At 46.7% G+C, this 60,862-nt stretch overlaps 1 protein-coding gene across 3 annotated transcripts; it reads left to right on the top strand.

The window, feature by feature from the left end:
• The first annotated feature begins 12,239 nt into the window (after nt 1–12,239).
• Nucleotides 12,240–46,116, top strand: LOC140206973 (NACHT, LRR and PYD domains-containing protein 12-like). Of its 3 annotated transcripts, none has more exons than XM_072275283.1 (12): nt 12,240–12,322; nt 22,854–22,946; nt 24,473–24,627; nt 26,667–26,838; nt 26,938–26,988; nt 35,227–36,964; nt 39,465–39,551; nt 39,707–39,877; nt 40,033–40,203; nt 40,357–40,524; nt 44,456–44,500; nt 45,194–46,116. In XM_072275283.1, exons 2-12 carry the CDS (start codon nt 22,886–22,888, stop codon nt 45,279–45,281), a joined length of 2,907 nt encoding a protein of 968 aa, XP_072131384.1. In that variant the 5' UTR covers nt 12,240–12,322; nt 22,854–22,885; the 3' UTR covers nt 45,282–46,116. The 3 variants fall into 3 exon arrangements, with proteins under 3 accessions (XP_072131384.1, XP_072131385.1, XP_072131386.1); XM_072275284.1 differs by lacking the exon at nt 12,240–12,322 and adding an exon at nt 13,218–13,341; XM_072275285.1 differs by lacking the exons at nt 12,240–12,322; nt 24,473–24,627 and having other exon boundaries at nt 22,857–22,946.
• Nucleotides 46,117–60,862: the final 14,746 nt, after the last annotated feature.

The following is a 60,862-nucleotide window of genomic DNA, read 5'->3' as shown; positions in this document are numbered from 1 at the left end:
GAAGAGCCGCAGTGACATAATCATTTGCAGAATTTTAACCGTTGAAGTTTTCATACCCACAATGCGCGACAACAGCATACATTTCAAATGGGTGCTACACATTCGAATGAAAGCAAAAGTTAAATATCGTTATATAAATGATCTTTGGAGAGGGACTCACCAGGAAGAGCAGTGATAGCGACGACGGGGTAAATCACTTGAATGATTTTTATTGACTGTGGCTCTGACTGTGGTCTACATGCCACGGCCACAGTCCACAGGTTTACTAAAGCTTTGTCTGTTCCTACCATATGACCAACTGCAGAACGAACAAAGAGTTAAGATGTACCACAAAGACAAAACGTATAAGTGCAAGGAAGGCAGGACTGGAGGTGCTGCATTTAAATGCACGTAGCATCTTTGTAGACCCATCACACCCTGCACATCTCCTGTTTCAACTCGTTCCTTCTGGTAGGCGCTTTAGATCACTGTATGCTAGGACAAATAGGTACAAGAACAGTTTCTTTCCGAATGCCTTCAGTTTTATGAACACTTGAATTTTAGTCTATTATAAACCAAGTCCACCTGTACATGCGCAGGTACACCTCATTGCACATAGTGCAGGACCGGCTGCTCACACAAATATTGTGAGAACTCATTGACGGGCGCTTGACCGCCGACGTTATCCATCCGGGCATGGATAGTTGTTATTGTTGAGGAGCACACCCGGACGGATAATGGTGATCTGATGCCCTCCACCAGGCAGTCCAAGTATAAGCCTTGCCCTTCACACAAACGGCCCACCGGCTCCGCCCGCTCGCTACCCGATGGCTGCGGTGGGCTGTCATGGGCCCTGCTGCGGGCTGTCGTGGGCCACCTCGATGCACAGGCAGCGGAGATCGCTCTGTAGCAGGCCGTGCGGCTTGCGAGGCACTGGTCGTACAAGTCGCACGGGCTCTTTCTCGTCAGTTTCCTCCTCCGCCTCGGAGACAGGAGCTCGGGTTTGCGGCGTGCGTGGCGACGCTGGAACGCCGTTAGGGCTGGGGGAGTTAAAGTAGCTCTACCATCTCCGCCTCGGCCATCGTTAATGTGATGTCGTGCGAAGATGCTGCAGAAAGCATTCCGTCGTCAGGGCCTTTACAAAGGCGGGGAGGGCAAGCTCTTCCTGGGCCTCAACAGGGAACTGCGAATAGCCATGCGAGCACAGTGGCGGATATCTTCTGCGAAAGTCCCCAGACTTTCTCCCAGACGACGCCGTCTACTGCCCAGCTTTTCTCTCGTTTCTTCCTCCAATGGCCTCTGCCCGAAACTCCGCTCCAGTCAGCGGTAGGCTGAGGAGGGATCGCAAGGTATCCCAGTCCAGGACATGGTGCACCGCAGTTTCGGTGAAGGTCCACCCGTTATACCATGAAGAAAATTTGACTTGCACGAGGCAAGGCTCCATTGAGGATGATACCATTGTACCTGGGGATTTTCTGGGTGGCGTTAACTTCTGATGCCCGTTGGGATTTTCTTGCTCCGGCGGCGTCTGTGGTCCGTACCATGTTGCCCGTGCTCCAATGGCTGCGGCGTATGGGGTTCCCCAGTTCGAAGCACGAGAGAGGCGGGTGATGCGCTCCATTGTGTCCTCCGGGTTGGAGAGCCCAGGTGGCTTGCCCTGTCGGGGTTCATTGGGAAGGCACGATGCTCAGTTCCCAAGTCTTCCGTCGGTTCGGCGTCCCCTGTACGGGATCCCGGCCCCAGGGTGTAAGAGAGGCATACTGTGCAGTTCCTCGACTTATTTCCCCGGTCTTCAGGTGCTCTCTCCGACGTTGCAGCCTCACCGTTAATTTCTGTTCCCACTCCTGACATGAATGTGGCGAGTAACATATTAACAGACGAGAAAGCTCCGTTGAGGTCAACTGCCGTTTTCATTGTGATCAGCACAGAAAGAGCTCAGGCTTGATGACCTGCGGAGAGAAATGTTCAGTCTCATATTGACTGGAGAGTTTACAGTCAGTGTTACCTGCGAACACGCAAGCGAATAACGGTGTTACACAAGATGAAATGTAACAATAAATGACCGAGAACTTCCCACCATAATTCCACGAACGCATTTTAAAACAGGAACAATAAATTGTTGCATCTTGACTCGGAGCAGCACATGAAGCGGTAATCGGCCCAGCAATACTCATCTGGACACAAAACGACAAAACCAAACCGCGACAGACAATTTGTGTCCTGATTCAGAGTACCGGCAAACGGCCAGCAATACTCATCTGGGCACGAAACAACGAAACAAAACAACAAAAGATAATTCGTATCTTGACTCGGAGTAGCGGGAAACGGCCGGCTATAGTCTGCTGCACAAGAAAACGTCAGAATTCCCGAAGCAACCCCAGGCACTGATAAAACTGAGAATCCAGTATTCTCGGCGACCTGGAACGTGCATTGTCGCACCGGCTCTGGTGACCGTCCCGCGCTGAGTCGATGTCCGCCGGAGTTTTTATGCTGCCGGTTCAGATGAGAAGCAGGTGCCTTAATCAAGGAACCCCGTAGAACACAGGGAAAAGGGAATTAGAATAAAATGAGGAGTCAATGGCCCAGACCGCGATTGTACCCCCGCCCCCATAGGAGCCTTCAGGCGTACCAACAGGCTTGACCGGACTGTTGACAACTCGGGCGGGTGGATGGGGTTTGGCAGGAGGGTATAACGTCTGATAGATACCGGTCTCTCTTTTGTGCAAATCAGTGAACGCTTTTCTTGCTCAATTACAGACAAATGTTCAGGACTGCTTACTTTTCTTAGCTGCACGAGTGGTTGGTTTGTTTTGGCTACTTACATCACTGGTCAGATTTCTTGCTTTATCTTCAGTAGAGAGTCACCGCATTCTGCTAATCACTCTGGAGATTTACTTGACGACTGAGCCATTCTTGTGACCGCATTACTATTAAGGAAACGGCCCCAAACCTTATGTAACACAGCCACAAAAACAGCGTCATTGTTGAAAGCTGACATCACTAATGCATTATTCTTTTTGTGACTTTCAGAATGGTCTGTACATACATTTTGGGATCATTCAGAGCCCCTTCTCCATACTTCTCAACGGCAGCCAATCCCTGGTTATAGGCATGTGTTTCCAGAAGTTTCTTCAGCTCCTCGCGGCCATCTTGGATTCGAGACACGAAGTTATACATTTATCCAAGTTCTCAGTTCTATCAGCATCTACTAAGTTCCTGAATTTCGTATGAAAAATCTCTAGATGTTACTCCATAAGTACTTGTTCATATTTATGAGCCACCTCATCCTTCATTTATTTACTATCCTTAAGAAGATTTCACAATTCTCTGGTTTCAATAGCACAATCATGTGGAGGCAGGGAAAGAGCCCGTTGTTTGCTGAACACATCTCCCAGATCGTGGTACACTGCAGGAACCTTGGAAAAGTCGGGGTGATTGAAGACAAGTGGAGTGACAGAACGGCTATCTTCCCAGTGGACCAATCAAAGTGGGATTTGTGGTGGCTTAACCGGGATACCCAAGAACGATAGGAGCTTGCGGAGAGGAAATCACGTTATATTTTACCTGATCCCGATGGCTCCCAGGCAGAATAAGAAACAGTGGTGGTGTGCAGTGAGTGACTCGGGCCAGAAGTCTAACGTCCAGTGACTGGGCTTCCAGAGGGGTACTCAACGGTTCCCGAGAAAGTCCGGCCTGGGAAGCTATATCTTCATTCAGAAGGTATCCCTCAGCAGTGGAGTCCACTGCAGCTCACAGAGGCAGGGATTGTTTGTTGTAACATAAAGTAGCCAGGATCTGCATCGGAGTTCTGGGAACGGAAGGGGCTATCGTCTGGATCACCAGTGTCCCCCTTTCTACTGGTGAACCTTCATTCTTTGGCCGATGGGGCCAAGTAGCATAGAAGTGGCCGGACTGGCTGCAATATATACACTCACCCGCTCTCAATCTCCGGAGTCGCCTAGCGGGAGAGAGGCGCTTCCGGCTCAGCTGCATGGGTTCACCTCTCCCGGGGTGGTGGAAACGGCCGGGCTGGGAGCCACCCGAGGAGTAGGAGGAGGAGAGAGGTTTGTTCTTGCGGGAGGCGGAAATGAGTGCCGTGGAGTGTCCAAACGTGGTGGACAATCAGATCTTTCCCTTTGGCTTTCTCGGAGACGATTGTTCAACCTGGTAGCTAGGGAGATCAACGCATCTAGGTTGTTGGTTTAATCTCTTGCCACCAACTTGTCTTTCACCCTGTCGCTGAGACCATCCCGAAATACCCCTTGGAGTGCCTTGTCGTTCTATCCCGAGTCGGCCGCTAACGTTCGGAACTCCGTGGAATACTCGGTAGCTCTGCGTGTGCCCTGACGGAGAGAGAGTAAACGCTTAGCGGCATCTTTACCACGGACGATGTGGGCAAACACGTTTCTCATTTCCATGATGAAGCTGCGGAAGGAAGAGCAGATCTCCGGTGGATTATCCCAGACAGCTGTAGCCCACGCTAAGGCACTTCTCCGCTCCTTCATATTGGAGTCTTCCCTCATCCGTGATTTCTATCGGGCTCACCCGGTCAAGCCTGGTGGCTCGCCTGGAGGCTCCCGTTCTTGGGGGGGGGGGGCGTATAGTCATGGTCCCGATCGTTAATCCCCTATCTTACTCCTAATTTCCTTTGATTATGCCTTGATTCCGACCATTAATTTCACATGTATTGCTAATTCGCTGAGATGACAGCACACCTGGTTTCTACCAAGAACTGCAGTATAAGAAGCCCGGCGTCACAACCACTAGACGCCAGTTCGTTTGTCTTTTTTCCTGTGAGATAATTACGTTCCCCGATCGCTCAGAACCGTTCGTTCTAAATCTAGCTCCTGTTTCGAGGTTTAACTATGGGACTCCGTTTCTGTGAGTCAAGACTCCGTGTCAAGACTCTAAATCAAGGCTCCGTGTCAATGTTCCGTGTCAGGGCTCCGTGTAAACATTCCTCCTGTTTGCTCTTCGACGTTTACGCCTGTGTAAGCATCTAGACTCAAGCTCCGTGTATGCACTTGGGTTCGCTGCCTACGTTCTTGTAACATAAATAGCGCTGGCCGCCGGGAATGCTGGGCCGAGTTTTCGACCCCGACCCTTGGAGAGGTACATAATATATTCATAATTTATTTAGAAAGGATTCGGTAGAATTAGCTAAAAAATAAAACTGGGTGAAATTCTAAACAAATAATTAAATAAAACCGTGCAGATTCTCTCATCAAGTTCGTGTAAAGGACAGAAAATGATAAAGTTTGAAAAGTTAACTTTGACTCCAGTACGTTAGGTACGTACGTGGGGAAGAACACATTTTGATGACGCAGGCACGCAGCGGAACAGAGAGACAGAGAAAGGGAGTAGGGGAAAGAAAGACAGAGAGAGAGAGTTTGTCCATCATGTCAGGAAACCTATGGGAGAGAGTTTTTAAACTGGTAAAACCGTTGTTCTGCGATAGGTCCATTCGCTCCACGTCATAAGTTCGGTCCAGTGGTATGAACAAGCGACTGAAGTTGTGGTCTTCGTTGGTTGCAGTGGATGCCCATGAGGCCGGGTCATTCCCCGCGCTTTGTACAGAGAGTTGAGGTACCGCCTTCCTGGACGTTGGAGTCACTGATGTGCCGACTTTCTGGGCATCATTGGTCCCGTCCTCCTAAAGGGTCCTTCCCTCATTTTCCCGCCATGCTCCAATTTCCTTCAAATCCTTACAAGAGAAAATCCGCAGATGCTGAGAATCAAAATAATACACAAAATGCTGGAGGAACTCAGCACATCAGGAACCATCTATAGAAAAGAGAAAACAGTCGACATTTAGGCCGAGACCCTTCATGAGGATTGGAAATGAAAAAGAAAGAAGTCTGCGTAAGAAGGTGGGGAGGAGAGAACGAAGTACAAGGTAGTAGCTTAAAGGTGAAATAGAGAGCGCGGCTGGTGAGGAAAAGAACTGGCAAGTCGATAAGTGAAAAAGTCAGTAGATGACAGGTCATGACGAAAGGGAAAGAGGAGGAGCGCAGTGGCAGCTGATCGGCAGGTAAGGAGATAAGGTGTGAGAAAGTAATGGGAGCGGGGAATGCTGAGGGAGAGGGGGCGGGCCAGTCACCGGAAATTCTACAGATCGGTTTGGAAACCTCCCAGACGAATTACAAGACGTTGCATATCCAACTTGAGCGTAGCCTCATCGCGGCAGTATGGAATGCGATAGACTGACATGTATGACTGTGAATGGGAAATAGAATTGAAATGGATGCCACCGGAAGATTCCACTTTTTCTGGTGGATGGAGCGTGTGTGCTCGGCGAAGCGGTCTTCCAAACTACGTTGGGTCTCACCCATATACAGGAGGCCACACCGGAAGCCCAAATACAATATATGTCTTCTATAGACCCACAGGTGAAGTGTCACCTCAGCTAGAAGGACTGTTTAGGGCCCTGAATGCTTGTGAGACAGGAGGGTGCAGGGGCAGGTTTGGCACATGTGAAGTTCACAATGAAAACCACAAGAAAGGCGTTCAACGGGGAGGGCAGAATGGATAAGGGAGTCGCGTAGGAGCGCTCCCTGCGGAAAACAGAAAGTGTGGAGGTGGGGCTGAGGGAAAGATGTGTTCGGTGCTGGGACCTGGTTCGAGATGGCGAAAGTTACGTAGAATTATGTGCTGGGCGCAGGAGCTGGTGGTGTGATAGATGAGGACCAGAGGGAACCTTTCCCTTGTGGGGCCGCAGGTGGATGGGCTGAGGGCAGATGGAAGATGGGTGGAAGAAATGCGGATAAGGGCAGCATTGCTGGTGAAGAAAGGAAGAAGGAGGACGTATCATTAGTTCTGAAATAAAAAGCCTCATCCTGAGAACAGATGCAGTGGAGACGGAGGAACTGAGAGAAGGGATGGAATAGGTATAGTCCAGGTAGCTGTGATAATCAATGGGTTTATATAAGGTATCAGTGGATATACAGCCTCCTGAGATGCAGGCAGATAGATCGAGAAAGGGGTTCAACGTGTCAGTAAATGGACTAAGTAAATTTGACCCCAGGTGCAGAAAACAGCACCAATGCAGCCATCAGTGCAGTGTCAGAGGAGTTGGGGAGCGATACCGGTGTAGGCTTGGAACATGGACTGTTCCACATTCCCGAAAGTGGGAAATGGGTAGGTCCAAGGTTCATTGTGCTTATTGCAAATGTTATTGTGTATCGGAGTGACATGACTTCAACACTTGTTTGGGCTTTGTTGAGATGTACCTGGAATATGGTGTAAAATCCCGCTCCCCACACTAACACGGGTTATACAGACCAAAGAACAAACTGCCGGAGGAGATCAGTGGGTCGGGCAGCATCTGTGGAGGGAAATGGACCGTCAACATTTCGGGCCGAGACCCTCCCTCTGGACTGAGAGTGGACGGGAAATAGTCAGAGAAAAGAGGTGAGGGGTGGGGATGGGGCAAGAGCTGGGGAGTGAGAGGTGGATCCAGGTGAGGGGGAGTTGGGAAGGTGGAAATAGTGACAGGGGTGGGAGGTGAGTGGTTGGGGCAACACGGGGCTGCAAATGATGGTGTCGACCCATTGTCTACTCTTGTGCCAAAATGAGGCCACCCTCGCAGTGGAGGTGCAGTTCCTTAACTTCTGGCTGGATGCCCTCAACTCATGGTATGAATATCGTTTTCTCCTTCCGGTGATCAAAACTTCCAGTCCCCACACTTGCCCAATTCACCAGTCTGACCATTTACTTCGTCCCACCTGCCTATTACTTCCCCCTGGATACTCTCCAACTTTTCTTCAGTCCTGAAGAAGGGTCACAACCAGAAATATCGGCTGCTTACTCTTTTCGGAAGATGCTCCTTGAACTGTTGAGTGCCTTCACTATTATGAGAGAATTATTTTCATAGAGGATTAACAAAGAGGTTAGAGGGTATATGTTATCTAGAGTACAATGAAGATTTACCAAACTAATCCCTAAAGTGTTGGGATCATCATATAAAAGAAAATCAAATGCGAAAACCCGTTCAAATGGAGAATCGAGGACTGACAGGCGAACGCACTGAAATACATAACATTATTAACCGGTGAATTGAGGGTGGACTGTCTGAGACTGAGATGAGGGGAACTGCCTCCACTCCGAGGGTGGTGAATATATGTAAATACCCACTACAGAGGGCGGTGAAGGCACAGTGAGGGACCTCACATAAAACAGAGGCCGGCATATATGTGGATACTGAAGGATCGAGGAAATGAGGATCGGACAGAAACACGTGGCTGAGATGGGAGAGCAGCCGTCATCTTGTTGATGGTTAGAGGGGCTGAACGGCCACCTCCTGCTGTTTCTCACTTGACGTTTCAGTGTTGCTGTCCAGTGAGGCCGGAGGAATGTGAATAGAAATTAGTGTTTGTTAACATAGAGTGATTTGAATAAAACCTGCACACCTCCGTTCTGGGTATAAATTCCATGTCAGGCAGGCATGGGGACTGAGCTCTTGACTCTATGTCCAGGGAGAATAGAAGGGGGAAGTATACAGAGCAAAGAGCTGAAATGTAGCTACTGTCAATATGAAATACTGTGGAAAATGCAGCATGTGGGTGGGACAGTACGTGAGGGGCGAGCAGCGGAGTCACCGGTTCAGGTGGAAGAACATGTACTCGTCACCTGATCCCGTTTCCCACTGTATTTTACTACAGATCTGCAGAATCTGCGGGGTTTTTTTCAATGTATGTGTAGTTTCATTTTCCGTCCATTCAGACAAGAAAGTGAGATCCAGATCTGTCACGTCCACTCATTGAAGCGCAACCAATGTTTCCCGATGTATGATCTTTTTTTTTAATGAGAGAATTAAGCTTTTTCCAATTATCTGGGCTTCTCAAAATTTTGTAAACTTCTGTTAAGCCTCCCCCTAGAAGTTCCAAAGCAGCAACCCAGGTTGTCTAACATTTTTACACAATTAAAATGGGCTATCGGTTTATCAGTTTTGTATTCTTTTTTTTATTTTTGCACTACGTACTTAATTTAAATATGCAATATATACATTTACTGCAATTCTTTTTTTTTCGATATTGTTATGTATTGCATTGTGGTGCTGCCAAAGAGTCATTTATATGCATTTATCAGAAAATGAAGTTTCTCTCCAGAATTTCCAAAGGAAGACCCTAACTGTCTAATATTTCCGCACAATTAAAATGGAGACTGTTTATTTTTGTCATGCTCCGAGGTTCACTGAAAGTCTTGCATTCGGTAAAATCCAGGCAGATCAATACATTACTACAGTATATTGAGGTGAAATCGGGATAATCAATAAAGTGTAACAAATCATTGTGGTTGCAGAGAAAGTGCAGTGCCGGTAAACATGTGGTGCAAGGTCACATCAAGGTACATTGTGAGGTCAGTAGTCCATCTCTTCACACTGGGAACATTCACTTCGCTTATAACAGCAGAATGGAAGCTGTCTGTGAACCTGGTGGTACGTTTCTGTATTTTTTTTTATGTTCGACCCGATGGGAGGGTGAGAAGTGAGAATGTCCAGATCTGTGGGGATCTTTCACTATGATGCCTGCTTTACTGAGGCAGCTGGCAGTACAGACAGAGGCCATGAAGGGGCGACTTGTATCTCTGATGTGTTCAGCTGAGTTCATGGCCAAAAATATCCATTTTAAATTCATCAGTCCACAGGACTTGTTTCCAAAATGCATCAGGCTGTTTAGATGTTCCCTTGCAAACTTCTGACGCCGAATTTTGGCCGCAATAATCAAAGATATGTTTGGAGAAAAAAGGGTGCAGAATTTCATGAAAAGTACACCTTTCCAACTGTTAATCACAGGGGTGGATCGACCATGCTTTGGGCTTGTGTTGCAGCCAGTGGCACGGAGAACATTTCATTGGTAGAGGGAAGAATGGAATCAATTAAATACTAGCAAATTCTGGAAGCAAATATTACACCGTCTGCAAAAAAAAAAGCTGACGATGAAAAGAGAATGGCTTCTACAACAGGATAATGATCCTAAACACACACTTCAAAATCCACAATTGATCACTCAAGAGGCGGAAGCTGAAGGTTTTGCCATGACCTAAATATCATAGAAAATCGGCTGATAAACTTCAAATGAGCAGTGCATGCAAGAGTGGCCCGAGAATCTCACAGAACTAGAAGCCTTTTGCAAGGAAGAATGGGCGAAAATCCCCTAAACAAGGATTGAAAGACTCTTAGCTGGCGACATAAAGTGCTTACAAGCTGTGATACTTGCTAAAGAGAGTATTACTATGTACTGATGATGCAGGGTGTCCAAACTTTTGCTTCGGGCCCTTTTCCTTTTCTGTTATTTTGTAACTGTAAGAGATGGAATTCGAAAAGTAATCTTCCTTAAAATATTAAAGAAATGTGTCATGTTTAATTTCATGCCTTTTGGAAATCAATTCATCTTTTACTCGCTTAGCAATTCACAGTAAAAAAAAATGACCAGGGTTACGCAAATGTTTTTATGCCACTGTATATCAACAAAGTTTCTTCAAACCATTGTCTTCATTGTGAAGTATTGCCTTACACCTTTTACCCCATTGAGTTTTTCAGGAACTGTGTTTTGTTAGCTAGAGCTACCAGAGGTTTAACTGAATCAAGACGAGGGGGGATAAAAGCAGTCATTACAATTTTAGTTCAACCGTTACAAAATGGCTGCTGTGTTAATCTTTGTCACAATGTAACTCGTAGCGTATGATGTTGAGTTTGGTATTTCCTTTTTCAGTTATCTTTTGGTGAGCCACTTCCTCCGTTTCCACAGTAACAACCGGCCAGAACTACAACTAGAGTTGCACAGCTTTATCGCTCTTTGGTCACCTCCCCTCAGCGTAGAGACAGTGGCCACAGGAACAAATGCAACAGAGAGATAGGGAAGAAAGGATACTGTGAGCATTGACTGTATGGAATGTCTTACGCCATGGGCGCAATGAACTGAAAACTAACAAATTGCTGGTTGTGGCGATGGTATTTACACAAATCTGTTGAACAGTTTTGGATGCCCCAAATATTTCTGCAGTTAGTTTATATCTGTGTATTAAATAAAGAGGACATTTTGCTGTTGCAGGAAATTTAAAGCAAGAAGAATGAAATATAGGAAACGCTCGGCAAGTCGGTTGCATGTTGAACAGCCCCAATTGCGAAACTGGGCCTTTCACCATTTCTCCTTTCACAGCTGTAGCTGAGTTCCAAACATTTTATATTTTATAACATTACATTCAAAACATTTTGTTCCTGCTACACTGAGGGAAACATGGCAGCAAACTGAGCTGGGTAAGATCCCATACAGCAGTAAGATTGTGATCAAATGTGCTCAGTTTCGCTGCTGGAGACAAGCTAAAGTGTATCTGCATCCTCTCCCAATCTACCACTGGTGAATCAGCCTGACCACCGACCCAGGCAGAGAGTTATTGGGTTCCAGTTCCATCTCAGGTTATGAATCGGAAATGGCAGGAACGCCACGGCAAATCACCGGCACCAAAGCGTCGCAGGGCTGTGGGTTATCATATTACGATGCAGCCTCTGAGAATATGGGCAGTACATGGGCTTCCGTCCAGGGTGGTTACTATACAGGGGGTGACGACTGAAGACAGACTTAGCGAATGGATGCTTGTGACGAGTTGGATGTGTGTGTCAGTATTGAGACCTCTGTAATTAATTACTTAGGATACTTATTTAATATATGGATATACATTGCATGGTCAGCAAGTTTAATATTAAATTCGGAAGTCTGCTTGAGATTGCAACAGATTACAATGATTTTTTTTAATATCTTGGTCAGATATGGAGACGGGCTGTGGAATGGCAAATGGTTTTCAACTTGGACAAGTGAGGGATGGTGCACTGTGGACAGTCAAACCATGGTGGGACTGCAATAGTGAATGGCGCGGCACCGGGTGTTGTGGAACAGAGCAACATGGGTTACAAGTGTAGGTTTCCTGAAAGTGGACATGAAAGTGCAAAGTTTGGAAAAGAAGTCTTTAATCATGCTGGCCTTCATCAGTTGTGGCACTGAGTTTTGTTTATTTACATTTATATTTTTGCACTACTTATCAGTTGTTTTCGATATTGTTGTTTATTGCACTATGTTGCTGCCGCAAAGGCAACACATTTCATGACATATGCCAGGGATATTGAATCTGATTGTGATATTGCCATGGGAGACCAAACCCATCAGTCATATGAGCCCGTTTAATTCGGAACTGCAGCATCTGCGGGTTTGTTTCTGAGGCCCCGCCCACCGCTCCAAGACGCGAGATCACATTGCGCATGCTCAATCCCGGGCTGGGCGGTGGTTTTCTTTCCGGGAGCCGGCGGACGGATCTCTGTTTGCGGGGCTAGTACATCAATTTTCCAGCGGTGAGTATTGAGGCCGGTCCCGAGCGGGGACGTCTGATGTGTGAGTCCCGTTCACATCTCTGGCGGGATCGATCAGGGTTGTTGGATTCACACACCGAGCCGCCTGAGATGAGCCACCGCTCAGCCCCTGGTGCCTTGGTTCTACAAGCGGGACGAGGCAGTGATGCCGAGACTACACCATCCGTTCAGTTGTAACTGGGGAACTTTACCTACATCACGTGGTCCGGTAGCGGATCCAAACTTCACCTGGATCGATGCCTGGGGTCCACAGTTATTTTACATCATTCTGAGACACAGAGCGGCCATTAGGCCTGCTGTATTTTTGTAGACAGAGAAGGTTAAACAGAGTAATTGGACTTTCGGGACACTAATCCCCGTCTATGTGTAGTTTAATCTTTAGTCCATTCAGGCGACGGTGAAATCCTGATCTGTCATGTCCTCTTGGGGGAATTTCGACTTTCTATCCCATGCTAGGATTTTCCACAATGCGTCCAGTGTTTCCCTATACATGACCCGATTATTATATTTATTTATTTATATGACTATGTTTCATCATATTTTTCATTTATATGGATTTCTTGAAAAATGAAGTTCTCCTCTAGATTTCCCAAAGGAAGTCCCCAGCTGTCTAATATTCCTGCTCAATTAAAATGGGGAAAATCTTTATTTTTGTCATATACCGAGGTTCAGTGAAAACCTTGTGTTCGGCATTATCCGTGCAGGTCAATACATTACTGCAGTACACTGCGGTGAAACAGGGCAAAAGAATAACAGAGTAACAACTCATTATGGTTACAGAGAAAGTGCAATGCATTTGGACATATGGTGCAAGGTCACATCGAGTTACATTGTGAGGTCAGGAGTCCATCTCATCAAATTGGGGAACATTCAGTTTGGTTAAGGATCTGTCCTTGAGCTTGCTGATATGTTTCTGTTTTATTTGATCTCCGACTCGATGGGAGGCGAGAATTGAAAATGTCCAAGGCTGTGGGGATGTTGGCTGTTTTACTGAGGCAGTGGTGAGTACAGACAAAGACCATGAAGGGGAGACTTGTTTCTCTGTTGTGTTCAGCTGTGTCACAGTTCTCTGCTGTTTTCTGTCCAGCATGTATCTCATCAGCTCAATGGTATACATATATCAGCAACGCTTCTTCTAACCGTCGTCTTGATTGTAAATCATTGTCTTCCACCTTTTACCTGGTCGAGTTTTCCAGGAGTCTTTTTTTTATGAGCTGGACCTACAGAGGTTTAACGGAATACAACAGGAGTCAGAGTAAAAGTAGCCATTACAATTTTAGTTTCCCCGTTATAAAATGGCTGCAGTGTTAATCTTTGTCACAATGTAACTCGTAGGGTATGATATTGAGTTTGTTATTTCCTTTTTCAGTTACCGTTGTTGAGCCACTTCCTCCGTTTCCACGGTAACAACTGGCCAGAATTGCAACATATGTTGCAGAATTTTAATCGCTCTTTGGTCACTGCCTCTGAGCATCGAGTCAGTGGCTCAGGAACAAATGCAACAGAATGATAGTGGGAGGAAAGGATGCTGTGAGCATTGGCTCTATGGTTGTGGCTATGGCATTTGCACCAATCTGTTGAACAGTTCGGCAGGGGGGCATTAGGTTCCAGTTCCACCTTAGTTTATGAATGGGAAATGGCAGGATCACCACGGCAAATCGCCGGCACCAAAGCATCGCAGGGTTGTGTGTTATTATATTGGGAAGGAGTCTGTCAGAATATGGAATGGGCTGTATAGGGGCATCCGTCCACTTGGTAACTATATAGGTGTTTATTGGAAACTTCTCAGTCTGCAGTGAATCTGCAGATCTGTGCGATTGTACATTAGTTGTGGGGAAATCACCGACTACATCACCCATATCACCCAGTGGGATGTCATATCTGTACAGCGGGATCGATGACAGGAAGAAGAGGGTGATGACTGAAGATAGATTTAGCGAATGGAGGCTTGTGACGAGTGGGATGTGAGTGTTAGTGTTGAGACCTCTGTAATCCATTATTCAGGGCATTTTCTTGAATATGAATGTGCATGACATGGTCAGCAAGTTTCATACTAAATTCGGGAGTCTGCTTGATATTGCAACAGGTTACAATGATTTTTAAGGAGATCTTGATCAGTTATAGAGATGGGATGTGGAATGGCAAATGGTTTTCAACTTGAACAAGTGACGGATGTTGCATTTTGGACAGTGTGACCATGGTGGGACTGAAGTAGTGAATGGCGCGACAACCTGGGAGTACAAGTGTACGGCTTTCTGAAAGTGGACGTGCAAGTGTAAAGTTTGGCAAAGAAGGCTTTAACCATGCTGACCTTCATCAGTTGTGGCATTGAGTTTTGGGTTATGGGCATTATATTGTAGTTGTATAAATTGTTGGTGAGGCTACAGCGAGTATCATATACAGTTTTGTTCACCCTGTTATAGGAAAGAGATTAACCAGCTGGAGAGCGTATTGAAGAGATTGGTGAAGATGCTGACTGGACTACAGGGCCGGGTGAAAGGGAGAGATTGACCAAGCTGGATCTTTATTCCACGGAGCACAGGACAATGAGTGTGACATTGTAGAAGTTTATAAAATCAGGAAGGAGCATAGATAATGTGGCTGGTCGTTGTGTATTCCCCAGGATTCAAGATTCAGGTTGTTTAATGTCACTCCAGTGTACAAATGAAAGGGAAAACAAAACACACCGGATCTGACGCAGGAACAAAGCACAAAAACACAGAAAGATAAAAACCACAATTATAAAAACACTCAATACATATGATAGCTTAAAGCATTGATCGCATGTCCATGAAATGATGATAGGCAGAGGGGTATCTGGACATAGGATGACTGACAGGCAATCTTAAAATAGTGGTGATGGGGGTGTGGAGGAGTGAGTTAGTGGGTGGAGGTGTTGATTTGCCTTACTGCTTGAGAAAATAACAATTTTTGGGTGTACTGGTCCTGGAGGTGATGCCATGTAGCCTCTTCGCTGATGGGAGTGGGAAAAAATAGTCCATGGGCAAGAGTGGGTGGGAACCTTCATGCCGTTGCCGACCCCTTTCCCTCATGCACTATACATAGAGATCTCTTTGCAGCCTCCCCAGAAAGTCGAGATGTTGGGGAGCGAGCTTTCCTGATTCTGTGAATTGTGTTCTGGGACCATGAGGTTTGAGATGCGCATGCCCAGGAGTTTGAAACTGCTTCCAGTTTCCACAGCTATGCTGCTAATGTAAAGATGTTTGCCAGTGGTGCAAGTTCTCCTGAAGTTGATAACAATCTCCTTTGTCTTGCTGACATTGAAGAAGAGGTTATTTGTATGGCACCAAGCCTTGAACTCTTTTCTCTTTATGCCATCTAATTGATATTAGTGTTGGACCTCTCCATTGTCGTGACAACGGCGAACTTGACCATGTGATTACCCGGGTATTTGGCCGTGCAGTCCTGTGTGAGCAGATTGTACAGCAATGGGCTCAGCACACAGTCTGTTTTGAGGATGATCTGGAGGGAGGAGCAGTTGTATATCCTGACTGTCTGAATCCGTTTTGGTTAGCAATTCCCACAGCCAGTTGCAAAGTGGTGTGTTTAGACGGAGAAGTAGGAATATGTTCACCAAGGTCTAGACATGTGTGCACGCTGCGGGTGTAGTTGGTCTGGCATGTTTTTGGTCCGGAAACCGTACAGTGGTAGCATCTTGACAGAGACCTTGCGTCAGCTGTTATTAGAGAAAGTGGCTGCTCACCTTGGGGTGTTGGGGGGGTGAGCTTTCGTGGCTGACTTATTCTGTGTGCCTGGAACTATTGTTTAAAACGTCGGGGGCGGGGGGAGGTCACTGGTACAGTCAACACCGTTTTTTTCCTAAAGTAGTCTTGAAGTCCAGTCAAATATGCCAAGGTTTGTTCCCCGGGGTCGGAGAGTCCAAACCGAAAGGGCACAGATACAAAAAAGCTGAGAGACCGAAGAGACCTGAGAAGTAATCTCAATACACAGAACTAGTGTGTATATGGAATGAGCTGTTCAGTGTCTGCATCGTTGGATATCTACCTCAGGTTCAGTATTCTCACCGTGCCTGGAAATATCCGCTCACTGTCGCCTATATGTGAAAACTCACTGTCGCCTGTATGTGAACAGTTGTATTTTAAAGAAACACTCAAGATGCTGGAGACCTGAAATGTTTGAAGCCATTCTGACACAGGTTGGAGTTGAAGCTTAACATTGTTCCTCTCTCCACAGATATTCTTTATGTGTTGAGTGTTTCTTGTATTTACAGTTTTTTTTTTAGAACATTACATTGGAATGATCCTGGGAAATGGACTTGTGTAGTAGGCTCAATTTAAATTTGTTCTATTACAGCACAGAAACCGGGATTTCGGCCCATCTAGTCTGTGCCATTCTTTGCCTTGATCCATCCACGTGCACCCAGACCATAGCCATCAATACCTCCCTCATCCATGTACCCATACAAACTACTCTTAAACGCTGCAAATGAACCTGCATTTATTGCTTCTGCTGGGAGCTGGTTCGCATTCACATCACCCTCTCGAGTGAAATAGTTCCCTCTCAGACTCCTCTTAAATATTTCAATTTTCACCATAAGTCCACGACCTCACCCAACCAGAGGGTCAAAAGCCATATGCATTCACCCTATTTATACCACCATATGATCATATAACTCCAGCATGGGTTACCAAACCTTTTTTTATGCCATGGACCATTACCATTAACCGAGCGATCCTAGGATCTTTCCTCATTCTCCTGCGCTCCAGGAATAAGCTTTCTAACCTGTTCAACCTACCCTGTAACACCGTCCCTTCAATACCAGCAATATCTGTGTCTGCCAGGGCTCCTGCATCCTCTACAGTAGGCTGCCACAAGGTCCAAGGGACACATTGTAAGGCCTTGGGGAATTGTCTATCCTAATTCACCTCAAGACGACAAGGTCCTGTTGTGTAATCCGTATACAATCCATGACTTGATTAACTTCCCACATTTCTATATTTGTCTCCCAAGTAAACATAGGCAGAGAGAATTCATTGAAAATCTCCCCCATCTCTTTCAGCTCCATGCCTAGATGAGCACACTGATCACCAGGAGATTTTTTGTGAAGGTTTGCAGAGAAGTAAGGAAGCCACAGGTTTTCTCAATAAATCATCCTGCCTCCAAATTGTCTATTATTCGTGGGAATGTGCTCATTACAGTTGTTGTTTACAAAAATTCTGGAATGAAAAATTGTATCTATGAGGATCATTTGGTGTCTCTGGACATGTTCTCGATAGAGGGATGGTGATTTCCGGATCAGGAAACTCAATGAAATCCTGAGCTCTGGATAGAGTGGATGAGGACAAAATGTTTTTAAAAGTAGGGGAGTCTCGGGTCTGAGATCACAATCTCAATCTATACAGTTGTATCTGGGGACCTTCCCTTCGATCCTGCTGTCCAGTAGCAGGATCTGAATTTCACCTGTATTAATGCCCGGGGTTGACCGTAGCTGCATGTCATTTGCAAACACAAGAATATGATGGAATGTTTAACCACTTAATTGAACAAAGAACGAAACGTCATGGTTATCACCACAATGCATTGTGCGATGTCTCTTATAAATATCCCAGAGTTGACATTTGGAACAGAGAGGCCGCACCCAAAAATGATCTTTGATTTTGGACCAGCTTCTGCTGGAAGTTCTGTAGAAAATGAACTACCAACAAATTTTCTTGATGTACTTCGAGGCAGGGTTGAAACAATCAGTGAAATTTTAAATTGATTGAGTGTTCGGTATTCATCTTTGTTATAAGGAAACTCAGAGCATGTGAGGTTGAGTCTGTTAATTATTTTTTTCATTTAGTTTTGCTGAGCCACTTCCTCCATCAGGGTAACAGCTCACCAGAGCTGCAAGAAGTGTTGAACATTTTTATCGCTCTCTGATCACTGCCCCTCAGCAGAGAGACTGACCTCCGGCGCGGCTGTGGATGTGAGGATATCTTGAGCATATGGAGTATATGATGTCTGCGTTGGAATGGAGAGATAACTAATAAATGTAGGGATTACATTCATACAACTCTGTTCCGAATGTCGCAAGCATCTTGCAATCAGTCAACAATTCTGCATCATGTACTGCATCTTTTTTTCTTGTACTGAAATTGCAATGTTTTATTTGCAATTTTATATCAAGACATTTTGTTCCTCTTACACCACGGGAAATACGATGGGCAATTGCGCTGCTCCAGATCCCACTCAACAGTAAGAAAATGAACGCATGTGCTCAATTTATCTTGTGGAGATAAGTTAAAATGTATCTCCCCACCCGCTGGTAACCTACGGCCCGGGATTCCTGGCTTATTAAGGTATCATCAGGTTCCAGATCTATTGTGGGATGGAGGGGAGTGTAAGTTTTGGAACTGGGAATAGCCGAGACACTCAAGAATTTAACCGACACTAGGAGTCCTGGCATGGGGACTCCAGCAATATAGAACTGGCAGTGGTTGGGCTCCAGCCCAGGTTTGTGCTTCGACAGATGGGGTAAATGTTTCTACTTGTGCAATGAAGCAGAAGTCTCTGGTCCGGTGGCTGGATATTGGTGGTAGTGAAATAACTGACTACACCTACCAGTGTGAGATATGGTGAAGATGTACTAGAGGGGCCGAGTGGCCTGCTCCTGTTTCTGTTCTCTGTGAGTTTAAAGATAAGACATAAACAGACATTGCTTGGGTCTGCAGGATGTCCCAGTGGGTGTTGTAAGGACCGGTGCTTGGAGCCCAGTTGTTTCCAAACTGTGGCAACAATTTTGTAAGTAATGCTGAGGATTGATAAGGCACTGGTGAGGCCTCACCTTGAGTATTGTGAACAGTTCTGGGCTTCTTATGTAAGAAAAGATTCGCTGACAATGGAGAGAGTTCAGAGAATGATCACAAGTATGAATCCGGGAATGAAAGGGTAATCATATAAACAAAGGTTAGTGGTTGTGCGTCTATGCTCGCTGAAAATTAAAGGGATGAGGGGGAAATCTCATTGAAACCTTTTGAATGTTGAAAGACCATTCTAGGTCAAGGGCAAAGTCTAGGACAAGAAGGCACAGCTTCAAGATAGAGGGGCGTCCATTCAAAAGAGAGATGCAGAGAAATTTCTTTATCCAGAGGGTGGTTAATTTTTGGAATATGGTACCACAAGCAGATGTGGAGGCCAAGTCTTTGTGTGTATTTATGACAGAGATTGATAGATTCCACATTGGACATGGCATCAGAGGTTACGGGAAGAAGACCTGGGAATGGGGCTGAGGAGGGAAAAAAGGATCAGCCATGATTAAATGTCAGAGAGGGCCCGATGGGCCAAATGGCCTATTTCTGCTCCTATATCTAATGGTCTTACCTTTGTTATTGTTATATACCAAAGTTCAGTGAAAATCTTGTATTGCAGATCATCTATTCAGATCAACACATTACAACTGTACATTGGGGTGATATAAGGTAACAGTGTAACTGGGCTTGGAGGTTAGTTGTTCTCAAAATGTGTCAACAATTTGTCTGAGGGACAAATTCAACATTTCCAAGTCATTGACAGAAAATGTATATTTATCTATTATAAATTATGTAAAATTTGTATTTCCAGATTATTAATGACACAGAATCGCATAATTTGTGTTCCGTGTGTTATCTGAATGTACTTGCCTGTGATGCTGTTGCAAGTCAGTGTTCCTCTGTACCTGTACCTTCCCATACTTGCGCAGTTGGTAGTAAGTTCAGCAGAATCTGTGAAATCTCAGTGAGATTTGATTCATGATGATCATCTTGGCATCTCGTAAGTAAAATGTTAAAAATATAGAACACAGAAATCTACAGTACCTATCTAAGAGTCTCTTAAAAGACCCTATTGTATCCGCCTCTACCACTGTCGCTGGCAGTGCATTCCATGCACTACCAATCTCTGTGTGAAAAAACTATCACTGACATCTCCTTTCTACCTACTTCCAAGCAGCTTAAAACTTTGCCCCCTATTTCGACCCTGGGCAAAAGCCTCTGGCTATCCGCACGACCAATGACTCTCATCTTATACAACTCATCAGGTCACCTCCTGTCCTCCGTCGGTCGAAGGAGAAAAGGCCAGGTTCACTCAACCTATTCTCATAAGACATGCTCCCCAATCGAGGCTGCATCCTGGTATATCTCCTCTGCACTCTCTCTATAGCACTCAATCCCATGGTGATGAATGCCAACACACTATAATAACAACGTCAACCTGTGCAGCAGCTTCCAGTGTTCTATCGACCCGGACCCCGAGATCTCTCTCATCCTCCACAATGTCAGGAGTCTTGCCATTAATATTATATTCTGACTTCAAATTTGACCTACCAAAATTAACCAATTCATATATATTTGGATTGAACTCCATATGCCACTTCTGCCTCCTACCGATGTCGCGCTGTAACCTCTGACAACTCTCCAGAATATTCACAACACCCCCATCTTTTGTGTCATCAGCAAACTTGCCAACGCACCCTTCTACTTCCTCAGCCACGTCATTTATAAAAATCACGAAGAGCAGGGGTCCCAGAACTGATCCCTCCGGAACACCCCAGGTCACCATCCTCCATGCAGTATACGAACCGTCTACAACCACCCTTTATCCTCTGTGGGCAAGCTAATTCTTGATCCAGAAAGCAATGTCTCCTTGGATCCCATTCATCATTACTTTCTGAATGAGCTTGACATGGGGAACTTTATCAAATGCCTTACTGAAATCCATATACACTATATCCACTGCTCTACCTTCATCAATGTGTTTTGTTGCATCCTCAAACAATTGTCAGGTTCGTAAGCCATGGCCTGCCCTTAACATAACCGTGCTGACCATCCCTTATCAGATTATGTTTCTTCAAATGCCCATGAATCCTGCCTCTCATGATCTTTTCCAACAACTTGCCTACTACTGAAGTAAGACTCATTGGTCTATAATTTCCTTGGTTATCTCCACTCCCTTTCTTGAACAAGGGAACAACATTCTGAACTTCCAAACATCCTATTGATGATGCAAGGATCATCGTGAGTGTCTTAGCAATCTCCTCTCTCGCTTCCCACAGTAAAAGTCTCGGCGACTTTTCTAACTTAATACCTTTCAAAAGACCCAGCACGTCCTCTTTCTTAACACTCAAGCGGTTCAGTCCTCTGTAAGCCATTCCCACAAGTGCCAAGATCCTTTCCACTGGTGAATACGGAAGCAAAATTTTTTAGATGATCGGCAGATTGAGAACCATCTGCTGAGAATATAGCCGTGTAATCTAACCAAATCAAGTTGCCGTTGCTGGCGGTCCCACCGATTTGTTATAGTTGCATGATGTCCCTCAGCTCCAATAATGATTGTTACGAATGTCGGTGATATGCATTCGATCCCTTATTAGCAATCAGCAAACATACAATCTTGAGGCTTTGAAACTGAAGTGTACCGAAGTGTAAGTTCTGCATATTTGAGTGGATAATAATGGAGGTATGACATCCGTCAGTACCCAGCTATGTACTGCACAGAACAACGCACAAATATGTACCTGATTCCCTTCGCGTTTACCACACCCCTGCTGATGCGACTTGTTATATAAAAAAAATCATAAATACGCCACACAGAATACAATGGAGATAGAGAACAGATACATGTCTCCTACACACAGGCTCAGCTCTGATAGAGTCTCCCACCTAAAATATTAATAGTCTGTCTATTTTTTTTTGAATAATACTAGCATTTTGTCATATTTATGTTAAAGATTGTTATTGTCATCTTGATTTTTTTGGATGTATGGCGGGTCTACATTGTAATTAACAGGGTGCCATGTAATTGTCTGATAATAGCCAGGTGATATGCTCAAAGTAATCTTGACCGCAGTTTAAGTGCTAATAACGGTTGTAAAGTCCGGCTGGAGATACTATGGTGGTTCAGGACAAGATGTCGTGACGCTGTGGGTGAATTTGCATTATTCAGGATGTCAGAGTGTTTCTATGTAGACTCAATCCATAATATTGCCATAGGTATCAATGCCAGGCGACGTTAAACTGAAAGGAGACGGTGAGAGTCAGGTGTGACTGAGAAATCTGTATAATTCAGTGACGAGAGGAATACATGTCCCATTGGTCAGCAGAAATGCTTCACCCCACACTGTTGTAACACTTGTCCATTACACACTATAGCGCCACCAATGGTAGGAGGACCAAATCAGTGGGTGCTGTCTGCTCAACCTGCCTTGCCATTCCATTGACACATCGCTCCCGGTCCAGAAAAACAAGATTGCTACCAAAAAGGGAACTGCCTGCAATATAGCCAGTAGATACCCTGGAGAATCTCGGCCCAGTGTACAATCCATGCATAGGGCAGGAATGGGTATTGCGTGACTGTGGAAGGATGGGCGCAGGTGGATCAGACCATATCAGGGCTTCAGTGGACAGGCCCATGATGTTTAGAAGTGTTTGCCTCAGTTGAAAATCAAGACAGTGTTCTCCTTTAAACCCCAATGAATGTTTGACCCTCCTGTTATTTTTATTTTTTTTTATTACAGAGCAGCAAAAACTTATCACACCCGTCCTAAAGATGGGTCAAGGTGCGAGCAGTGAAGAAGTTCCAGTGACGTCAACATCGGGAAAGGGCACGGGTATGTTGGTGAATTATTTTAATTTATGAATACTCTGCAGATTCTGCGTCTGGGTTTAATTCATATATTTGTGAAAACTGAGCAGAGAGATAAGAGAGAGTTAACATCTCTGGGGAAACACAGTCACACATGGAAGGAATACATGTACCGTCTGCTCCTGCTCCTCGAATAGATTGTGATGCACATGAACATAGCGAGTTATTCCAGAAGACAAGACATTCTGCAGATGCTGAAGGTTTTGGGCAACAAGAAGACACACAAAATATTGGTGAACTCAGCAGGTCAGGCAGCATCCATGGAGAGGAATAGCATATGACGTTTTGAATCAGGACCACAAGGAATAGAAAGTAATGTGGCAATAACTAGAATATCTGTTCCCTCATTTGCAGTCCGATGAAGGGCCTTGGCCCGAAACGATGATTGTTTATTCTCATCCATCGATCCTGCCCGACATGCTGAGTACCTCCAGCATTTTGTGAGATATCCCAGAGGTTTACTGAGGAAGCGGTTGACCAGGCAGGCAGACAGTAACCTAGAGCAAAGCGGTGCTGTTGGGCAGTACCAGGAGAGTGAGGGTGATGGGTTACTACATTGTCAGAAATAAGTAGAGTCCTTTCCAAACAGGGAGGTATATTCCCGGGGACACGAAAGAGCAGCCTTTCACAGATGGAACTATACCCCTGGCGCCCCCCCCCCCCACCTCCCGGCCCAAGCCCGATCCTTCCCCGACATCTATATAGATTAGATTAAGAGCACACTCAGTCCTCTTTTTATTGCCATTTAGAAATGCATACATGCATTAAGAAATGATACAATATTTCTCCAGAGTGATATCACAGAAAACAGGACAAACCAAAGACTAAGAACGACAGAACCACATAATTATAACATATAGTTACAGCAGTGCAAAGCAATACCATACTTTGATGAAGAACAAACCATGGACACGGTAAATAAAGTCTCAAAAGTCTCCGAGTCCCCGATAGCAGGCGGCAAAAGGGAGAAACTCCCTGCCATAAACCTCCAGGCACGGTCAACTTGCCGGTGACTTGGAAGCAGCCGACCACAGCCGACACTGAGTCCATCCGTCCGAACACTTCGAACTTCTGACCAGCCTCTCAGATGCAGCCTCGCGAGCGCACCCTCTGCCTAGCGCCTTCGACCTCTCCCGGGTCGCTGAAACACGCAAAGCCGAGGCTTTCGGGGCCTTTTGCTCCGGAGATTCCTCATACCACATAGTAGCAGCGGCCATGAAGCGGGCATTTCAGAAGGTTTCCAGATGTTCCTCCGTGCTTCACGTCTTTCTCCAAAAAATCAAAATTGTGCACGGTCCACTACTTGACAGATAGCAGACATCACCACCGAAGTGGCCGCGCGCGCTGCCGTCGAGCCACCCTCTGCTCCTCCTCCTATATATATTGGTCTGTGTTTGGCGATCTTTAGGTTGCAGAGAGAAAGTTACTAACCAACGCGGAGTCAGTAATTTCTTTAATGCTCCTCATTTTCCTTCACACGTCCGATCTCAGTGATTACCGAGCTCCTGGCAGGTTGGGACGATTTCCAGCTGCTGCAGTTGACGGACTTCTACCGGGACAGGCTGCAGCAGGCGATGGAAGGAGGGGTGCACGGAGTGAGCCTGGCGTTAACGGCCGAGAATCAGTTCAGCGGAGAGGAACATCGGGTGAGTGGGAGGGAGGATATTGTACATACAATCACAAACCTGTGAATCTGAACCAGTGATAGAAAGCGGTGAAAAAACCCTGCGAATGGTGGGAGCTGCTCGATGTTCAGAGTGAGTGAGAAGTAACAGATCTGTGGGCTTACAGTAGAAAACGTCGATTTTTACAGTAGGTAGGTCGCATCCGGAGTTTCTCCGATTAGCGGACGATTTCCCTCCACGCCTCTCTGAGGTAGTGGGGGAACCGCGTACGAGGCAAGTTACACAGTAGTTTGCCATTGCCTTCTGCCGGGTGAGTTTCCAAAGAGATCACCAGCTCGTAACCCAGCACGGATGGAAAGCGTGCAGGGGTGCCGGTTGGATTCGAACTCGGGACCTTTTATCCCGAAGTCCGACGCTGATGCCATTACGCCACCGGCATTATGACAGGAAATTTCAGTCTGGGAAGAATGTACAGCGTGACAACAGGATGTCAGTGAGAACTGGGACATCATCAGTGAATGCCACAGAAGCTCTATTGTGTTCTGTTCTGGGTGGAGATAATTCTGATACAATCCGTAACTGCAAACAGTGTGGATTGGGGAGTGCTACCATTCTGTAATGTGTAATCACTGAATAAACTTCCACTAGAAAAGACAAAGGAAAAGCATTGGGTGTCAAAGGAACACTCACAATGCGCTGGAGGAACTCAGCAGGTCAGTCAACATCAGTTGAAAATATTAGTCGATGTTTCGGGCCGAAATCCTTCGTCAGGACTGAAGGAAGAACTTTGGGGAGGGTTTGAAGAATGCTTCTAGTTGAAAAAAAACAGTAATTTTAAAGACAAAGGGATGGGGGAGGGGAAGCAGGGAGGTGATTGGCAGGAGAACAATGCGAAGTAGTAGAAGGAGGTGGAACTATGAGGGAGGGGATGTGTAATAGAGGTGGAGGAAGGGAGGGCGAGGGAATTACTGGAATTTGGAGAATTCTATGTTCATACCAAGGGGCTGGAGACTACCTAGACGGTCATGAGGTGCTGCTCCTCCAACCTGAGTTTAGTCTCTTCATGGCAGTAGAGGAGGCCATGTATGGGCATATCTGAATGGGAATGGGAAGCAGAGTCGAAGTGGGTGGCTACCGGGAGATCCTGTCTGTTGTGGCGGACGGAGTGGAGGTACTCGACGAAGCGGTCCCCCAATCTGCGTCGGGTTTCACCGATGTAGAGCAGGCCGCCCCGGGAGTACCGGATGCAATAGATGACCCCAACAGCTTCGTAAGTGAAGTGTTGCCTCGACTGGAAGGACTGCCTGGGGCCCTGAATGGTGGCAAGAGAGGAGGTGTAGGGATAGGTGTAGCACTTACGCTTACAGGGATAAGTGCCGAGTGGGAGATCCGTGGGTATGGACGTGCTGATAAGCGAGTCGCGGAGGGATCGATCCCTGCGGAAAGCGGAGAGGGGTGGAGAGGGAAAGATGTGCTCAGCTGTGGGGTCCTGTTGAAGGTGGCAGAAGTTGCGGAGGATAATGTGCTGGATCCAGAGGTAGCGAGGACAAGGGGAACTCTGTCCCTGTTGTGGTGTCGGGAAGATGGGGTGAGGGCCGAAGTGCGGGAAATGGAGGAGATGCGGGTGAGGGCATCAATCGGTAATCCGCTGTCATGCTGGCAGTGAAGGAATGAAGATGAATCACATCATCTTTTCTGCAACTTCTTTGAGACTACTCACTCTGTTATAAAATCCCTTCTGACTTCTTTCTTCCTCTGTGATCGTTATTTTCTAATTTCTGTTTTACACAGTCAAATACGGTAGGGAATTATTTATGCATTTGGAGCCACGTCAATGAAGCGGTCACAGACCAGCCAGGATCTCATTGACTGGTGGACCAGGTTCACGGTGAATGTCCCTTCGTGTGCTCTGCACTCAGAATGTACAGTCCATGTCCAGACAGGATCAGCACCCGTCCGGGTGACTGCTCAGTGTGATCCCGTTACAGAGCACATCATTTACTTCTCATTCTCTGTGTGAATCTGTCAGTCCCCAATATGTTCACTGTTATTCTTCACAGAAAATCTCTGATCTCGCTGACAAGGGAGAGCGGGCGGACAGTTCTAAACTCCTCCTGAGCATGGTGATGGAGAAAGGCTCCCGCGCCCGGAGGGTGATGTGGGAAACCTTCGTGAAAATGCGGATTGGTGTCCCAAAGTTGGACAGGATACTGAACGAAATACAGGAACGTGGTGAGATAATATCACAGATAAACTTATTTTTGGATTTAAGCACTATCCACTTCATAATTTTACACATTTCAATTCCTCAAATTGTTTAAATCCGAACAGGTTGTGTTCCGGTCCATCGACTCGTCCCCAAGATTCCCAGAGAGCTGAAAGGTAAGCATAGATCCAGCTGTTTCCACCAAATGTTAGTATTGTGTAGACACATATCGTTATTGAGCTACGGAGATTTGACCGGGTAAATGTTGGCTCCATAACACAATGCACATTAAGATGCATGGGAACTGTTTGTTGGAGGGAGAGTTTTCACAGGACAGTATGAAGAACAACTCAGAGAGCTGGGGAGATTTCTGAAAGGGATCACACCTCTTTGGGTCCTGGAACGACAGATACTTCCACCGGGGTCAGAATGGAGAAGAGGACGATCTGGAAGAGTGAAATTCTCCGAAATCTCTTCACTCCGAAAAGTGAAATCCTTCCAAGAAAGCCATCCAACCCTGGAACAGCCCTCATCCTGTATCACTTTTTCTAATTTCCTCAGATAGTAGAGGTCATTATTTTTTATTTTTAGAATCCGTAGTCCATTGTAGTTCTCGTCACGGAATAACAATGACAGCATTGATTTAATGAGAAATCAGGTAACACCTCAACTAGTCTGCTCAACCACAAAACAGCAAATGAATCCCACTCTGTTCACATCTCCACCCTCCTAGTGCAAACACTGCGACAGTTATCCGGTTTAATTTCCCACTCAATAATCCTGGGGAGTCCATCAGGAGGCAGTGTTATTGAGTCTGAGATGGGGGACAAGATCCTCAGCTCAGTCCACAGAAGCTGAAATTCATATGTGTTGGTGCTGTGTGATGGACACTGTGGTGGTAATTAGGACAGAGAAACTAAGAATGTGCGATTGCGGCAATTTGCCTGCTAACTTATTCTTCACTGTTCTTCATGTTGTTTGCCAAGGGAACAGGGATGATAGTGAAATTCCCACACCCATTTCTGAATAGGAAATATATTCTCTTCCTGATTATTGAAGAAAATCATTTCTACAATTGTCACATTCTCTAAAGTAACTATTTCAACAATCAATGTTTTCCTACGTTATCTATCTCACCCAAGTACATTGAATGGAGAGCCCACACTCTCCTAGCAGGGTCCTGACAGACCGTGAGACCCCATATGCTCTCAGCGGTGTCCTGAGCCTGTGAGACCCCACCCATCCGTGACAGGGTCCCGACACACTGTGAGACCCCACACAACCCTTACAGGGTCCTGACACACTGTAAAGCCCCACACACCCCTAGCAGGTTCCTGACACCCTGTGAGACCCCACACACTTCTGTCATGGTCCTGATACCCTGTGAGGCGCCACACATCTCTGGCAGTGCCCGACACACTGTGAGACCCCGCACACCCCCGACAGAGTCAATACACACTATAAGGCCCCACACACCCGTGACGTGGTCCTGACACACTGTGAGACCCCACACACCCCTGATAGGGTCACTAAACTCTGTAAGGCCCCACACACCCCTGGCAGGTTCCTGCCACCCTGTGAGGTCCTCACGCCCCTGCAGGTTCCTGACAAACCATGAGACCCCACACAACGCGACAGGGTCCTGACACACTGTGAGACCCCACAAATCCCTCACAGAGCCTTTGACACGTTGTGAGAATCCACACACCCGTGACAGGGTCCTGACACACTGTGAGACCCCACAAATCCCTGACAGAGCCGTTGACATACTGTGAGACCCTACACATCTCTGCGAGTGTCCTGACGTGCTGAGATCTTGCACACTCTTGACAGGCCCTTCGAACTCTGTGAAATCCTGGACACTCTTGACAGAGTCCTAACATACTTTCACACGTCCTTTCAAAAGTTTGTGTTCAGCTGTAGTGTAGCTGCAATGAACTGCTCCCACACTTCATCCAGACCCTGCCTTACATTGACATCTGCCTTTCCTTAATTCAGGACCTTAATACTCAGGGTATCTCCATCCCTTTCCATAACTGAGACAGATGGTCTTTATGTCCAGAATACTTTCCCACTGACACTCCAAACACTTGCCCAGCTACATTATCCCCTGCCTAGTGGGGTCGAAGGAAGATACAGATTAGACTAATAACTAAATAACTAATTACTAAATGTGTGCAAGATAGTTCTTTGCAGCAATACATAGATGCACCAACTAGAGAAGGGGCAGTGTTAGATTTTCCTGTTACGGAATGAGGTAGGGCAGGTGAGGGAGGTATGTGTTGGGGAGCACTTCAGGTCCAGTAATCACAATACCATTAGTTTCAATATAATTATGGAGAAGGATAGGACTGGACCCAGGGTTGAGATTTTTGATTGGATAAAGCTAACTTTGAGGAGATGCAGAAGGATTTAGAAGGAGTGGATTGGGACAATTTGTTTTATGGGAAAGATGTAATAGAGAAACGGAGGTCATTTAAAGATGAAATTTTGAGGGTACAGGATCTTTATGTTCCTGTTAGGTTGAAAGGAAAAGTTAAACGTTTGAGTAAGCCATCGTTTTCAATGGATATTGGAAGCTTTGTTCGAAAAAGAGAGGGATCTACAATAAATATAGGCTGCTTGGAGTAAATACGGTGCTGGGGGAATATAAAGAATGTAAAAAGAATCTTAAGAAAAAAAATAGAAAAGCTAAAAGAAGATATGAGGGTGCTTTGCCAAGTAAGGTGAAAATAAATCCCAAGGGTTTCTACCGTTATATTAACAGCAAAAGGATAGTGAGGAATAAAATTGGTCCCTTACAGAGTCAGAGTGGACGGCTGTGTGCGGAGCCAAAAGAGATGGGGGAGATTTTGAATAATTTCTTTTCTTCGGTATTCACTAAGGAGAAGGATATTGAATTCTGTAAGGTAAATGAAACAAGAAGGGTAGTTATGGAAAGTATGATGATTAAAGAAGAGAAAGTAATGGCGCTTTTAAGGAATATAAAAGTGCATGAGTCTCCGCGTCCGGACAGGATATTCCCTAGTACCTTGAGGGAAGTTAGTGCGGAAATAGCAGGGGCTTTGACAGAAATATTTCAAATATCATTAGAAACGGGAATGGTACCGGAGGATTCGCATATTGCTCATGTTGTTCCATTGTTTAAAAGGGGTTCTAAGAGTAAACCTAGCAATTATCGGCCTGTGAGTTTGACGTCAGTGGTGGGTAAATTGATGGAAAATATTCTTAGAGATAGTATATATAATTATGTGGATAGACAGAGTCTGATTCGGAGCAGTCAAAATGGGTTTGTGAGTGGAAGGTCATGTTTGACAAAACTTACTGAATTTTTTGATGAGGTTACTAGGAACGTTGACGAGGGTAAAGCGGTCATGTTGTCTATATGGACTTTAGTAAGGCCTTTGACAAAGTTCCACACGGAAGGTTAGTTAGGAAGGTTCAATCATTATGCATTAATATCGAAGTAGTAAAATGGATTCAGCAGTGGCTGGATGGGAGACGCCAGAGAGTAGTGGTGGATAACTGTGTATCAGATTGGAGGACGGTGTGTAGCGGTGTGCCTCAGGGATCTGTACTGGGTCCAATGTTGTTTGTCATATATATTAATGATCTGGATGGTGTGGTGGTAAGTTGGATTAGTAAGTATGCAGATGATACTAAGATAGGTGGAGTTGTGGATAATGAAGTAGGTTTTCAAAGCTTGCAGAGAGATTTAGGCCAGTTAGAAGAGTGGGCTGAAAGATGGCAGATGGAGTTTAATGCTGATAAATGTGAGGTGCTACATTTTGGTAGGACTAATCAAAATAGGACATACATGGTAAATGGTAGGGCATTGAAGAATGCAGTAGAACAAAGGGATCAAGGAATAATGGTGCATAGTTCCCTGAAGGTAGAATCTCATGTGGATAGGGTGGTGAAGAAAGCTTTTGGTATGCTGGCCTTTATAAATCAGAGCATTGAGTATAGGAGTTGGGATGTAATGTTGAAATTGTACAAGGCATTGGTGAGGCCAAATTTGGAGTATTGTGTACAGTTCTGGTCACCGAATTATCGGAAAGATGTCAGTAAAATTGAGAGAGTACAGAGGAGATTTACTAAAATGTTGCCTGGGTTTTATCTCCTAAGTTACAGAGAATGGTTGAACAAGTTATGTCTTTACTCTTTGGAGCGTAGAAGGTTGAGGGGGGACTTGATAGAGGTATTTAAAATTATGAAGGTGATAGATAGAGTTGACGTGGATAGGATGCAAAAGCAACAAGTTTGTTGTAGTAGGTAACTTTAACTTTCCCCTGTGTTGCTGATGACCTAACATTCTCTGTCCCGTGTTTCCTTACTGCAGGAATATTTTAGGAATTTCTGATAGTGGGATTTGTTCTGGGAATAAGGTATGTAATGTGTGAATTAGAGGAGAGGCCATACTGCACCTGGTATTTGGATGTAATGTCATAGTCCGGTCCGTGAATTCCGTCTTCCGGTTCACGTCCGGTCCATAGTTCCTTGCTCCGGGATTTCTGGTTCCACCCAGTTTCTGTTGTGGGCACATGTTTCTCGTTTTGGGACTCAGACCTAAATACCTGTGCTAACCAGGGATACCCGGCTGGACTGCTCTGTTCCCCTCCTTGTCTGCACCCCCACCCCCGCCTGACTCTCCGCCTGGATACCTCACCTGACTCTCTGCCTGCTCACCTAGCCTGGATACCCCGCCTGTACCGCTGAAGCCTTACCGCCGGAGCCTTACCGCCGGAGCAAGACTGGAGCCTTGTTAGGTCAAGATAAGGAGCTGTCTTTGGTTTTGTGGAATTGTGTCTCTGTGTCCACGCCCTCGCTAGAGAGTGAGGTGGGGGGGGGGGGTCCGGCCGTTTGCCGCCACCTTGTGTTGGGATCCGTCTCTTCATGTTCAGTGTTCTTTGTCTGAGTCCCTGCCCTACGTCCTGTTCCCAAGGAGGGGTCCCGGCTCTGTGTTATGTGTGTGAGTCCCGGCCCCACGTCCTGTTCCCAACGAGGGGTCACGGCTCGGTGTTCATTGCTCCTGTCTCTTCTAGTCCAAGGCTCCATGCTCCTGAAGTCCCTCGTCCAGTCAATACCTAGTCCAGTCCTATCGGAGTCCTGTCCATGTGCCTTTAACTGTCCTTATGTCTCGCCCTACCCAGGAGTTCCACACCAAAGTCATGTCCAGTCCTATAGCCTCGTCTTGTCTTTGCCTAGTTCTGGAGTCCGAACCCGAGTCAAGTCCCAGGTTCTGGGTCATTGCCCAGTCTCTGGCTCGGAGTCCATATCCAAGCCTCGAAGTACTTTAGCCTCAAGACCAAGACCCCAGCCGGGAGACCTGAAGACCAAGACCCTAGCCGGCAGCCAAGCTCAAGATCCAAAACCCCAGATTCAAGACCCCAGCCAGCAGCCAAGCTCAAGATCCAGGACCCCAACCAACAGCCAAGCTCAAGATCCAAGATCCCAGACTCAACCCTCAAGCCTGTCTCCAAGCCTCTAGCCTCAAGAACCAGCCTCCAGACTGGAATGATGTTATGTCCATGCCTGCTTCTGGAGCCCAAGCCCGAGGCAAGACCCTGGTTCTGGGTCCTTCTCAAGTCTCTGGCTTGGGGTCCAAGCCCCAGTCTACGTTCTTGTCCCTGCTCCTTGTCTGTATCCTGTCACATCCCTATTCTAGTCAAGTCCTGTTTCTTGTACTTCAGTGTCTGTCTCGCATTTGGGTCCGTTCCCAGCGCCCCCATTGTGACATGTAAGCCTACAAGTTGCTTAGGTTTCAGTGGTGAAACCTTTGGGAACAGTGAACACGACTCCTCTTTATGAATAAGGAGAAGGCTGCAGCTTATAGAAACGTAGAAAACTTACAGCACAATTCGAGCCCTTTGGCCCACGATGCCGTGCCGAACATGTATTTATTTTTGAAATTACCTAGGGTTACCAACAGTCTTCCATTTTTTTTTTCTGAGCTCCATGTACCTATACAGGAGTCTCTTAAAAGGCCCTATCATATCCGCCTGCACCACCGTCACCGGCAGCGCATTACACGCATCCACCACTCTCTGCATAAAAAAAAACATCTCTGTATCTCCTCTGTACATACTTCCAAGCACCATAAAATTATATGCTCTTGTGTTAGTCATTTCATCCCTGGAAATAAAGCCTCTGACTATCCACACGATCAATGGCTGTCATCATCTTATACACCTTTATCAAGTCACCTCTCATCCTCCGTCACTCCGAGGAGAAAAGACCAAGTTCACTCCCCCTATTCTCATAAAACGTGCACTGCAATCCCGGCAACATCCTTGTAAATCTCCTCTGCTCCCTTTCCACAGTTTCCACATCCTTCCTGTAGTGAGACGACCAGAAATGAGCACAGTACTCCAAGTGGGGTCTGACCAGGGTGCTATATAGCTGCAAAATTACCCCTTGGCTTCTAAACTCAATCCCAGGGTTGATGAAGGCCAAAGCACCGAATGCCTTCTTAACCACAGGCTCAACCTGCGCAACCTGGTCCTATGGACTTGGACCCCAAGGTCCTTCTGATCCTCCACACTACAAAGAATTGGGTGTGCAGTATTGGGTGTGGGAAAGATAACTTGGGGGAAGGCAATTAAGTGGCAAAGGTTTAGATTGGCAGCAGCTCTTGTTGGACAAATCCCCAACTGGCATGATTATATTAGCTGAGCAGTATTTGGGTCCGGCGTTTTCCAAAAAAGGACTGAAGTCAACGACGGCGGTGCCTGTGGATCTTGAAGAGAGATGTTGTACATTTAGTCTGAAAGGGAGAGATGAGTTTCACGACACTGCAATGAGACACTGGATTGTGGAGAATGAAGAGGTGTGTCAAAGAATCCATCGAGATATAGATCAGCTGCAGATGTCGGTGGGCAAATATCAGCTGGAGTTTAATCCAGAGAAATGTGAGTTGCTGCAATTCAGAAGACCAAATGTATGGGGGAAGTATGGAGTAAATGTCACGATCCTGACATTATTCATGTTTGCAGGGATCTTGATGTCCATGTCCATAGATCTGGAGACAGGTAGGATGAGTTTATGGGGACATCATGCTGGCACCAATGTTGTGGGCCGAAGGTCCTATTCCTATGCTGTTCTATGCAGGTCCTGTGACAGCTGAAATCCTGTAACACCTGCTACCGAAATTCCTAGTCTCTACTCTCTTCTTTACCACCAGATTTGTAATCAACATGGTTTTCAAACTTGTATTTAAATTCATAGACCAGTAGCATCTCCCCTTTCTCCCCTTTCCACAGACGTTGTCTGACCTGTACTCACATCTACACTCCCGTCCTTCTACAGCTGTGCTGCAGAGGGCAGGCCAACATGCTGCGTAACTGTGGCAGACTGGAAGGCTCTACAACGGGTCATCAAAACTGCCCAACGCATCACCAGCACCCCCAGCCTACCTTCCATCAGGGACGTATATACAGAAAGGCTCCGGAAAAGAGCCAGCAGCTTCAGGAAGGATCCCACTAATCCTGCCTGTGGTCTGTTTGCCCCTCTCCCATGAGGGAGGAAGTGACGTAGCATCCACAGCAGGAGCACCAGACTCAAAACCAGTTACTTTCCTCAAGCAGTAAGACTGATCAACACCTCCAATCACTAAGCCACCCCTCCACAACTAACAACCCCTACCCCACCACTAGCACGGTTTTAAAATTTTCAGTCAGAACCACCTGAGGTCAGAGTGACTCCTGTACCGTATATATTTATATTTTTGTGTTTTTCATTGCATTCTTTATCTGAGTTTTTTTTGTGCTACATCAGATCCGGAATAACAATTATTTCCTTCTCCTTTACACGTATCTATCTTGAATCTTAAATTTGTTAAGTATTTGCAACAAACACTTGTTAAGAGACATGAGACTGCAGATCTGCCGTCTCAAATCATTTTCCTGAGGAACTCAGTGAGCTGAGCAGCATCTGTGGTAATGGGGGTGGGGTGGAATTGTCTGCGTTTTGCGTCAAAATGCTAACTGCCTCAACCTCCTGAACAAGACATTGACATTTTCTCTCCCAACCATCCACCCACAGTGCATGTACTGATCAACAAAGCTACTTCTTTGTATTTTGAATCAGTGACGGTGAGAGGGGAGGCGGGAAGCTGTGATTTCCCGACCCGTTCCTTTGACAGAATGCCCACTACCCTAATGAGAGCTCTGGAAGTAGTGGGAGTTGGAAATACTCACCTTCACATCACAGTTAATTTGAAATGTGATAATCAAGTGTTTATCAAATCAGCGCCTCACTGTCTCGTTCAGGGTCTGTTAATTGTATTTGTTTTACTGTTCATTTATTGATCAATCCAATTAATGCAATGGTTTTGAGCTAACTCTTGTGTACTTAAATACTGAGTTCTGAGTTGAGACATCTAACAGATTGATCACTGTCTGTTCCCATGGAAGACCTTCAACAGAAACACAAGGAGACTCTGCGGGCACAGACTGAAACACTGAGAGTGAACACGATCCTGATGAGGGAGAAGGAGAAGGTTTTCCAGCTGGTTGATCGATATGCTGAGCTCACGGTCATTTCTACGATTCGAGATCGGACACTGGTGGAACATGAGCTGCTGACAAGAGGCAGAGGCCACGAGGAGTGGAGACAGAAACATCTCCGCAGAAAGCTGGAAAAAATCCGGACGGATCAGATGTTTCAGAGCAGCTTTGCCCAAAGTAAATCCAAATCTGGAAGTTCGGCAGCAGTGGCCGGAGTCCAAGGGATTGGGAAAACAACAATGGTCCAAAAGATTCTTCATGACTGGGCCACGGGGAAAATATACCAACAATTCCAGTTTGTCTTCAGTTTCAAATTCCGGGATTTAAACTCCATTAACTGTAGAATAAACTTGAGGGAACTGATTCTGGATCAGTATCCTTACTTTGGGAATATTCTGAGAGACGTCTGGAAGATCCCAGAGGGATTGTTGTTTATATTCGATGGTTTGGATGAATTCAAACACAAAATTGATTTTGCTGACAGTCGGAGAGATACAGAACCCAAGCACCAGTGCCCAGATCCCGAGTGGTGGTGTGAAGTGTCGGATATTGTGTACAGTTTAATCCAGCACAAGCTGCTCCCAGGGTGTTCAGTGCTGGTGACCACCCGCCCCACTGCGTTACATTTATTGGAAAAAGCAGAGATCAGTGTCTGGGCTGAAATCCTGGGATTTGTTGGTGATGAACGGAAGAAATATTTCATTAGGCATTTTGAAGATCAGGCAGTGGCGGCAGCTGTTTTCAAACACGTGGAGGAGAACGAGATCCTGTACACCATGAGCTACAACCCCTCCTACTGCTGGATCCTCGCTCTGGCACTGGGCCCCTTCTTCACCCAAAGAGTCAGAGACCCGCAGCGAGTTCCCAAGACCATAACCCAATTATATTCCTACTATATTTACAACATCCTGAAAAACCACGGCCGTGAGATTGAGAACCCCCGTGATGTGTTACTCAGGGTTGGTCAGATGGCCTTCAGAGGACTATCCGAGAGGAAGGTTGTGTTTACGGATGGAGATTTGATCAACTACGGTCTGCAGCCTTCCCAGTTCCTGTCCGGGTTCCTGATGGAGATATTGGAAAGAGAGGTTTCTGCCCGGTGTGTAGTGTACACATTCCCACACCTCACCATCCAGGAGTTTGTAGCTGCAGTCGCACAATTCCTGAATCCACATCCCGGGGATATCGTGAAATTCCTCACTGAAACCCATAGAACGAGAAGTGGTCAGTTTGAGTTATTTCTCCGTTTTGTTGCTGGTCTCTCCTCCCCAATGACAGCTCGGGGCCTGGAGGAGTTTCTGGGTCCATTTCCTCATGAAACAACCTGCAGGGTGATTGACTGGGTGATGGAGGAGGTTAAACACCAGAGTGGAAACGTGTGCAGTGCAGCTGATAAAAAGAGCCTCTTGAACACATTGCACTACCTGTTTGAGTCACAGAATCGTTGGCTGGCTCAGGCCACACTGGGATCTGTGAAAACACTTTCATTCAGTGGAATGCCACTGACCCCGATTGACCTCGCAGTCCTGTCTCATGTCATCGGAACCTGTGATACAATAAAACACCTCGACTTACAGGACTGCAACATTCAGCGTGAAGGAATCCAGCGGCTCGGACCCGGGCTGCACAAGTGCCAGCTGTTGAGGTAATTTGATTTATCTCTCACTCTGAACTCTGAACCTGTCCAATTGTGTTGTTTCAATGTACAGGGATTGGGTAAAACTGTAGTAAATTAGATTGTGAAGAATTATGACAAATAACAGGGGGTCGCTCAGTAAGTCTCCAAGCTCAGAAGTGTTTTGTGCTTCCTTGTGAAGGAATGTTGGGGACTTCATCAGATCAGTGAACAGCAACCATTGGTTTAATGGTAGCAAATCACACAAATGACCATGTTTCTCGCTGCCTGCGACACGTCCATTGACAATGTTCATTCTCACTGTTACTGACACCCAGACCGACACTGACTGCAACAGGTTGGTCTGAAATTCACACCCCCTTCCCGGTGAGGGACAGCAGACTGTCAGCACACTGTCTCAGTGAAAGCAAAGAAATGCCATTGTGAGATTGCCCTCCCCTGCCCTTCCCTGTGTGTAACTATCACCTCAGTTCACCTGTGTGAGTTTGCTCACTACCAGATACCCACATGCAGGGGACACATCTCCTCTCACAGTTTGAGGCAATAGTTCAGGCACACCCCTCAAAAGCAATCTATTTCTGCATCCCCTCATCCAGTGGGATTACCTTTCCCCATCGGTATCCTCCTGTGGGACTCTCAACCCATCCTCCTGTTGGATCTCTCTTCCCCAAACCCCTTCCTCCTGTGGGATTTCTCATCCACATCCATCATCCACCTCTGGGATCTCTCTTCCCCATTCCCTTTCCTCCTATGGGATACCTTGTCCCTATCCCCCTTCCTTCTGTGGGATCTCTCTTCCCCAACCCACTTCCTGCTGTGGGACCTCTCATCCACTTTTCCCTTCCTCCTGTGGGATCTCCCTTCCCCATTCCCTTTTCTCCTGTGGGATTTCTCATCCCCACCCCCTTCCTCCCGTAGGATATCTCCTCTGCATCCACCTTCCTCCTGACAGATCTCTCTTCCCCATCCCCTTTCCTCCTGTGGGATCTCCCTTCCCCATTCACCATTCTCCTGTGGGATCTCTTTTCCCCATCCCCTTTCCTCCTGTGGTGTCATACTTCTCCATCCCCCTTCCTTCTGTGGGATCTCTCTTCCCCATCCAACTTTCTCCTGTTGGGTATATTTTCCTCATCACCCTTCCCCCTTCATGCTCTGGGACCTCTCTTCACCATCCCCCTTCCTCCTCCGGTATCTCCCTTCACAAACCCACACAGTCAGTTGGGATCTCTCATCCCCGTCCCCCTTCGTCCAGTCGGATCTCTCTTCTCCATCCCCCCTTTCTCCTGTGCGATCTTTCATCCATATCCCTTTTCCTCCTGTGGGATCTCTCTTCCCCATCATCCTTCCTCCTGTAGGATCTCCCTTCTTAATTCCTCTTCTTCCTGTGAGATCTCTCTAACACGTCGCCCTTCCTCCTGTTCGGATCTCTATTTGCCATCCCACTTCCACCTGAGAGACCACTTTTCCCCATTTCCTTCCCCATCCTTCTTCTTCCTGTCTGATCCCACATACCTATCTCCCTTCCTCCTGTGGGATCTCTCATCCCCATCCCCCTTCCTCCTGTGGGATCTCTCTTCCTCATCCCCCTCCTCCCGTGGGATCTCTCATCCCCACGTCCTTCCTCCTGTGGGATTTCTCATTCCCATTCCCTTCCTCCAGTGGAGACTGTCTTACCATCCCTGTTTATCCTGTGGGATCTCTCTTCACCATTCCTCTTAGTCCTGAGGGATTTCTCTGCACAATCCCCCTTTTTCCAGGAAGAGCTCTCTTCCTCATCCACCTTCTTCCTGTGGGATATCTCTTCCCCATCACCCTTCCTCCTGTGGGATCTCTCCTTCCCATCCCCCTTTCTCCTGTGGGATTTCTCATTCCCATTCCCTACCTCCTGTGGAAGCTCTCCTACCAATCCACCTTCCTCTCGTGGGATCTCTACCTCATCCCCTTTGCTCCTGTGGTATCTCTCATCCACATCCCCCTTCCTACAATGGGATCTCCCTTCCCCATTTCTCTTCCTCCTGGCGATTTCTCTTCCCCATCCTCCATCTTAATTTGCGACCTCTCTTCCACATCCCAATTTCTGCTGTGCGATCTTTCTTCCCCATCCTACTTCCTCCTGTGGGATCTCTGTTCCCCATCACCCGTCCTCCTGTGGAATCTTTCTTCCACCATCTCCTATCGACACTTTCCCATTCAGAAATCTTCCAACTGTGGGACTTTCTCCAGTCCTTCAATCCTGCCCCTTTCGATCCTCTCACATCAGGAACACTTTTCTAAACGTCGGGGAATAAAACAGAATATATGGAGTTTACGGGATCACACCGACAGACTAAATTACCTACGTTCGGTGAATACCCCGGAGCTGGGCACTGAGGGACATTGACAGTGATGGGAACTCCGATCAGTGATTTACTGAAGGGTTTAGTGTTTCCTGAGATATCAGAGTGAGAAAAATTTCCTCAGACCAACCGTTTGAATCACTCTGTTCATCAATTTGTCTGTTTGTGTTTAGACTTCGGCTGAATAAACTGGGAGATTCAGGAGTGAAACTGGTGTCTGCGGCTCTGAGGAACCCGGACTGTAAAATACAGAAACTGGGGTAAGTATCAGACTATGGGGGATTGTGCTTAAAGTCACTGAGCGTCTGACACTGAACATTAATGTGATCAGTAATTGTGTTACTGATAAACGCTGAGGATTTGTACTGTCTCCTGTCTCTGTATGTCCTTCACCCTCACGCTCTCTCATCTCCAGGCTGAACCACGTCGGTCTCACAGATTCTGGTGCCGAGGATCTCGCGTCCGCTCTCAGTGCAAACCCATCGCTGACAGAGCTGATCCTAAATGGTAATAAACTGGGAGATTCAGGAGTGAAACTGGTGTCTGCGGCTCTGAGGAACCCGGAGTGTAAAATACAGGAACTGTGGTAAGTACCAGACTCTGGGAGATTGTGTTTACAGTCACTATGTGTCTGACACTGAATATTAATGTAATCAGTGATTATGTTACTGATCAACACTGGAGATTTGTACCATCTCCTGCTTCTCTGTGTACTTCACCCTCACTCTCTCTCATCTCCAGGCTGGGGCGTGTCGGTCTCACAGATTCTGGAGCCGAGGATCTCGCCTCCGCTCTCCGTACAAACAGATCACTGACGGAGCTCTACCTGAGTGGTAATAAACTAGGAGATTCAGGAGTGAAACTGGTGTCTGCGGCTCTGAGGAACCGGGAGTGTAAAATACAGAAACTCTGGTAAGTACCAGACTGTGGGAGATTCTGTTTAAAGTCACTGAGTGTCTGACACTGAATATTAATGTGATCAGTAATTGTGTTACTGATAAACATTGAGGATTTGTACCATCTGCTGTCTCTCTGTGTCCTTCACCCTCACTCTCTCTCATCCAGGTTGGCGAGGGTCGGTCTCACAGTTTCTGGTGTCGAGGATCTCGTCTCCGCTCTCAGTACAAACCGGTCACTGACGGAGCTGGACCTGGGATGGAACTCGCTCACAGATCGATCTGTCCCCGCTCTCCGCCTCCTCATACTGATCCTCCCGAGTCTGGAGTGCATCGAGTGAGTGTTTCGGTTAATGTTCAATGTGATAAAATATCAGTGGATCCATGGGTTTTCCGCGGATATTTGTCTGTGAGTATCAGAACCATAGAAACTACAGCACAGGACCAGGCCTTTTGGCCCTTCTTGGCTGTGCCGAACAATTTTTTTGCCAAGTCTCACTGACCTGCATCCGGATCATATCCCTCCATACACCTCTCATCCGCGTACCTGTCGAAGTTTGTCTTAAATTTTAAAAGTGAGCCCGCATTTACCACTTGATCTGGCAGCTCATTCCACACTCCCACCACTCTCTGTGTGAAGAAGCCCCCACTAATGTTCCTATTAATCTTTCCCCCTTCACCTTTAACCCATGTCCTCTGTTTTTTTTTTCGCCCCTAGCCTCAGTGGAAAAATTCTGCTTGCATTCACTCTATCTATACCCGTCATATTTTTAAATACCTCTATCAAATCTCCCCTCATTCTTCTACGTTCCAGGGAATAAAGTGCTAACCCATTCAACCTTTCTCTGTAACTGAGTTTCTCAAGTCCTGGCAACATCCTCGTAAACCTTCTCTGCACTTTTTCAATGTTTTAATATACTTCCTGTAATTTGGTGGCCAAAACTGCACACAATACTATAGATTAGGCCTCACCAATGCCTTATACAACCTCACTATAACATTCCAAAGCTTGTACTTGTAGCCCCCTGGTAAGCCTCAGGCTCGCTCAACGCGCTTTTGTCTAGGGGAAGCAGCCTTCGGCCCCGCCAGACTGGGTAATCAATGAAGTTTGTGTGATGTACCCCACCCCGCCAATTAAATGATCAAATGATTTCACTTTATCGATATTAATGGAACTATGTAATTAATAGATATAAAATATAGAAAGGAAAGTAAAAGGCGCCAAACTTATCGAAGTTCAACCACTTCATGCACAAGAGTTGGAGCTCAAGTAACAGGCTCCTGTTTCCAGCATTCGATCCCCTCCGACCTCCTTGACCTGTCGCCTGGGACAAACTACGGTGGTCGACCAGACGCTCCAGATGAGTCTGTCTTCGTCTCCTCTCCTCGCCGAAGACCCTGAACATCGGATTCCCACTCGGAGTCCGTTCTGTCGGCCAGTTTACAGCATCGCGTCCACTCTCTCTGGTCCCCATCGCACCTTCTGCACCAAAGCCCACGCATTACAATAGCTTACAGACACACAAGAAAGAATAACATCTACTCTAATTGGTTAGCAAATAAATATAACTCTTTTTTATAACCCAAACAAGCTGATGGAGTGAGAACTTCCTCAGCGGTTAACATATCAAAGAAACGCCTTACATATTCAATACTTTGAATAATAAAGACCAACGTACCAAAAGCTCTCTTTACGACCCTATCTTCCTGTGATGCACTTATAGGGATTTTGTTTTTTATCTGTATTCCCAGATCACTCTGTTCTGCTGCACTCCTCTGTGCCCTACCATTTACCCTGTATGTTCTACATTGGTTTATCCTTCCAAAGTGTAATACCTCACGTTTGTCTGTATTAAACTCCATCTGCCATTTTTCAGCCCATTTTCCAGCTGGTCCAAATCCCTCTGCAAGCTTTGGAAACCTTCTTCACTGTGCACTACACCTCCAATGTTTGTATCATCAGCAAATTTGCTGATCTAATTTACCACATCAACATCCAGATCATTGATATAGATGACATAATAACAATGGACACAGCACTGATCCCTGTGGCACACCACTAGTCACAGGCCTCCACTCTGAGAAGCAATTCTCTACTACCACTCTTTGACTATTTTCATAGAGCCAATGTATAATCCAATTTACTGCCTCTCCATGTATCCCAAACGACTGATTCTTCCTAACTAACCTGCCATGCAGGACCTTGTCAAAGGCCGAACTGAAGTCCATGAAGACAACATCCACTGCCTTCCCTTCATCCACATTCCTGGTAACCTCCTTGAAAAACTCCAATAGATTGGTTAAACATGACTTACCAAGCACAAAGTTGACTCTCCCTAGTAAGCCCCTGTCTATCCAAATGCTTGTAGATCCTATCTCTTCGTACTCCTTCCAATAATTTACCTACTACTGACGTCAAACTTAGCGGCCTATAAAACTTACCTGGGACAAGCTGTAGTAGCTGGATCCCCGGCACAGATCACTTTTAGATCCTTTTTTTTAAACAATGGAACAACATGAGCTATCCTCCAATCCTCCAGTACCTCACCCGTAGATCCCGACATCTTAAATACATCTGCCAGGGCCCCTGCAATTTCAACACTAGTCTCCTTCAAGGTCTGAGGGAATACTCTATCACGTCCTGGGGATTGATCTACACTGATTTGTCTCCAGATAACAAGCACCCCCTCCTCTTCAATCTGTATAGTTTCCACAACCTCACTACTTGTTTGCCTTATTTCCATAGACTCCATGCCAGTTTTATTAGTAAATACAGATGCAAAAAAAAAAAAACATTGAAGAACTCCCTCATTTCTTCTGGTTCCATACATAGCCGACCACTCTGATTTTCAAGAGAACCAATTTTATCCCTTACAATCCTTTAGCTCTTAATATACCTGTAGAAGCTCTTTGAATTATCGTTCACCTCGACTGCCAAAGAAACCTCATGTCTTCTGTTAGCCCTCCTGATTTCTTTCTTAAGTTTTTTTTGCACTTTTTATACCCCTTAAGCACCTTATTTGTTCCCTGTTTCCCATACATGTCATACATCTCTCTCTTCTTTTTTATCAGAGTTCCAATATCCCTTGAGAAATAAGGTTCCTTATTCTTATTCACTTTGCCTTTAATCCTGACAGGAACATACAAACTCTGCACTCTCAAAATTTCTCCTTTGAAGGCCTCCTACTTGCCAATCACGTCCTTGCCAGAGAACAACCTGTCCCAAACCACGCTCTTTAATACTTTCTCATTTCTTCAAATTTGGACGTTTCCAAGTTTAGAACCTCAGCCCGAGGACCAGATCTATTTTTATCCATGAACATGTTCAAACTAATGGTGTTATGATCACTGGAACCAAAGTGTTCCCCTACACACAATTCCGTCACCTGCCCTAACTCGTTTCCTAATAGGAGATCTAATATTGCATCCTCTCCAGTTGGTACCTCTATAAGTTGATTTAGAAAATTTTCCTGAACACATTTTACAAACTCTAACCCGTCTGGACCTTAAACATTATTTGAGTCCCAACTAATATGTGGAAAATTAAAATAGGGATCAAGCCACGCCCCCAGCAGTCTGCCTTCCCCACAATACTCTTTGCATTGAAATAGACACACCTCAGATGATGTTTACCACCACACACAACCCTTCTATTTGTGACTTTGCATGGACTTCTACCATCATTTATTTTCACCCCACTCCACTACCTGCGCTGACACTCTGGCTCCCATCCTCCTGCAAATCTACTTTAAACCCTCCCCAAAAGTATTTACAAACCTTCCTGCACGTATATTGGTCCCCTTGTAGTTCAGGTGTACAGGTCCCACCTCCCCAGAAGAGGTCGCAGTGATCCTGAAATCTGAAACCCTGCCCCATACACCAGTTCCTCAGCCACTTGCTCATCTTCCAGAGCATCCTATTCTTACCCTCACTGGCGTGTGGCACAGGTGGCAATCCTGAGATTACTACCCTCAAGGTCCTGCTTTTCAACTTCCTACCAAGCTCTCTATACTCACTCTGCAAGACCTCCTCACTCTTCCTTGCTATGTCATTGGTACCGATATGCACCACAACATCTGACTGATCACACTCCCACTTCAGAATGTCATGCAAGCGATCAGAGACATCCTTGACCCTGTCACCCGGGAGGCAACAAACCATCCGGGAGTCTCTGCCACGACCACAGAACCTCCTATCTCTACCTCTAAATATCGAGTCCCCTGTCACTAACGCTCTCCTCTCTTTCCACCCTCCCTTCTGCACTGCAGAACCAGACTCAGTGCCGGAAATCGAGCTCCCGCAGCTTGTCCCAGGTAAGTCATTACCCCCAACAGTATCCAATGCGGTATACGTGTTGTTCAGGGGAATGGCCACAGGGCAACCCTGCTGTGCCTGCTCTCTCCTCTTCCCTCGCCTGAAAGTGACCCAATTCCCTGTGCGCTGCTCATTTGGTGTAACTACCTCCCTGTAGCTACTATCTATAATCTCCTCATGCTCCCGAATGATCCGCAGGTCCTCCAGCTCCTGCTCCAGTTCCCTGACGCGGTTTGTTAGGAGCTGCAGCTGGATGCACTTCTTGCAGGTGTCGTTGTCAGGGACACCGGGGGTCTCCCTGACTTCCCACATCCTGCAAGAGGAGCATTCCAACATCCTGCCTGGCATTCTCCCTACCTTCAACAAACAAAACAAAACTTACCGGAACCGACCCTCGCCTCTGCCTGTTGAGCCAAAGCCGTCCGACTTTGCTCCCTCTCACTCCGCTGACCGCTCTCAACTTTGCCCGCTGTGTTATATGGTGGCATTTGTTGCTCTCCATCACGCCCCTGCGCAGTCTAACGTCTTTTTTCCCGAGCAGTGTAAAAACAATGGCTACTCTTCGAGATTCCTTTACACCTTCACTCTCAGCCTTTTGTTTCTGGTGTTGTTGAAACATTAACCCCAGTCCCCCATTACTGCCATTGTTGTGTAATCTGTTTATTTCATCTTTATTCTTCCATTTTTTTCAGTCTGACCGTGAATCGGTTCAGTCGGACCGGGGAGAAGGAATTGAGATCTCTGCATGAAATCAGACCCAGACTGAGAGTGGATCTGTAAACATCTGAATGTGTGAACATCCTCGCCGCGGGATGGGAACATTTTGGCCGATTTCCCGCGCTCCACTTTGACTCCTCCAACCCCTTTAACTTCTCCTTCCCCTATAACTCCTCCCTCCCCTGTAACTTATCCCTCCCTTTTAACTCCTCCCTCCCTTTTAACTCCTCCCTCCCCTTTAACTTCTCCCTCCCCTTTAACTTCTCCCTCCACTTTAACTCCCGCCCTCCCCTTCAACTCCCGACCTTACCTATAATGGTCGCGCACCAGTGTAATTCTCAACGGTTCTAACGGAACTGGCTCCAGTCTCGCTCTCTGTAACGTACAGAGCGGTCCCGCAGTGATATATTTCCACCTCCTGTCCAGCGGCGCAGCTTCCGCTGGATGTGCGGTTTTGAGACTCCCACACGTAGGACCCCGGGTCATTACACAGTCAAGAAGAGTCTGGGGGCCGGAGCTCTGTCTGGGACAGCGGTGTCCCGGGGTGGGATTATCCCGCGAGAGAATCGTTTTGCCCCCTTTGCTGAGGACGGTGTATTCGACAGTCTGGCCGATATAAGCATGTTAAAAGAGAAAAATACCTCGGCAGTGACCCTGGATCTGCAGCATTCTCGGACACAGCCCTGAAGTGTGATCTTATGATCATCGGTTCCCCGATGCAGAGTGACGGTGAGAAACGGGACTGATTATTCAAACTGTCACTCGTTGTCGCCGGTTAGTTAATTGTGTGTGACTGTGAGTGATTCGGGAGCAACTTATTTATTATCACACGTCAGCAGCTCAAACATTGTTTAATTTATATTTGTCATGATGAAATCAATAAATCGCTGTAACTTCCGGTCCTTGTGTCGAACTTGAGTTTTATTTGAGGTTTCTGCTGCCCCCGGCACCCTGTGCACTGTAACAGTGGGTCGGAGCTCCTCACACTGACACAGTAGCGTCTCAGCTCCAGGCTGAGGGAGGTCGGACTGGCAGAATCTGGGTGCCCAGGATCTCATCTCCACCCAACCCCCTTTCTGGCTAACTGACCCTCCCCTGACACCACACAGACAGTTAAAATCGATGTGATTCCACCCCGCAAACTGTTAATATCAGACGTAAGTCCACTGAGGTCCCGAGTATGAGAGGGATGGGGGACGGAATACCGGAGTTAAACACGGAGTGAAACTCCCTCCACACCGTCCCATCACACACTACCGGGGTCAAACACAGAGTGAAGGTCCCTCCACACCGTCCCATCGCACACTCCCGGGATCAGGCGCAGAGTGAAGCTCCTTCCACACCGTCCCATCACACACTCTCGGGGTCAGACACACAGGCACCCCCCCCCCCCCCACACACACACACACACACACACAGGAGATGAAGCTCTGTGGAGACAGAGAGAAGTAGTGGAACGGCGGGGAGGAATACAGTGTGCACGGAGGGTGGCGGGGGCACACACTGGCAGGGGAGTACAGGTGAATATTAGAACCCTAGCGATGAATAGTCACATCTGTTTTCTAGGTTCGAGAAGTAGCCCAGGATGAAATCGAAGATGAGGATAATTTTGCAAAAACGGAACGCCGTCCCTTCCAGTCCGCTCACACGGGCCGCGCTGTCAATCAAACGCCGCCCTTTGCCATTCATCCCCACCATCCGCATTTCTAACGGTCACACCCCTTCCCATTCACCCCACCGTCTGCCTTCCAGTTCATTTCCAACAGGACTGGCCGCGACGCCTGAATTCCGTGTTTGGCAGAACTCAGGGCTGCCTTTACAGAATTCGACGAGAGCGCCGATGGGTTTATTTGTGGCACGGAAAGAGGAGGGTCGTGAGGACATTTAAGAGTTTGTAAAACTGACGATACTCAGGAACTGAAAATGGTTTCCCGGGAGAAAGTGATGGGCTGATTGACAATGGGTGGAATTAAGATAGCCGCGGTCATCTTGTTTCTCATGGCCGACAGGGAGGGAGTGATGCACTGACAAGAGAGTGGAAATGACAGGTAGAGTTAAAATGACCGACAAGGTGGGGATGGCGCACTGATTAAAATTTACCACGGGGTTGGGGAGTTATGTGCTGATTAAAAATAGGATTCTGGATTAAAGCCAAAATATAAAATTATTACCAGGGAAGGAGTGACATAACATTGTCACCAGGGAGGCAGTGACGCACTGAGAGAAAGGGGAGGGCAGGAATAGAGTAACTCACTGACATGTCAGAGGGAGTGGCGGCCCGACCTGAAATAGTCCCCGATTCCTTTGTTACAATGGCCGGCAGGGAGAGAGTGACAGACAGACTTCAAAGGGCCTACAGGGAGGGAGAGACGCACCGGGTAAAGTGGTCGAAATGGTGACAGTGGCGCATTGAGAAGAGGGAGGGGGTAATGGGTCGATGTAAAATGATCGATTGGGAGAGAGTGACGCTCCGACATAAAATGGCCGGTACTTCGCCTAAACTGTCTGACGGGACAATTTAGGGTTAGTGATATCTTGTTTAAAGTGAGCGCCGGGAAGGGAGGGAGTGAGACGCCGATTGAAAACGGCCGTCACCATCGTTAATGTTGTTGAGAAAAAGGGGGAGATGTGGTGAGTGAAGGAGACCCCGTTCGGCCGGGTTGAAACGGGACCAAGGAGGGAGCGACGCCTTGGTTAAAGTGAGCGGCAGAGAAGGAGTGAAGGACACGTTGACCTCAAATGGCCGACGCTTCACTGGAAATGTCTGCTGGGGAGGGAGTGACGGCTTTGGTAGAAGTGAGTACAAGAGAGGGAGGGACGCGCTGATTGAAGATGGGCGAATGCTTGGTAAATGTGGCCGCCAGGGATGGAGTGAGACCTTGACTTGCAATGGCCACTGTCGCACATAGAATCTATGGCGAAGGAACATGCGGTGCCCATGGATACAATCCGGGGATAGAGTATGTGATTGATTGTAATAACAGTGTTTTAATTTGTGTTTTATATAGTATTGGATATTGTGTATATGATTCAATTCGAATAATGTTGTTATTGAATGAATTAATGTATATATCTCAGATATTCACATGGAAGAGGGGTGAGAGGTTTGGGAGGAAGAAGAGAGATGGGACGAGGAGTGGACTGATGAGACGGTGAGCGTGGCGAAGTCAATGACTCAATAAGGGACGAAAAGGGGAGGGTCGAATGTCCCTGTTATAAACTAGAGGCCGACATGGATGAAGTAAAGACGGAGTCAGGAGGAGTGAAACGACAGTGGTGGAAGGAAACTGATGGGACGGGGAGGGAGGGGAAGTGATGAAACGGGGAGGGAGGAGAAATAATGGAAAGGGGAGGGTGGGGAAGGGAAGTGACGGGACGGAGAGGGAGAGGAAGTGACGGGACGGGGAAGGAGGGGAATGATGGGTCGGGGAGGGAGGGGAAGTGATGGGAGTGGGAGGTAGGGGAAGTGATGGAAAGGGGAGGGAGGGTAAGTGTAGGACGGGGATGAAGGGGAACTGATGGGACGGGGAGGAAGGGGAACTGAGAGGACGGAGAGGGAGGGGAAGTGATAGGACGTGGAGATAGGGTAAGTGATGGGACGTGGAGGGAGTTGAAGTGATGGGACAGGGAGGTAGGGGAAGTGATGGAAAAGGGAGGAAGGGGAATGTAGGACGGGGAGGGAGCGGAAGTGATGGGACGTGGAGGGAGGAGAAATGATGAAACGGGGAGGGAGGAGAAGTGATGGAAAAGGGAGGGTGTGGGAGGGATGGGACAGGGAAGGATGGGAAATGATGAGACTGGGACGGAGCGGGAGTGATGGGACGGGGAGGGAGGAGAAGTGATGGAACGGGGAGGGAGGAGAAATAATGGAAAGGGGATGGTGGGGAAGGGATGGGATAGGAAAGGAAGGGAAGTGACGGGACGGTGAGGGAGGGGAAGTGATGGGATAGGGAAGAAGGGGAAGTGATGGGACGGGGAGGTGGTGATGTAATGGGACGAGAGCGAGGGGGACTGACCTAGCTTCCTCAACAGTGGAGGATAGGTGGGTGGTAACATCTCCTTCGCATATTAGATGGAGGGCAAGATAAAGGGAAAAGGGGGAGCGAGGGGCCGGGACTCGGACAGGACTGATGGGACGGAGAGTTGAGTGTCGCAACGGAGGGACAGGGAACCAACTCACTCAACGATGGAGAGAAGGATGGGGCGAGGGAGCGAAATTTCCTATCAGAAAATGTTCACCACCCAGGATGTGGTGGGTGGCCGGAGAAGGGGAAAGGGCATAGAGAAGGGAGGGTGTCATGAGTGATAAGGTGAGTATGCGAAAATTGGCATCGCAAAATGGCAGCCACCCAGCATAATGTGCACACAACATCGAGGTGGCGGGGAGAGGAAAGCGAGGGGTGGGATGGAAGAGGTTTGCGAATGATGGGATGGGAAATGGGGTGAGTGTAGGGGAGTGACACATTTAGTGGTGGAGCAAGTGGGGACAGGGTCACACACTGGCACAATATGGCTGTCGGCAAGAAGGTTAAATGGAGAGTTGGAAGAGCGGGGGCGACAGTGAGGGAACGGACAGGAGGGAAGGGGAGCTGAGATTGAACAAACAGAGAGGGAAGCGAGTGGACGGTGAGGAAAAGGGTGCGACTCATTCGGCGAAGCTGCAAGAGCGGTCGTCCGTGGTGTCCAGCACAAAATCGCCACCAGCAGGGTGAGAATGGCGGTGATAGAGGGGAGAGCGGAGTGTTCCAGGCGTGGCGGGATGCCGAGGATGAGAGAGAGTCTTGACTGGGGCCCGTCAAAGGCAGGAGTGGGCGCGGGATTGCTGGAGAAGATTGAAGGCCAGCTCTGGTGGTTCGGACTGGTTAGCGTGGATCACCACCATTCTCTGCGGGGTGGGACGGAGGGCGGAGGGAAGTGGTAGGGATCAGATTGAGGAGGGGAGGGAAGAAAGAGAAGGTGAGGAGAGGAGACGAGATGAGTAAAACCATCATCATCTCTGCGTCATTCATTACCCACTCCTCAACCTCTTTCCCAGACCGCTGTCTATCGCCTCTTTTCTCTCCATCTCTTTCCCCATCTCTCTCTTCCCAACTCTCTCTCCACCCTGTTTTCCTTTCTCCCCCTGTCCTTCATCTCTCTCTCTACCTTTCGCGCTCTCTTGCTCCCTCCAGTCTCTTTCCACCCTCTTTCACTTACCCCCTCTCTCCCATCTCTCCTACTTATGTCCCATCCTTCGCTGTCCACACCCCCGTGCACAGGGGGATCCTGCTCACCACCAGGTGCTCTGCAGTGCAGTACTCGATATTCCTGGAGTTGATGCTGACCGTGAGACCAGCAAAATCACCGTCATCCTGCTCACAAACCTCTACGAAGGGAGGAGGAGGGAGGTGAGGAAGACATAATTTGGCGGAGAGATATAAGAGGAGGAGAGAGCCAGACGGAATGAGCGGAGTAGAGAATGAGAGAGAGAAATGGGGTTAGAGTGAGAGCTGAGACACATGGACGGGAGAAAAGTGAGAAACAGATGAGAAGGGAGAGAGCGAGGGGTAATGATAGATGGCCGGGGGAAATGAGGGACACAGTTGGGAGTGGGAGAGAGAGGGGAATGGGAGTGTGGGGTAGGCAGAGGTGGGAGACAGAGACAGGGAGGAAGAGAAGGGGGCATGGGTGAGGAAGAGAGCGGGAGGGTGGAAGAGAGATGGGCGTAGAGAAGGGGGAAAGAGTAGAGGTGGGAGAGAATAGTCGTTAGAGGGAAGAGGCGTGAAAGACAGATTGGGGAGAGAGAGGTGAGACAGAGATGGAAGAGTAAGAGTGGTGGAACATTGGCTGGAGAAATAGTTGGGGTGGGGCGAAACGTGACAGGCATGAAGGGGGACGTCGGAGAGAGGGGGGAGAATGGTGGAACACCGACAGGGGAGAGAGAGGGGAGAGACAAAGGTGAGAGGCTGAGAGAAGTGAGAGACAGAGAAGGGTGAGGGGGGAGAGGTGGTGTGAGACGGAGAGGGTTAGGGGGTGAAAGGGGGAGAGAGGGTTGAGAGGGGAGAGGCGTGAGAGGGGAAGAGACGAAGAAGGCAAATGGGAGGTGAAAGACGGAGAACAGAGGGGAGGAGAGGTAAGAGATAGAGAAGGGAGAGTGTGTGGGAGAGAAGTGGAAATTTTAGAGTGTGAGAGAAGGGGGTGAGTTCCGTGGGGGGGGGGGGGTGAGAGGGTGAGAGACGAAGGCGGCAGATATAGTGAGAGGGAGAGTTGGCCGGTAAGAAAGAGGAGCGGGGGCATTTGGGGTGAAAGGTGTAGGTAGAGTCGGTAGCTGCGGAAGAAGAGCATTGGGAGGAGAGAGGGACAGTGTAAGTGAGGGAAATGCGTTTAGAGGAGGGGTGAATGGAGAGAAATCTGTATTAACTCTGTCTTAGAACTTTAGCCTTCGATTAACGGAACGCACCTAATTTTGGTATGTGGTTCCCTGAAAGTGGGGTCACAGGCAGACGGGGCTTTGAAAGTGGCGTTTGGCATGCCAGCCTTCGTCAGTCAGGGCACCGCGTACAGAAGACAGGATCTCACGTCGCTCAGAGATTCTTCAGTGAGATCGCGGAAAGCTGGAAGGCAGGATGAATCTCCCAAAGCATGCTTGAAACATTTTACCGTGTGAGAAAGATATGTTGCACGATCATTGCTGCTATCGGTGTTCCCCGTAAGAGCATAGGCGAACTAAGGTTTGTAGTTTTGTGTGTGCAGCCTCTGGACTCGTTCAGTTACCGACAGCCTTGTGATGCCGATGTATCAGCGATATTGGAACAAAGTCAACCGGCAGTTGTAGCCGATGTAGAATGTGGATCGGAGAGCGATTCATTTTTCTGAATTCATCGCTCGCAATGCAAAGTCGCTATCAAAGTAAACGTCGATAATGCAGCGCGCTCGTCACGTTTAAAGGCTGCTTGTTTTTATTCCATATCAACAGAGCAACATGCTTTCAATTCAAACTTCAAAGTATTATACTGTGTTTACTAGAAATTACTGCAAATGTGAAGGGGACGCGGGACCGAATCGCCTTTGAGTTACCGGGGAGAGTTGTCGCCATCACTTGTAAGTTAGACTCACAACCACCAGGGAGTCAAAGGAGGGTCTCTGTGCGTTTCAGTGTACCTGTATATGTTTCCGAGCACTGTTAATCGTGAAGTGAAGCGGGAGATAAGAACCAACTCAGTGGTGTCCTTTTGAGAACAGACGGTTAAGGCTGATGCGATACTCCGCTCTGGATCAATAAGCATCGAAGCATTTAGAATCATGTTGCTGTAATTTGGAGCCGTCACTAAAGCAGCAGATGTTTTGAAATACCTGTATTATTGTTTGATGATGTAAGCATTAACGTGCAAAATACTTTGTCTCGTACCCCGTGACGGGTTAAACCAGCGGTCCCCAACCACAGGGCCGCAGAGCATGTGCTACGGAAACGATGTGATTTGGCGATATGAGTCAGCTGCACTTTTCCTCATTCCCTGTCACGGCCACTGTTGAGCCATTACGCATGCGAGGTCATTACCCGCGCATCATCCATGTCAGCGCGGGAGGGAGATCAACTCCTCGAGCTTGCAAATGACGGCGGGCTGAAAAGTCTGTTTGACATAACATCTCTGCCGACATTCCGGATCGAAGCCAAGGCTAACTATCCTGCGATAGCCACGGAAGCACTGAAAACATTGCTTCCATTTCCAACATATCTCTGCAATGAATGCAACGAAAACAGAACTGTGGAATAGACTGGGCATAAGGAACCTCCTTCGAGTATCGCTGTATCCCGTCACCCCTCGATGGCATCGTCTTGTTGCAGGAAAACAAGCCCAGGGCTCCCACTAATTCAGCGATATTGGTGTGTTGCAATGATTTTCTATGTTCATACGAGGAAAATATGTGCTGTGTGTTTAATATCCAAACGTTACTTAAAATGTTATGATGCTATTGAATTATAAGTGACCTATATAACCATATAACAATTACAGCACGGAAACAGGCCATCTTGGCCCTTCTAGTCCGTGCCGAACGCTACTCTCACCTAGTCCCACCGACCTGCACTCAGCCCGTAACCGTCCATTCCTTTCATGTCCATATACCTATCCAATTTTTCTTTAAATGATAATACCGAACCTGCCTCTACCACTTCTACTGGAAGTTCATTCAACACTTCAAGCTCCCCTGTCCTCCGCTGATAATTGACTTCTCACTATGTTCATGCGAGGAATATATGCGCTGTGTGTTTAATATAAAATTCGTTAGATAAACTCTTTTAGAAATTGAGTGTATTAGCTATTTAGCACCTATATTCCGGTCGTGATTAACACCCCCCCATCCCCCGAACAGAATCGCCAAAAACAATTTGCAGAAAAGAAAAATGGGCAGGTAACATGCATGCGCACTGGTGCCCGCGCAAGGCTTCATGGTCATTGTAGTCTTCGGCTGGGTAAACAACGTATTTGACTAACAACACACATCAAAGTTGCTGGTGAACGCAGCAGGCCAGACAGCATCTCTAGGAAGAGGTACAGCTGACGCTTCGGGCCGAGACCCTTCGTCAGGACTCTACTTTTGTCCGTTGGCAACCCTACTCTCCTCCCCCGCTCCCCGCCGGTCAGCCGGTCCGCAAGAATATTGTCAATATTAAACCTGTCCGCAGTACAAAAAAGTTTGGAGACCCCTGGGTTAAACAACCAGCAGAAATGGAAGACACCTTGAAGTCTGGTATTGCTATTAACTAATGGTATTTATTAGTAACTACGCAATATAGTAATATAAAATCAGATATATCGAACAGGTTAGCAATGATATATATATATATATATATATATGTGTGTGTGTGTGTGTGTGTGTGTGTGTGTGTGTGTGTGTGTAAAAATATAAACACCAAGCTTCTTCAAGCCTAGGGGTAACTGGATACAGTCTTACGGTAATGGTAAGGTTCAATTCAGTTCATGGTATTGAGTTGAGTAATGATGGGGAGAGAGAAGTGTTCTGGTTGTTCGAGTAAGCTGATGCCATCCATTCTTCCCGTTGTCCTCCGAAATCCTTAAGAAGTCACCGAATATGACCACAAAAAGGGGACCGTTTTCTGTGGTGGAGTTATCAACCCAGGCGAGGGCTGGGCACACTAATAACTTCCCACCGGTGACACCTTTTCCACATTGCGTGAGCCACTGATCGATTCTCCTGATCGATCCTCCAAAAACCCACCTTTCTGTGGGCACAGCAAAGCTCATCCAGTGTCCAAAGCCATGTGTCTGTCTAACAACCAGCTGACCTTGTGTTTATCTCACTATGCTGAACACCAGCTGTCCATCAAGTAGCTCCTCGCTTCTCTCTCTGGAGGAACTCAGAAGCTGGCAGTGTCCTTGCAGAAACCCCAAACAAACTGTGAGCAGTCTTCGCCCCTCTCTCTCTTAATAACAAGATGTTTGTGTTGGACAGCTCTCTCTCTCTTTTTAAAGGTACAGTCCATAACGGATGATTAAGGATCCAGTCATATCTCCCTCCTTTAAGGAAAAATTTTGATGAAGCAAAATTTTTAGTTTAACTGTAGATTGCAGATTTGAAACAATACATATATAATTGCCACATAACAGATCAAAACGTGTACTATTTCTAACTTAAGATCTGGATAAACAATCAGCTATAATGTTGTTAGTACCTTTCACATGTTTGAATTTTCGCTCATATTCTTGCAGGATTAGTAACCAGGTTAGTAACCTTCTGTTCTTATCCTTCATCTTAGTTCAAAAAGAAACAATGGATTGTGGTCCGTATAAACCACAAGTGGGTTCTGGGCAGGACAAACATAGACTTCAACATGTTGTGAAGCCAGGATAAGTGATAGCAACACACATAAAAGTTGCTGGTGAACGCAGCAGGCCAGGCAGCATCTCTATGAAGAGGTGCAGTCGACGTTTCAGGCCGAGACCCTTCGTCAGGACTAACTGAAGGAAGAGTGAGTAAGGGATTTGAAAGTTGGAGGGGGTGGAGATCGAAAATGATAGGAGAAGACAGGAGGGGGAGGGATGGAGCCAAGAGCTGGACAGGTGATTGGCAAAAGGGATACGAGAGGATCATGGGACAGGAGGTCCGGGAAGAAAGACAAGGGGGGGGGACCCAGAGGATGGGCAAGGGATATATTCAGAGGGACAGAGGGAGAAAAAGGAGAGTGAGAGAAAGAATGTGTGCATAAAAATAAGTAACAGATGGGGTATGAGGGGGAGGTGGGGCATTAGCGGAAGTTAGAGAAGTCGATGTTCATGCCATGAGGTTGGAGGCTACCCAGACGGAATATAAGGTGTTGTTCCTCCAACCTGAGTGTGGCTTCATCTTTACAGTAGAGGAGGCCGTGGATAGACATGTCAGAATGGGAATGGGATGTGGAATTAAAATGTGTGGCCACTGGGAGATCCTGCTTTCTCTGGCGGACAGAGCATAGGTGTTCAGCAAAGCGGTCTCCCAGTCTGTGTCGGGTCTCGCCAATATATAAAAGACCACATCGGGAGCTGCGTCGGGTCTCGCAACTCCTTTTCCACAGTAAAGTAATTTTCTTGGTGTACATTAAATTTATTTGAGAAATAAGCTACTGGGTGTTCAATGTCATCCACACCCTTCTGTAACAGTACTGCCCCAGCAGCTTCGTCACTAGCGTCAGTCGCTTTAGAGAATGGTTTTGAAAAATCAGATGCTTTGAGTACAGGATGATAAAACAGGATGATTTACAGGCGTTCAAATTCCTCCTGGCAAAGGTCACTCCACAGAAATCTTTCACTCTTCCCTTGGAGTTTCGTTAAGGGGAGAGAGTTGTCTGCGAAGTTCTTACAAAACGTACGATAATACCCAACCATATCCAAAAACTTTCTTAAAGCTTTCTTGCCCGTTGGAACGGAAACCTCAGCAATAGCTTGAACCTTGGTCTATGCAGGACCCAGCTGGCCCTGGCCTACTACAGAGCCCAGTTATGTAACTGTGGCATGTACAAATTCACTCTTATTGAGGTTCACGGTAAGATTGGCCCTGGAAAGTGTGTCAAGTAGTTTTTCTACCGCTGCAATATGCTCTCCCCACGTGTCATTCCAGACCACTAAATCATCAATATAAGCCCCTGTGTTTTCTGAACCCTGAATTACTGAATTCATCATCTTTTGAAATGTCCCTCGAGCATTTATCTTTCCAAAGGGTAAAACATTGTATTCATGCAGTCCAGACGGCGTCACAAATGTAGATATTTCTCGAACCCTCCCTGTTAAAGGAACACCTCAGTATCTTTTAACAGGTCAATCTCTGTAAGGTATTTAGCCTTTCCCGCTTTATCAATACAGTCATCCACTCTCTTTCCTTGTTTCTTTTTTCTTGTTTCCAATTTTATTGTTCAACCATTTTACTTTTCTCAAAGTTCACTCTGTAAAGATGCTGTTCCTAAATTCATTCTTTGATCGTCTCGGCTGAGCTTACAATGACGCCATGCACTGCAGCTGTGCACTGTTTTGTAATGTCAGGGAATACATCTTTATACTTGCTAATGAAGTCTTTCAATTGGTTTTGCGGTGCAGTCTCCAACTGATGGACCTTGTCAGTAATGTTTCTTTTTTTTTCAAAATAAAGGAATTCTCGTCTTGTGGATACTATATTCAACTTGTGAAAATTATCTGGTATCTGATTACCAGCATTAACGACTCCATTTTTTTTCATAACAGTATTCACAGGTGCTATCCTGTCAAACTGGTGTTCCACTTTAATTTGAACGTTTTGAAAATTCTGCTTTGCAAGGCCACAAGCCTTGTTAAGGCTTTTTCGAAATTTCAAAACATAATCCAGCACACTGACACATCTTTTCGAATGAATGCACAGTTCTCTGAGTAGTTCAAAGGTGCTTTGGGCCAGTGACCGAAAATAAGCTCAAACAGATTAAACCTCAATGTTTCTTGAATTGAGTCTCCAACAGCAAATAAGAGTAGGGGAACCCCCACATTTCAGTTTTTCCCATTTTGCACACAATATGTTTCAATAATGGTCTTATGAGTGGATTGTAACTGTTCCAAGGCTTCCTTGGACTCTGGGTGATATGCAGATGACACAATGTGCTTAGCTCCCAGTTCTCGAACAATCCCCTGGAATGCTCTGAAAGTAAAGATACTACCTTGGTCAGATTGAATTTCTTTGGGCAGACCTACCAGTGTGAAAAAAATTGATGAGTGCTCGTACCACAGTATTGGTCTGGATGTTTCCGAGAGGCAAGGCTTCAGGGAACCTAGATGGAGCACATCTAATTGTTAACAAGTACTGACGACCAGCTGCAGTCTTTGGCAATAGGCCAACACAATCCACTATGACCTTAGAAAAAAGGTTAACCAAAAGCAGGTTTCCTTTTAAGTGGTGCTACCTGAATAACCTGATTAGGTTTCCCCACAACCTGGTAGATATGGCAGGTCTTGCAAAAATTCACAATATCCTTTCTAAAATGAGGCCAGTAGAATTCCTTCATAATTTCGTTCACTATCTTTCTCACTCCAAAATGTCCCTGTAAAGGCACACTTTGAGCCATGTTTAAAATTTTAGCCCTGAAAGCTTTCGGTGCACAATAGCCCAATATACACTTGCAGACACAGTGGCTTCCACTTCCTCTTCCTGTGTGGGTGATTAGCAGCAGCTTTGCTCGTTAGCTGAACTGCTGGATAAACATCACCTTGAATAGGTGTCAACCTCCCCGCAATGTTTACTGAACTCAGCACTTTCACCAGACTTACAGAAACCATGTGTATATTATGAAAGACCCCAAACATTCCATTATTTTATTGCTAAAAACTTTATCTAGTACTGTCTCCGTAGTAATCCCTACAAATGGCTTCTCCAAACCAAAACAATCCTGTTTCTCCACATAACAATCGTGAAAAGCAACTTCATAACCTTGAAGGTGTTTACATCCAAATGTTAAAGCAAAATTCAACAGTGTAGCACATAATTCTTTAGCAGGCCATTGTCCTGCAACCAGGGTCAAAGGTCCCGAAACCAAACCAACTTTCACAAGTACCTTATTTCAAATCCAGTCACAACACTTTCCTCCACATATTTGGTAATATTTACCTCTCCTATTTTCATCTCATCACTAACTTTCAGAACTCTGTCTAACACAAGTGACTGAGAATCCTTAATTTCCACTGGTACCAAGGTTAACCCCTTATTCATTGAACCAAGACCATCTGAAACAAAAGGACTACATCCTTGTCAACCGAGTCAGACATCTCAGACGTTAACTGAGCTTCAACACAAGGTTCAGTACCCTTTAAATCCACAGGGGCTTCAACAACCTGAACGGAGGCAATCGGGACAGCTACCTCATCCTGGGCTAGTCCCAGTTCTAAATTCTAGGCTACCCTGAACTTCCCAGCTACTCTCTGGGACACTCTCATCTGGAGTAAACTCAACATCGTGGGTTAAAACAAACTCGTCTGTTGTCTTAGCAGAGCCTCGGAAGGTGGCGGTATCCTCTGCATCTAGGTATGCCTTTACATCATCTGGAACACAATTTTTAAATTCTTCAATCAACATAAGCTCTTTCGAGCTGTAAAAATCAGCAGGGTCTAACACTAAACCTCCCAGCTACCACATCTCCCACTCGAACTGTCTCTGTTTTTCTACCTCCTCAGCCTCGAACCGTTTTAATTGAAATTCCTGTTCCATTTTTTAATTTTTCCAACTGAAGCTGAAGCTCAGCCTCAGTAAGTTTACATTCTGCGAACATTTTCAACACATCCTCAGTAAATTGCTTCATCGAAAGACAATATTCAACTATGTTTCATTGAATTTCTACCTTAATCATACCCTTCTTTACCGTCTTAAGTTCCAGTTCTGGAACACTTTTACATAACTCATCCTTTCTAGCTCTCTTCAAAACAACAGGGTCTGCTCCTGCCAGAAAATCCTGAACATCCATGTCTGCTGTTTTTTCACAGAACACAAACCGAAAGTGATTTTCCCCAACCTATCCCAAAAAGCCCACACACAACTTTTGGAATGGCTCCTACCAATTTGTTCATATCCCGAACGCAGGCCCAAATTTTGTCACGTACCCCCTAAAGTAAAGTTCAGTTCAGTTCGTGGTATTGAGTTGAGTAGTGATGGAGAGAGAGAGGTGTTGTGGTTGTTCGACTAAGCCGATGCTGTCGATTCTTCCTGTGGTCCTCCGAAACCATTTAGAAGTCACCGAATGTGACCACAACAAGGGGACCGTTTTCTGTGGTGGAGTTATCAGCCAAGGCGAGGGTTGGGCACACTAATAATTTCCCACTGGTCCCACCTTTTCCACACTGCGAGAGTCACTGATCGCTTCTCCTGATCGATCCTCCAAAAAACCCACCTTTCTGTGGGCACATCACAGCTCATTCAGTGTCCAAAATCTTGTGTCTGTCTGCCTACCAACTGACCTTCTGTTTACCTCACTATGCTGAACACCAGCTGTCCATCAAGTAGATCCTCCCTTCTCTCTCTGTAGGAACTCAGAAGCTGGCAGTGTCCTTGCAGAAATTCCAAACAAACTGTGCGCAGTCTTCGCCTCTCTCGCTCTTACTAACAAGGCGTTGGTGCTGTACAGCTCTCTCTCTCTCTCTTTAAAGGCACAGCCCTTAAGGGATGATTCAAGTTCCGGTCACGACTTAAAATCATCAGCGTGATAGGCAGAATCCTTAGAAAATGAAATTGGAATTTTCTGATCGGATTCCTTGATATAATGTGAAAGACACCCGAACAAGGATAGTCGCAGAATTTAAAAGGCGCGAACTTAAGCGGGGCTCCTGTGGCGGGGGGTGGGGGTGGGGTTGATAAACGGGTGTCTCGGAGAAGGGGGAGGCATGCGAACGGTGTAAATGAGTTTGCTTTGAACTGTGAAAATGGACCGACGCAGAGCGGAGCTTCGCTGTCCTATGACAGTACCAGAACACAGGTGACAGGAACGGGGCAATCACCATCTCTGAGAAAGTGGCCGAATTATCCCGGTTTTACACGTCAGTCCAAAACCTGATGCTTCAAGAGTTATATAGTTTCTCCAAACGCCTCGACGTTCAGTTGAAGAGCCCTCCTTCCCAAACACTGATGCTCTCCCCACACCGAGTACCGCACCATTTCACCCAGCATGCATTCGTTTAACCTCCCGCTTTACTCTTTTTAAACCTCCAGAAATAGGTTGCCTGCAAAGTTTGCTTGTTATCAATTTCCAACTTATTTCTGCTCTGAGACTCAAGCAGCGGCAACACAGTAATTCACCTTTTTTTTTCTGTTCCCCCAGTGAATTTAGTGGCGATTGCGATTCTGTCCCGGGGATAAGTTCGGCATTTCCACGTTCACCGCTCGCTACCTGGTGGCCATTGCAGCAGGGGGTTTACTAACCATCATCTTTTGGGTCATATTGTGGCGGATAACTTATTATTATTTCCCCGGGACATTCCTGGACATCACCCCCAAATGCAGTGCGATCTCTGCCCTGGGATTTGCAGCCAGGGAAAGTTATGTTTGGCTCACTGTCACTGTTACGTTTGATCAGCTTGTCACCATCTGTTGCTAGAAGCGTAAATAAAAGTAATCATCCCGGTTTAAACTAATCGAAGAAGACCGGCTGGTCGTTCTTTCCATGGTGA

This window comes from Mobula birostris, chromosome 13 (genome assembly GCF_030028105.1).
Source record: "Mobula birostris isolate sMobBir1 chromosome 13, sMobBir1.hap1, whole genome shotgun sequence".
Classification (NCBI taxonomy): Eukaryota; Metazoa; Chordata; class Chondrichthyes; order Myliobatiformes; family Myliobatidae; genus Mobula; species Mobula birostris.
The sequence above is the reverse complement of the archived record's forward strand: the minus strand, read 5'-3'. Positions and strand labels throughout refer to the sequence as shown.

Excerpts from the sequence above, each read along its gene's own strand:
- LOC140206973 (XM_072275283.1), top strand. The coding sequence starts at position 22,886 with ATGGGTCAAGGTGCGAGCAGTGAAGAAGTTCCAGTGACGTCAACATCG. Across the intron at positions 26,989-35,226 it reads GATTCCCAGAGAGCTGAAAG|ACCTTCAACAGAAACACAAG; the intron begins GTAAGCATAGAT and ends TTCCCATGGAAG. Across the intron at positions 39,878-40,032 it reads TGTAAAATACAGGAACTGTG|GCTGGGGCGTGTCGGTCTCA; the intron begins GTAAGTACCAGA and ends TCTCATCTCCAG.